This window comes from Hyperolius riggenbachi, chromosome 1, assembly GCF_040937935.1.
Source record: "Hyperolius riggenbachi isolate aHypRig1 chromosome 1, aHypRig1.pri, whole genome shotgun sequence".
NCBI lineage: Eukaryota > Metazoa > Chordata > Amphibia > Anura > Hyperoliidae > Hyperolius > Hyperolius riggenbachi.
The window spans coordinates 412,865,562-412,935,654 of NC_090646.1; the positions used below are offsets into that span (position 1 = coordinate 412,865,562).

At 44.5% G+C, this 70,093-nt stretch overlaps 1 protein-coding gene across 1 annotated transcript; it reads left to right on the forward strand.

The window, feature by feature from the left end:
* The first annotated feature begins 591 nt into the window (after positions 1-591).
* FXN (frataxin) lies at positions 592-39,527 on the forward strand. Its single transcript, XM_068236072.1, has 5 exons — positions 592-810; positions 7,975-8,072; positions 12,131-12,251; positions 34,956-35,053; positions 39,360-39,527. The coding sequence occupies exons 1-5, from the start codon at positions 688-690 to the stop codon at positions 39,499-39,501; spliced, it is 582 nt and encodes a 193-aa protein (XP_068092173.1). The 5' UTR covers positions 592-687; the 3' UTR covers positions 39,502-39,527.
* Positions 39,528-70,093: the final 30,566 nt, after the last annotated feature.

A 70,093-nucleotide genomic window follows, 5' to 3' on the forward strand; every position in this document is an offset into this window, starting at 1 on the left:
TCAGATGTGAACGCTGAGCAGTGCTTTTCAGCGCTGCTAGATTTGGGCGCAGCCGGCGCCTCCATAGACTTCAATAGGAATCACTCCTATTGAAGCACTCAGTGAGTAACGTCGGGGCCGTCAGAAGACGGAGCCGACGTTGCCTAAAAACATAATAATTCGGGCTCCAGCAATCGCTGGAAGCCGAATTATTTCATTCCCCCACTATCCATGGCGGCCTGGAGGGGGAATAGTAATTAAATCAGCCCGGACTTGTGCAGAAGCAGGATCAGCTATATAACAGCTGTATCCTGCACCCAAGTCTACCGGCGCCGATTTCAAATGTACTCTGTGAACGGGGCCTTACCCGCCCAAAGTGTAAGATGGAACTCTGAAACACCTATACTTTTTACTCTAAAGTATAAATAAGGGTCTATATAGGGAATAAAAAGCATTGTATATAGGCATACAATTTATCCGCTTTTGTTTCATTTTTTTTTTAAACTGTATTATGAACTTCTTATAAAAACCCTAAACTTACTAAGGTGAACTTTTGATGCTGCACCGCTAGATGTCAGCAAAGCTACGCTTCACTCTTTAAGACCTAGGCGAGAGAAGTTGATCTTCGAATCATCTCACAGGGCTCTCTAATCAATCCCAGGCATCGCGGGCCAGCGGTGTATTTTACTGCTGTGTGACCCCGGAAAAATGTGGTGCTTATACCGGGTACCGAGAGCTGTTACCAGAGCGGAGCCATTTATATGCCTGATCAGGGAGGTGAGCCGCATGCCCAGGGTATGTGTAGCAGCGCAGACGAGAGCCGTTTCCAGGGTAAGCGGAGCACAATGGTGATGACATTATTACACATACGCTGGGAGTGGGAGACATGCGGGGGGCGGAGCACACCTACTCAGGCTGCTACTCTCATAGGCTGTCCCTGCATGGCTGTACTGGCCAGTGTGGCCACTGTCATGTGACTGCTCCTTCCCGTGTGCCATAATAACAGCAGGACAGCTACTAGCACTGTCTGTCATTCAGTCACTAGATTGCTTTATAAAGAAATAGCTTCTTTCAGCACTCTCAGAGTGTATCAGATCATTTGTTTGAATTTCTGTACACCAGTGATATTTGAGTTACAGACGTGGGTTGAAGGACTCTTGCACAGGGGCGTAGCAATAGCATAGTTCCCAACTGTCCCTTTTTCGGTGGGACAGTCCCTTTTTGGGAGCCCTGTCCCTCTTTCACCCTCATTTGTCCCTTTTTCAGAACTTTGTCCCTCTTTCTATGTGAATATATATATATATATTTCTATACTAAACATGTGTTTGATTGACTCTAAACTTTTATTCCCAACCTTTAAATTGATATATTACTAATTTTAAATTGTTACTATGAAGGAAAATGAACCAGGATAGAAAGGGCCAGTGTGGTTTGAATTATAAAACAACATGTTTCTTATGAAATCTTTATGGTATGCGTGACTAGAGGCATGGTGAGGGTGTGGCATGGATGTGGCTTAAGTGTCCCTTTTTCTCATCTCAAAAAGTTGGGAGGTATGGCAATAGGGGGTGCAGAGGTTGCGACCACAGCGGGGCCCTTGGGCTAGAATTAGCTCTCTATTGGTCCTGTGCTCATAATCACTTCTCCAGATACTTTAAGTAGTGGTAATCATTAACAAACTGTTCCCCATCCCCTTCTTGCACCTCTGACACTGTAGTTGCCATTGGCAGGTTTTGGTGCGCCGTATCAATTGTTATGTATAGAGTGCTTGGGGGGCCCCAATGTAAAATTTGAATTGGGGCCCAGAGCTCCTTAGCTATGCCACTGGCTCTTGCATCTTTTGCATCTCGGCTATTGTTTCCAGTGTAGTGAAAATACATTTTTCAGAATTTGTGCCCCTCCACATTCCCTCTGCCTCACATAATCCTCCCAACTCCTCTGCCTAATGGGGCCCATACACTGGTCGATTTCATCCATCGATCAATTCTATAGAATTGATCAATTCTATAAAATCGATCAATCAGAAATCGATTCTATCAAATTCCCCATTTGATCGATTTGAAGCTGATTTTGATCAATTTCAATCGATTTGATCTGTCTGACAGGATGGAAGATCTATGTCAATCTGCTGCTGGCAGCAGATCCATGGCCCATAGAGTTGCATTGGATCTAATGGTCCAATTATGCATTTAGATCGATTTCCAATAGATTTCTGTAATGAATAGCGGAGATGCTGCCGCGCGGTCTGGCGGCGGGGCGGCTGTCTCCGCGTTCAGGCCGGCGGTTTCCGGACAGCAACATGTGTCTGGTTTGTCTGGACCTTCTAGTGCACACAGATGGAGAGCTACGCGTGCGCGCACCAGGCGACAGGACATTTATACCAGCAGAAGAGGAATCAGCTGATCAGGCCGATCAGCTGGACTCTGGATTGGCTGAGTGGCTCGGGCGGAGCTGCACAGCACTGTAAGTATATATAGATCTTGCTTGTCAGTTGCTGGTTGTCTGCCGTTGCGAATACTTACGTGTGAGCACTCAGACCTCAGTCAGATCCCACAGTGTGTTAGAACCAGGTGGACCTGGGAATTCACACTTCGCCAGATTACGCTTGTGCTATACTTTAGACCAGTTCCGGGGTGTTGTGACCAAGGACCTCACACCCAAGCTTAGGATTACTGTGTCATTACTGTGTTATACTCTAGACCAGTTCCAGGGTGTTGAGACCAAGGTCCTTACACCAAAGCATAGGATACTGTGTTATTCTTTAGACTAGTTCCTGGGTGTCGAGACCAGGGACCTCACACCCCAGACTAGGATTGTGATTTATATCTGTTGACCATTTGCTCGGGTGTTGCCGACCTGGCCTGCCCGACCTTTCTGGCTGTCACTCATCCCTCGAGTGTTCAGTCTGTCTGTACTACCCGTGACACTATTCCACCAAGTGTCAGTTAGCTGCCAGGACCTCTTGCTCATCAGAGGGTCCTTCGTGCAGTGCAGCCAGTGGCTTCTATCCCATTGGAGTCCCCTGGCTGCAGTACATTCTGATTTCCAGTTTACCAGGGAATCACTGGCTGCCAGATTATCTCTATCTCCTATCTCAAGGAGATAGTCCCTGCACAGCCCAGGGCCACCTGCCCTTCAGGTGGTTCCTGGCCGAGCTGCCCGTATCTCCCGCCTCACGGGAGATAGCCTACAGTTACACCAAACACTTACACTTCATTAGGTGTCTAGAGGTTAGCCATACTTGTATTATATTGGTGATTCTGCAGATCATCCATAATCAAGTATACATCTGTATTGTTGATGATTCTACAGATCATCAATAATCAGATTCTCTCTGTGTGCTGACACCATTCGTTACAATTTCATTCTGAAATCTATTGGAAATCTGTTCCAAGTGTGTGGCACACATCAGATAGATTTCTGTCAGATTAGACTTGACAGGCATCTGCCAGAAATCTATCTGATGGTCGAATCTGCTGCAAATCGTGTATGGCCACCTTTACACTACTTTTGCCCTCTCCAATGCCTAAATCCCCATACACATGCTCAACAGCGGTCTTTTATGCAGCACAATTATCAAACAACTTGTTGTGAAACAACCAAAAAAAGTTGCTTGCTATTGTTCACACAACTGATAAGACGTCAATCCAACTGTTGGATTGACGTCTTATCAGTTGTGTGAACAATAGCAAGCAATTTTTTTATTTATTTTTTTGGCTGTTTCAACTTGTTTCACAACAAAACTTGTTTGATAATTGTGCTGCATAAAAGACTGCTGTTGAGCGTGTGAATAGGGCTTAAAACTACCTTTCACTTAACATTAAACATACCTTCCATACCTCTCCTCTCCACTAACCTTCCCTTCTCCCCTGTCTAACACTAACCTTCCCCTCTGGCACTTACATTTTGTTGGGTCACATAAAGCGCTATGACACGTGTGATGACAACTTGTGCTGTTCTATGCCATCAACATGTTCTGGCTCTGCATCAGCTAAAATTAACTTGTTCTGACCCCTACCCAGGGGCGTAGCAATAGCCATAGCAGTCATAGCAGCTGCGGATGTTCGTTGAAGACTGGTTCGGGCACTGGACATCTACAGGGGGCCGGTAGAAGCCCCAGGTAAGTTCAACTTTTTTTTTTTTTTTTTTAGGTGTTACAGTAATTTTTTTATTCTGGTTTCACATTGGGATGTTACAGCAGCCAGTAACGCAGCCCAACTCACAGCAATAATAAATCAATGGGCTGTTCACAGTGCCCACGTTGCATTACATTGTAACGCTGCACGTTCTGGGAAAGTGCAGCATACTGTACATTATACTGGGCTAAGCCATGTTAGACTGTTTGCACATGCTCAGTAATGTTGGAGGAGGAGGTCTCCCCTCCTCCTCCATGGCCAGCCACATGGCTAATTAATATTCACTGCACTGTGGAGACTCGTGGTGGGACTGTAGTGTTGTCCGGATCATGAACGAATCGTTCATTTGATCCGGATCTTTTTTGTGAGTCGAATCATCCGGATCATCACAATGAAAGATTCGGTTCACAGTGGATGTCTGTCTGGAAGAAACAGGAACATACAGAATGTACAGTGCAGGGAAAGTCCTGTCCTGCTAGTCATTTCACCCAATCTGCTTCCCTAGTAAAATGATTCGGTTCAAAGATCCGGATCTTTTCAATGATCCGATTCAAATGATCCGAATCCTTAAAAAGATCCGGACTTTCTATCACTAACCTGGAGCTGCTGCTTTGAGAACTGCATAACGCAGCTCAATCTGACGTCCAACTTCAACACCACCATGCGTTGCGTTAGGGGCACGTTATGTGACCATAACGTCCCCTAAAATGCAACGTCTTGGTGGGAAAGTAGTCTTAATATATTCATCATTAACTTTCTTGTTTCTCCACCCCCTGACTTTGTCTCACTGCCCTTGAATTATGGGCAGTGTTAATTGCAAGAGAGTGTAAACCGCCCAATTAACTTATATCCATAGGGTAGGGGCAGGTGGCATTGCTTAAAGGGCAACTGAAGTGAGAAGTAAAAGGAGGCTGCCATATTAACTTACTTTTAAACAACAACAGTTTCCTGGCAGCCTTGCTGCTCTGTTTGGCTGCAATAGGGGCTGAATGACACACCAGAAACAAGCATGCAGCTAATCTTGTCAGATCTAACAATAATTTCAGAAACATCTGCAGCATGCTTGTTTAGGGTCTATGGCTAAAACTATTAGAGGCAGAGGATCAGCAGGACAGCCAAGCTACTGGTATTGCTTAAAAGGAAATAAATATGGCAGCCTTCATATCCCTCTCACTTCAGTTGCCCTTTAACAGTGCCCCATGAAAGTTTTGCTATGGAGCCCCACAATCTCTAGCTATGCCACTGCCCCTACCTAACACTAACCTTCCCCTCTCGGACATCTAATGCTAACCTCCACCACTCCGATGCCTAACACTAACCTATACCCATCTCCAATGTATATAGTCATAATTACCATCACAGATAACAAACAAAACCTTCTTGAGCATCTGGAAGTAATTATAAGCTATATTTGATGGTAATTATGACCATATACATTGGATATTGTTTATCATATGAACTTGAAATGATCATACAGGATAGTTAATGTTGTCTATCTCTTGGTCTGTTGATAGTACCTTTTCATTTGCATCATCATAAATTGTTGCACTGCATTTTAATGCCTCTGAAGAATTGGCTTTTTATTGGAAACGGCAAACTTTTGTTAGGCTGCACATTGTACTAGTTACTAATGTGGGCAGCACAGTGGCGTAGTGGTTAGCACACTTGCCTTGCGGCTCTGGATCCATGGTTTGAATCCCACCCAGGGCACTATCTGCATGGAGCTTGTATGTTCTCCCAGTGTCTGTATGGATTTCCTCCAGACACCCTGGTTTCCTCCCACATTCCCAAAACATACAGATAAGTTAATTGGCTTCCTCCTAAATTGGCCGTAGACTACGATACATACATACAATACATATATAGACATATGACTATGGTAGGGATTAGATTTTCTGCCCCTCGGCGGATGGCAGGCCTGCAACACAGTAGTTTGCCTCAGTCCCACCATCTCTCTTGTTGTTTTATTCTTTTGCACAATGTAATGATTATTATTGATTTATAAAGCGCCAACATATTCCATGGCGCTGAATATTGGTTTATGTTTCTGTGCCTAGAGAAGACAAACAACATTTATATCGCTCTGTTCTCCTGGCAGACTCAAAGCGCCAGAGCTGCAGCCACTAGGACACACTCTATAGGCAGAAGCAGTGTTAGGGAGTCTTGCCCAAGGTCTCCTATTGAATAGTTTCTGGCTTACTGACCAGGAAGAGCTGAGCCCCTAACCAGTACATTATCCAGCCACTGCCTACCCTATGTGTATCTTACTGTACCTAACCTGTCTGCTTATATTGTACCATCAACGATTGTACCTAACCTGTATACTTATATTGTACCATCACCGACTGTGTATGTGCCATAACCAATTCCGGGTAAACCCCATTGTACTTGGCAAAATAAATCTGATTGTGATTGATGTGTCACTAATGTACTTGACAGACCTGTTTGCCCTGAGGAAGGAACCTTTGTATCCCGAAATGTTGGCTTTATGTCTGCATGAATAAAGTATATGGAAACTCAGGAAGTGCCAGCCTTGTTGTATTGTATATGACTGAGTCCAGTTCTAGTCATTTAATGTATTCGTGACCTACTAGATTAAATAGAAAATAATGTTGCCATCTTTGCAAATGATACAAAGTTATGTAGCATTATCAACGTTCTGCAGGATAGATACATTGTGGAGATGGTACCACGTTTTGTAGCATTATCAACATTTTAGAGACAAAGGATACAAAGTCGGCACTGCTGAAATCTGTGTTTAATCCATAGTCGTTGATAAATCACATAATGTGCAGTATAAAAAGTTCACATACCGTTAGGTGGAGGCTGCGAGCTGTGAGCTGGTGGTGGGTGCTGGGCACAGAATAAGCCTTACGGCCGTTTCGCGCTGTCTGGGCGCTTCTATGGAGGCTTGTATCCTTTGTCTCTAAAGCCAGATCCTTGTCCATTTTCAGTCTGAGCATGCTGATAGTGCCACAGACAAAACCTGCTGCAACCCTGCAAGCCCTCCTGATTGCAAGTAGATCCAGCTGTAGTGCCGACCTCCTTTTCCCTCTTCCTGGGCCATATGCAATTCTCTTTTTCACTTCAGTTTTCTCCCAGGAGATAATTTTTCATCTTTGATTTTAAATAACTTTCCAGTACTTTTCAACTAAAAAAGTACCAAAAAGTTGGTAAAAAAGTACTACTAAAATTATTTTGAGCATATTCTTGCCTTCTGGGGGCTTAAAATGCATTTTATTGACAAGTTTAAAAATATCACCTAGGAGAAAACTCAGGTGAAAAAGTGAATTGCATATGCTCCCCTGTGTCTCCCTTAGCATTATCAACGTTCTGCAGGATAAATACATAATGCAGATGATACAACTGTATGCCTAGCCAGTTGTTCATTCATGGAGTGTAATGCAAGCAATGCACTGCACTGGTATGCAGCCATCAATTGCCTACCGCTTAACCCCCCCCCCCCCACCACCACCACCATGACACTTTGGGGCAATTGATGTCTGGCGGATTCAACCAAAGTTATTGAATCACCTGAAAAAAAAATTACAGTGCTTTTACATCTATAATTGATAGGTATAGAATTGTGCTACTTGGATTCAATCAAAACAAAATGTACCCTGTGCACTGTCCTTCCCATAGGGGAAGTGAGTCTCAAGAGGTTGAACTCTTTGAACGTTTCCTTTTTCCTCCCAATCTATGCAACTATGAATCTCTGCTTTGTCACATACTTACATGTACCATTGTTTTCCTGCGAGCTATAGATTATGCAATTCTTACCCTAAAAGCAAGCTTTGAAAAGTAAACAGTCCAATAAAAATACTTTACAGATCTATTTTTTTTTTTTTTTTTGCAACAGGACACAGTATGTATAACATCCGAGCAACTAATTCAGAATACTTGTGGAAACTTTCTCATATGCAGTAAAAGAAGATCAGGAACCATTACAAGTAATAGGTATTCTTTCTGTCGTTCTTAATTTCTTTCTTTTTCTTTCCTCCCTTTCAAGAAACTCCTAAAATGACCTCTGTAAAAACTTTCTTATTAGTTTTTTGGGGTTGAAGGTGTAGAATATTAGATTTTCTTTCTTGTTTTTGTTGTTGCTAAGAATGACCTGTGCTAAAATTAAAATTAAAGAGAACCCGAGGTGAGTTTAAAGATTGTTATCTGCATACAGAGGCTGGATCTGCCTATACAGCCCAGCCTCTGTTGCTATCCCAAACCCCCCTAAGGTCCCCCTGCACTCTGCAATCCCTCATAAATCACAGCAGTGCTGTGAGGCTGTGTTTACATCTGTAGTGTCAGTCTCAGCTGCTCCCCCGCCTCCTGCATAGCTCCGGTCCCTGCCCCCGTCCCTTCCCTCCAATCAGCAGGGAGAGAAGGGATGCAGGCGGGGACTGGAGTTCTGAAGGAGGCGGGGAGAGCAGCAGACTGACACTATAGAGATAAACACAGCCAGCTCTGACAAGCTGTTTGTCAGCAGCGTGGCTGTGATTTATGAGGGATTGCAGAGTGCAGGGGGACCTTAGGGGGGTTTGGGACAGCGACAGAGGCTGGGCTGTATAGGCAGATCCAGCCTCTGCATGCAGATAATATTCTTCAAACCCACCTCGGGTTCTCTTTAAGACAGTTGTCATAAGGTATTGGTACATACTTCTACTGTCAGTTCACTGTCCTATAATAAGTCTTGGTGCCTGGATAGCCTATCCCAGCCATAATATGAAGCTTGCACCTGGTTGACCTATCATGGCCATAACATAAGACTTGGTCCCTGGATGACCAGGCCTAGTGTTACTTTGCATTTGTTTAGTGCAGGCTTTTTTTTCTAACAAAAAACCTCCTTCCATCGAAGAATGGTAAAGCAAACTGATCGGGAATAACTGAAAACTTGCACAGGGCTAATCAATGTGAGAAGCCCAATGAGTAATTAATCATTAGCTTGTCTAAAGCTAAGTACACACTTGAGAAATAGTCTTTGGAAAAAGAAAGATCACAGACCAATTTTACCACCTCCCTTGTAGTATGAGAGCTACACAGTCTATTCTACATATTAAAGGACTACTGTAGGGGGTCGGGGGAAAATGAGTTGAACTTACACGGTGCTTCTAATGGTCTCCCGCAGACGTCCTGTGCCCACGCAGCCACTCACCGATGCTCCAGTCCCCGCCTCTGGTTCACTTCTGGAATTTTCAACTTCTAACTTTAAAGTCGGAAAACCACTGCACCTGCGCAGCCGCGCCCTCCCTCCCGCTGACTTCACCAGGAGCGTACTGCGCAGGCGCAGTGGTTTTCCAAATTAGAAGTTAGAAGAAATGTCCCCCCCCCCCCCCCCTAAAGATGCTGTACACCTGCAAAAGATCAGTTCCTGCAAAATGCATTCATAGTCTATATCTGCAGATCTCATACACATCTTGTTTAACGGATATTCATCTGCAGATGTGAAGATCTATCCTGGTGAACCTGATCTGCAGATGAATCTCCATTAAATGATGTGTATATGAGGATCTGCAGATATCATAGACTATGAATGCATTTTTTGCATGTGTACATTATCTTTAGAAAGATTATTATTATTGATTTATAAAGCGCCAACATATTCTGTGGCGCTGTACAAAGTAAGAAACAAACATGGGGTACATAATACAGACAATGGTGTACACTAATATACAAGATACATAATTAGTGACAAAATACAAAAAATGATACAGCATACAGAATACAAAATACAGAAGTGGTAATAACAGTGATAAAAGTAACATGATGAATAAAATGTATAATGATTTCCAAGACACAAATGGGGGGGAGAGCACTGCCCTTGCGAGCTTACAATCTAAAGGGAATGGCCTACAATTGCGCCCAGGCTATGCATATGCATGGGTTAGGATTTAGTTAGTGTTAGGTCCCCTCCCATAGGGGGATCACTTCTCCGCAGTGGGAGGGACGAGTACTTAACAAGTTGCATGCAAGCTGTTACAGCAAACCAACATCCTCCAGTGGTAGACAGGTTATGTGTATGCTAGGTGTGTATTTTATCCCACAAGTGGGGCTTGCACTCTCTTGCAGGTAGGCACTTATCTGTTTTTAAGTAGCGCTGTTCATTTCTTTGCTATGTACTAATTTAATTCATTTTTGGTTAGCTGCTCCCACTTAGCAGCCTTGCTTTTGGTGTATATGCAGAGCTTCTGTTTTGGGTTCAAGGTGCGTTTGCAGTTTCTGGGGGGGCTCAGCGCACCTCTGATTGTAGGCCATTCGGAGGCAGCCTGGTGATGCGCTGATCCACCTTTTTGTGCAATTTTCAATCTAAAGGGAATGGGGGAAACAGGAGGAGGGGTAGTATACGATAAAATATATAAAGGCAGTGTGTTTAGGATACCTAGTAGGAGTGCAATTTGGTCTAAGGACAAAGGGAAGTGGCTTATAGTAGCGCATATGCTTGTCGGAACAAATTAGTTAGAGAGCGTTTAAAAGTAACAAAGGTTGGTGAGTGACAGATGTGTTGTGGGAGAGGATTCCAGAGAAGGAGTGAAGCGCGTGCAAAATCTTGTAAGTGTGAATGTGAGGAGGTGATTCTAGAGGAGGACAACAGAAGATCGTGGGCAGATCTGAGATTGCGATTGGGTTTGTATCTGGAAATTAGTGAGGATATGTACCGGGGAGAGAGATTGTGGAGAGCTTTGTAGGTTAGGGTTAGGAGTTTGAACTGGATCCTCTGGTTAATTGGCAGCCAGTGAAGAGCTTGACAGAGAGGGTCAGCAGAGGAAGATCGAGAAGAAAGATGAGACGAGCAGCTGAGTTCAGTACCGACTGGAGCAGGGCCAGTTTGTGAGAAGGTAGTCCACAAAGTAGTATGTTGCAGTAGTCCAGACGAGAAATTTTAGGAGCATGTATTAACATTTTGGTTGTGTCTTGAGTGAGAAAGGGACAGATGCGAGATATATTTTTGAGTTGGAGATGGCAGGAGCTGGTTATGGAGTTAAGATGAGGAATAAAAGAGAGAGAAGAGTCGAATATTACCCCCAAGCATCGTGCTTTGGGAACTGAAGTGATGGGAGTGTTATTAACATTTATAGTTATTTCAGGCAAAGAGGTGGCCATAGACGGTGGAAATATTATTAGTTCTGTTTTACTCATATTAAGTTTTAGGAAGCGAGAGGACATGAAGGAGGATATAGCAGATAAGCAGTCAGGAACTGGTTTGAGGAGGGAGTTAAGGTCTGCATCCGAGAGGTACAGTTGTGTATCGTCTGCATACAGGTGGTATTGAAACCCGAATTAGTTGATTAAGTCACCAAGACCGTGCATGTAGATGGAAAAGAGGAGGGGACCCAGGACAGAGCCTTGAGGAACCCAGACAGACAAAGCATGAGGAGAAGAGATCTGATCTGAGTAGGAGACTGTGAAGGACCTTCCAGAGAGGTAGGAAGATAACCATGTGAGAGTGAGGCCCTTTATTCCTACATTTGAAAGTATTAGTAAGAGTAAGGTGTGGTTGACCGCATCGAATGCTGATGACAGATCAAGAAGGATGAGTATGGAAAATTGACCTTTGGATTTAGCTGTAAGAAGGTCATTGGCCAGATCAGTCTTTCAAACCTCCCTGACAAACCTATGCAACAGTTTGCAAAGATTTTTATTTGATGGGTGTGCTCAGCTTGAGAATAGACTGTGTAGGTATGGCTCTCATACTAAATGTAAGGTGGTAAAAGTGGTCTGTGATCTTTCATTTTCCTAAGACGTTTATCTCAAGTATGTACTTGGTTTAACCATTAGCTCTAAATAAAGCTCCATTTGCCCCCCACTAATTCCAGTAATGTACAGTAAAATAAGAAAGTCAACACTTGTACTTTGTACTTTGAACATATTGTGTTACTATATGTAAATGACCCCCACCTCCACCCTTCCCATTGTAAAATGGGAGTAAGAAATGTATTCATGTTGTCATATATAAAATGGGCGTTTTTGTTTGAGAATGACTTTTTATTAGCATGGTAACCCCTTATTCTTTAATTCCACAGTCTACTAGATGAAACTGCATATGAGCGATTGGCATCAGACACACTCTATTCCCTTGCTGAGTTCTTCGAGGACCTGGCTGACCAGCCTTTTATGCCAGTCGATTATGATGTCTCATTTGGGGTATGTTTCTGTCCTTTCCAAATATAAGAGCAACAAAAATGTCACAGAGGCCTTCAAAAGTGCTGCAAAGTTTGTTATCCAAGCATAATATTTTATGCTATATGAGCTTATAGAAGAAACGTGCTGAGGCTGCTCCTTAGCAAACCTGAGAAGAAATAACCTTAGGAGATAATTCATTATTTGTGTAGTGGTAATAATAAATAGACCTTTCCTGGGGTCTCATTTCTTATGTTCAATTGAAAGGCTTAATTTCTCATGGGGAGCAAGGTAGAATTGTGCGCATTTTACAGCACATGGCAAAATGCGCACTTCTACAATGGCCCACTCGGTAGTGACTCATTTCCATCAGTTTGTGGGTCTTGCCGCAATTTTAAATTGCACAGCAGAGGAAATGGAGAGCGCTGGAAATTACTGTAAAATCTCTGACGCAGGTGTGCTCCCTGGGAATTATAAACATGACAATGCGATGTAAAACCTGTTTCATTTAGCTGCAAAACAAAAGAAAGAATAGCTGTGTGGTCTTTAGACAAAACAAGACACAGAACATTTATATTGCACTTTTCTCCTTGCGGACTCAAATTTCCAGAGCTGCAGCCACTAGGACGTGCTCTATAGGCAGTAGCAGTGGTATGGAGTCCTGCCCAAGGTCTGCTCAATGAATAGGTGCGGGCTTACAGAACAGGCAGAGCCAAGATTCAAACCCATGTCTTTATAGCACTGTCTTCTTATTAGGATTGTTTCCTCAGCCAAATGGAAGTGCTTGGGATTGGCTGTTTAACTGCCTTATTTGCACAGATACCACTGTTTTTTGTAACCCTTCCAAAGAAAATAAAAATGGCCCTCAGACAAGTTATTACTAAGACTAGTGTTATATGTACCCATATACAATAACAATAATACAATAACATATGTATCTCATCATGTCACATGTCAGTTCAGGTACACTTTAAGGTGCCCATGCACTTTTACAGATCTACCACTCTGCACACTGCTACTGTTCAGTATCAAAATTTTGCCAGAAATCTTGAGTAATGCAGTAAAGCATTGTACATCAACACACTACACAGGTATGAATTATAAAGTGTATAGACTTTTATATTGTCCTACACATTGCACACCATCAGCAGTGCACTAAAACGCACAACTCCTAACATACAGTAGCTATAGATAAAGGTATGTGGAGTTTTGACACTTCATGTAACAGATCTCTTTGCTATCCCTGATTGTGTTTGTGGTAATGTCATTCACTAAACAGTTAAGAGTATTTCTGCGGCACAGTGTTCAGTGGATCTTCTTGCATTCATTTCAGTGTTCCTTGGCTGAAGAGAGCATAACTGAATGTCATGTCAGTCTTCTGAATACCATTTATCTGTGTTTCCTATGGAATAGATAGGGGGCTGTTTAATGCTGCCTCCTTCCAAGAATTTAGCTCTGGCTGCAAGCATAATATTAGCCACTAGTTGGCGCACAAGTCATAGCATTGCTGTATTTTCAGTTCAACAATTTTTAATTTGTACAAATTACTGTATTTACTTATAGCCCCTATTTGGCAGTTGCTGTTTTGTCATTAATATGTCCGATACTATTAGCATGTTAATTTTGTCAGACCTGCTGGACACTTTGTACGTGAATAAATCAGATATATTGCTATTATTCATTTGCAAAGGACACAGTAGTGATGGGTGGAATATTTAGTTAATGGATTAACTCACATAGTCAATAAATATTTAATATTGTAATGTAAGTTTGCAGATTAATATTTTATAGGGTTCATACCAGACAAGTTTCAACTTGTAGGTAGATAGAACAAGGATTCCTATTAATTAATTTGAGTAAGGCTATGATTCCAGTAACAGCATGTTTGCATGCATGTGGTTTGACAAGAACTATGGACGTATGTACACATTAAACTAGGCACTAAAATGTATTTAAAGCACACCTGAGGTGACATAATGAGATAAATGTAGGTACATATAGTACAAGTCCTACTAAGAAATAGGCTGAAGTCCCCTTCTTTTTTCCAGTACAGTATTACATACTAGAGTTGTTATCTATGCAGATGAGCTTGTCAAATTCGGTTGTATGCAAAAAATTGTACACAAGGGCTCAGAGACCTTAGTTAAAAGTCAGTTACGATTATTAAATAATTGAGCTAGACAAACACCAGTTAATGCCGATGGAGCGCTTTCTTGCTAATTGGGATTAGCGTAGATAAGTTAAAAAAAAAAAAAAAAAAAAAAAAAAAAGATTAAGCGCTCAGGGTCAACCTCTCATAGAACAAGCTGGTGACTCACACTGCAGCATAGGAGGGTTGCATCAACCAGCAGAGCCCCCCCCCCCCCCCATATGAAATGACTCACCGGACAGTACAGCCAACCGGGCCCGACAGCACCTCAGGAGTATAGGCCACCCCTCAGCCACACCGACAACCTCAGCTCAGCTCTTGTGTATCCGGTTGAATAGACGTCACCTCACGAGAAAAAACGCCTCACATCGCGTAAAAATATAAGAGATCATTATCTAAACCTGCGTTTATTTAATATAAAATTACAGTTTAAAAACAATATTTCCACCTGATTCGTTTTACCGGGGGGTAAAATGTGGCAGTTTGTTGGTGTGATCGCACGCAAATACTGTATTTTTCAAACTATAAGACGCTCCGGACTATAAGACACATCTAGGTTTAGAGGACAAAAACCAAGGGAAAAAATAATATACTAAACCTGGTGCATCCATGGTGCAGGGGCGTCTTATGGACCTTTTCCCCAATTATTATGTCTTCCTTATGTCTTTATTGTACTTTTTGTGCCCCCCTGTGTTCTCCTATGTCCCTCCGTGACCTCTGTACCACTTGTGTCCTCTGCCCCCTGGGTCCACTGGTGTCTCTGTGTCTTCTTTACTCCTTCCTCTGTCTCTATGTCCTTTGTCCTGGTTTCTGATGCCCTGTGCTCTGGCCCCCTTGGCCATTGTTTCCTCCATGCCCAGTGTCTTCTATCCCCATTGTCCCAGTGTTTGCTATCCCTGTTTCCCCCTGTGCCTGCCTGTCCCCCTATGTCCCAGTGCCTGGCTGTCCCCCTATGTCCCAGTGCCTGGCTGTCCCCCTATGTCCCAGTGCCTGGCTGTCCCCCTATGTCCCAGTGCCTGGCTGTCCCCCTATGTCCCAGTGCCTGGCTGTCCCCCTATGTCCCAGTGCCTGGCTGTCCCCCTATGTCCCAGTGCCTGGCTGTCACCCTATGTCCCAGTGCCTGCCTGCCTGCCCCCCATGTACAAGCTGTGGGGCGGCCGGTGCCATGGCCGATCAGTCAACTGAAGCAACCACCCCACAAGACTAACTGCTGGACATCTCTGGGTCACCAAATGGGCTGCGATGTTTAATGTATAGTGTAATGTAATCTATCTTTGTCTCTATATATGTATTCTGTCTTTTCCCTGAGCTATATGTATGTGCCAAAAATAATTCCGGGCATGACTCACTCACGCTTGGTGAAATAAACGATTCTGATGTCCCAGTGTCTTCGTGTCCCCCTGTGTCCCAGTATCTGGTGTCTGCATTTACCCCATGTCCCCGGTGTCTGCGTGTCCTGATGTCTTAAACCAGGGATCCCCAAACGTTTTGGGTCGAGGGCCAGGTCAACATACTTCAGACTGCTGGGGGGCCGGAGTATACATAAAATGATGTCTTTGCAGGCCAGACAGTGAAGCATACCCAGGTGACAACCTGCAGTGGACAGCAGTGTCACCTGATGTGGAATTTGATTGGAAACCAGCGAATTACTGCTTTCTGGCTTCCATGTGGATGGGTGGTGCCAGCACTGCTATTCTATATGCGGACCACCAATATTTAAAGATGTAGCTGACCGCATGTATAAGTAATACAATGTGTGTGGGGGGCTGGTAAAAAAGCCTCAGGGGGCCACAATCGGCCTGCGAGCCTTAGTTTGAGGACCACTGTCTTAAAGGGACACCGAGCAGTGCAGTAACTATGGAAAGATGCATACCATTTTGAAGCTCTCTTTCTAACAATATATAAACCGCCACCATACTCCTTTTAGTTTTTGCTATTTTCGCGATTGAAATACTTGTATTACACAAGACGACTTTTTCCCCAAAGTCGGCAGCTCCATTCAGCTGCCGACTTTGGGGAAAAATCGTCCTGTTTAATACAAGCAACTATGGAAAGATGCATACCATTTTGAAGCTCTCTTTCTCCTCTTTCCAACGACACATAAACCGCCGCTCTACTCCTTTTTAGTTTTCGATATTTTCGCGATCGAAATCGTGGCGGCCGCGATTTCAATCACGAAAATAGCGAAAACTAAAAGGTGTAGGGTGGCGGTTTATATATCGTTGGAAAGAGGAGAAAGAGAGCTTGAAAATGGTATGTATCTTTCCATAGTTTCTGCACTGCTCGGAGTCCCTTTAAACGCAGCTGTCAGGCAGTCCCCTAGTCTCAAATACATACATCTCTTGCAGCATTGGTCATCGCAGTTTCCCCCGGTACCGCTGCAGTTTGTATCAATCAGGAAGTCCCGAACGGCTTTGCATAGAAACGTACCAATCAGGAGGGCGGCGCTGTGATTGGCCCCAATGACAGAGAGGTGGTTTCGCCCTCTTGCTCGAGCAGTGCACAGCGTGATTGGCTGTTGAAGCTAGCGCCCCCGCCTGATTGGTGCATTTCTCGGCAAACACGTCCGGAACTTTCTGATTGATTCAAACTGCAGCGGTACCGGGAGACGTGCTGGCCCGGATGATGATCAAAGCTGCTAGAGAGTTATGTATTTGGGACACCGAGGAAAGCCTGATAAATAAGTGGCAGCTGCAAGTATGTGTTTAAGAAATAGGGAAACACGAGCACACGCAAACACAGATTACATGAATTACTGTACATGCAGCCACGCAGATGCTGGGACACGGGGGGCACACATACACTGCAACACGGGAGACATGCAGACATTGGGGGGGCACAGGGGGGCTTGCATACATAGCAGACATGGGGATACAGAACACGGGAAGGATGCGCAGGTCAAAAAAATGTAGCATTCGGTCTATAAGATGCACTGATTTTTCCTCCCCACTTTTGGGGGAGAAAAAGTGCGTCTTATAGTCCGAAAAATATGGTAAGTGTAAGCGTGTCAGCCTAAGCAAGGCTCTAGCCCCATACCAAAAAAACGCCCAGCCGCTGTATCGTGTGTGTGCTGTCACCGCGGCCGATGACGTCACACGTTGCGCCGCTCCGTAGCTCCGCCCTACACGTTTCGTTACTATGGTAACTTCTCATTATCTCTTATATTTTTACGCAAAGTGAAGTGTTTTTTCTCTTGAGGTGATGTCTATTCAACCGCATACACAAGAGCCCAGCTGAGGTTGCCGGGGTGGCTGTGGGGTGGCCTATACTCCTGAGGTGCTGTCGGGCCCGGTTGACCGTACTGTCCAGTGAGTCATTTCATATTGGGGAGGGGGAGGGGGGCTCTGCTGGTTGATGCAACCCTCCTATGCTGAAGTGTGAGTCACCAGCCGATGGAGCGCTTTCTTGTTATTTGTGATTAGATTAGATAACAGTTAAAAAAAAAAAAGATTCAGAGCTCAGGGTCAAGCTCTCATAAAACAAGCTGGTGACTCACACTTCAGCATAGGAGGGTTGCATACACCAGCAGAGCCCCCTCCCCATATGAAATGACTTACCGGACAGTACGGCCAACCGGGCCCGACAGCACCTCAGGAGAGCCTTGTTTACATCCAGTTGATGATGTAAACACATTAGACTGCACCAACTATCCTTCCTATTCTTGAGGCCTGAGGGATTCCACTCAGATGCTTCCTCAGTAGCTGCTATTGCACAGTGTGCAGGAGCACTGGTACCAATTGTATATTTGACTCTTCTCCCATCTACCTCACTTCCCCTCTCCTTGTGTCCACGCAGCCCTGTATCCATGGCAATTTGCCACTTCCGTGATGTCACATCAATGTCCGGCAGGCATCTGAACAAGGATGTGTGCGCACAAGGAGAGGGAGGCAGGAAGAGAGAACTGTAAAATATATGAAAAGCATGAAAACAGTGTTAATTGAGAAATCAAGTATAAGGTTTTACCTTTTATTAGGGGGAGTAAATCATTGCCAATTTATAACATATCCTGCAAAATGCAGTAACAATGTAGAAGTCCATGCCACCTTTACAGTTGCTTCAGTTTACTGATTGCCTCAAAAACAGACTATTAAAAAGCACTGTATTGCAGCAACAGTCTGCTGTTTCAAGCTGGCATCCTTCTTCAAGTTGCCCATGTTAAACCGCACGCACGCACGCACACACACACACACTATTTTATCACAGCCAATCAGTGACCATATGCAAATAAGCGGACTTGATGGGGAACTGGTGATTTGTACAGTATATGCAAACACCTCCCGCAGGTCCACTTTTTTACCAAAAGTGCAATCTTCAAGGGGGACATCCTTTCCGTATTGTATGCAAGCAAGTAACAACTGGATGCTGTCAAGAAAATGGCCTTAATTCTCTATTCTTCATAGATTTAGGCTGAATGATCAACATTATGAAACTTATTGAATAGAACAATGTTCCATATTCATAAGTGGCATCATCAGTGGAGACATAAGCTTAATATATTGCATAGGTTCATCCCCTCAAACCCAATAGGTCATTGGCTGCAAACCTCAACGTCGCCATAATCACAAAAATGCCTGTAATGTAAACATGGCTGCATACTAACCTTCACCTCCTGTAGGGATTTGAGTCTGCAGGGAGGAGTGATCACTTCCCCTTGCACCCAATCACTTTACATACTCACCGAACAAACCAGACCAGCTTCCATAAACATAGCGCCAACCAATGAACGTACACGCTCCTCTCAGCGTCACTTACGTCATTGCCTCCGTCCATAAACAGGAAGTCGCAATAGCGAAGTCCAAGGTGTTTTTTCTCGCTTACCAACCGCATCATCACGTGGTTAGGGCTAAAAGGATGATCACGGTCCTCAACGCAAATCATCATCGGCTGGAAACAAAAATAAACACCAGAACTCATTAAAAGATGTTACATATGCTACAGACAAAGTACGAAATCAGGCATTCTATAGAATGCCTGAAACGATTAGGCAAAGTACGAAATGTCTGTTGCGTTACATGCTTTGCCTAGGCATTCTGTAGAATGCCTGAAGTCGTTCAGGCAAAGTGTAGAATATCCGGTTCTCTATAGAATGCCTGTTTTTTTTTCTTCTTCACACTTTGACTGTAACAGCTGCAATACCTATGCTGTCAGTGAGGAGGCTAGTGATGATGATGGGTGCATGCATGCTGATATTTACGGTTTGTGGAAAGTGCTGCTGTGAAGGAGCCTTCAGGTTCCGCCAGGAGGGAACCCATGAGCAGGAAAGAGGCGAGAACAGCTGGACATCATGTGCAGGGGGGGGGGGGGGGGAATGGCAGTTGAGTTGGGTTTTGGCAGTTGAATGCTAGTGGGGGGGGAGGAGCCTGAAAAGCCATGATGCAGCAAAAAAACAAAAAAAGTTTAGTCATGATTTTTTTTTGTGTGAGAAAATAGAAGCAGAGACTAATGAAGAAACCAGCCATTGGTGAGACTGACAAAGCAAAGCAGAGGCACAGACAATAAAGCAATACTGAAAAAAAACTAAAGTAAGGAAGAGAAAGAGAGAGCTGCAGACATAACAGGAGAGGAGAAAGGCAAAGTGCGTAACAAAAAATGGACATTTCGCACTTTGCCGAACCTGTCTTACGCATTCTATAGAATGCCTAGGCAAAGTACGTAACAGAAACAGACATTTCATACTTTGCCTAAAATGGTCAGGCATTCTATAGAATGCCTGAATTTCATACTTTGCCTGCAACATATACACTAAATACAGAAGCACATCACTGCACTATCTAGATTATAGGGACATTGTACTACCAATTAAAGGTAACATCATAATCTTTATTTATTCCAGATTTGACTGTGTCTAACTCTCTAGTCCACCTTGACTATGTTTTAAGCCCAATGTACACGATACGATTCTATTTACGATTCGATTAAATCCGACATGTCCGATCCTGATTCGAATCGTTTCAATTCGATTTGCCATTGCAAAACAATGGCAAATCGAATTGAATTGAATCAGGATCGGACATGTCGGATTTAATCGAATCGTAAATAGAATCGTATCGTGTAGATTGGGCTTTAAACAACTGTGCATGTCAGTCACCACCCCTGTCATTAAGGGGGACACCACCTAACACATACCGTACCTTTAACTGGCTAACATTATGTCTATAAGTAGTAATATGAAACAAATAGATTCTGAACATTTTACTATTACGACTGGCAGATTTGTGTGAGGACAACCCATCTCTAGGTTTTTGGGTAGTCTTCCCGACATAACATTTGTCACAGTGACATTTGATCATTAACCACCTTAGCGGTATGGACGAGCTCAGCTCGTCCATTACCGCCAGAGGGTGCCGCTCAGGCCCTGCTGGGCCGATTTTGATGAAATAAAGAGCAGCACACGCAGCCGGCACTTTGCCAGCCGCGTGTGCTGCCCGATCGCCGCCGCTCCGCGGCGATGCGCCGCGAGCAGCGGCGAAAGAGGGTCCCCCCAGCCGCCTGAGCCCTGCGCAGCCGGAACAAATTGTTCCGGCCAGCGCTAAGGGCTGGATCGGAGGCGGCTGACGTCAGGACGTCGGCTGACGTCCATGACGTCACTCCGCTCGTCGCCATGGCGACAGGAGAAGCCAAACACGGAAGGCTGCTCATTGCGGCCTTCCGTGTTACTTTTGGCGCCGGAGGCGATCAGAAGAACGCCTCCGGAGCGCCATCTAGTGGGCTTTCATGCAGCCAACTTTCAGTTGGCTGCATGAAATAGTTTTTTTTTTATTTAAAAAAAACCCTCATGCAGCCGCCCTGGCGATCTTAATAGAACGCCAGGGTGGTTAATACGACCCAGCTGGACTCGCACGTAAATCTGTTGTGAACCTTCTATTTCTTGCCTGTTGTAGGATGTGTGAAGGTGTCCCCCTTAATGATGTTATGACAGAGGTGGCTGGGAACGTCCCACAATGTTTTGGTTGTCCTTTTCTTAACCACTTGCCGACCGCCCAAAGCCGATGGGCGGCGGCAAGTACAGGGCCTAAACGACCGCAGTACGCCCATAGGCGGTGGCAGAGCCGGGAGTGGTTATGCGCCGATCGCATGACGCGATCAGGCGCCGGCGTCAGGCTCCACCCCCCTTGCGCAGTAACCTGCCAGCCGTTCGGAAGCGCCGGCGGGTTACTAGCGTCCACATTGCCGCATACAAAGTGTATAATACGCTTTGTAATGTATACAAAGCGTATTATACAGGCTGCCTCCTGCCCTGGTGGCCCAGTGTCCGAAGGACCACCAGGGCAGGCTGCAGCCACCCTAGTCTGCACCCAAACACACTGATCTGCCCCCTGATCGCCCACAGCACCCCTCAGACCCCCCCTTCCCACCCCCCAGACCACTGTTTGCACCCAATCACCCCCCTAATCACCTATCATTCACTATCTGTGAATGCTATTTTTTTATGCCCTAAACTGCCCCCTGGGGGCTCCTGATCACCCCCCCACTCCTCAGATTCTCCCCAGACCCCCCCTCCCTGTGTACTGTATGCAGCTATCCCCCCTGTAATAACCCACTGATCACCTGTCAATCACCCCCTGTCACTGCCACCCATCAATCAGCCCCTAACCTGCCCCTTGCGGGCAATCTGATCACCCACCCACACCATCGGATCGCCCGCAGACCTGCCGTCAGATCACCTCCCAAGTGCATTGTTTACATCTGTTCTCTCCTTTAAACACCCACTAATTACCCATCAATCACCCCCTATCACCACCTGTCACTGTTACCCATCAGTTCAGACCCTAATCTGCCCCTTGCGGGCACCCAGTCACCCGCCCACATGCTCAGATTGCCCTCAGACCCCCCCTTATCAATTCGCCAGTGCATTATTTACATCTGTTCTTCCCTGTAATAACCCACTGATCACCTGTCAACCACCCCCTGTCACTGCCACCCATCAATCAGCCCCTAACCTGCCTCTTACGGGCATCTGATCACCCTCCCACACCATCAGATTGCCCGCAGACCTGTCCTCAGATCACCTCCAAAGTGCATTGTTTACATCTGTTCTCTCCTTTAAACACCCACTAATTACCCATCAATCACCCATCAATCACCCCCTGTCACCACCTGTCACTGCTACCCATCAGATCAGACCCCTATCTGCCCCTGGGGCACCCAATCACCCGCCCACACCCTCAGAACGACCTCAGACCCCTGCCCTGATCACTTCGCCAGTGCATTGCTTGCATCTATTCCCCCCTCTAATCACACCTTGAGACACCGATCAATCACCTCCTGTCACCACCTGTCAACCCCTAGCACACCTACCCATCAGATCAGGCCCTAATTTGCCCCGTGTGGGCTCCTGATCACTCGGCCAAACCCTCAGATCCCCCTCAGACCCCCTTCCGATCACCTCCCCAGTGCATTGATTGCATCTATTTTCCCCTCTAACCACCCCCTGAGACACCCATCAATCACCTCTTGTCACCCCCCCCCCCCCCCCTAGCACTCCTATCCATCAGATCAGGCCCAATACAACCTGTCATCTAATAAGCCACCCTGCTTATGACCGGTTCCACAAAATTCGCCCCCTCATAGACCACCTGTCATCAAAATTTGCAGATGCTTCTACCCCTGAACAGTCATTTTGAGACATTTGGTTTCCAGACTGCTCACGGTTTTGGGCCCATAAAATGCCAGGGCAGTATAGGAACCCCACAAGTGACCCCATTTTAGAAAAAAAGACACCCCAAGGTATTCTGTTAGGTGTATGACGAGTTCATAGAAGATTTTATTTTTTGTCAAGTTTGATTTTTATTGTTTTTTTCACAAAGTGTCATTTTCCGCTAACTTGTGACAAAAAATAATATCTTCTATGAACTCACTATGCCTCTCAGTGAATACTTTGGGATGTCTTCTTTCCAAAATGGGGTCATTTTGGGGGTATTTATACTATCCGGGAATTTTAGCACCTCATGAAACATGACAGGTGCTCAGATAAGTCAGAGATGCTTCAAAATGGGAAAATTCACTTTTGGCACCATAGTTTGTAAACGCTATAACTTTTACTCAAACCAATAAATATACACTGAATGGATTTTTTTTATCAAAGACATGTAGCACAATAAATTTGGACAAAAATTTATACAGAAATTTTACTTTATTTGAAAAATGTCAGCACAGAAAGTAAAAAAAATCATTTTTTTGACAAAATTCATGTCTTTTCTGATGAATATAATAAAATCCAAAACTCGCAGCAGCAATCAAATAGCACCAGAAGAAAGCTGTATTAGTGACAAGAAAAGGAGGTAAAATTCATTTAGGTGGTAGGTTGTATGACCGAGCAATAAACCGTGAAAGCTGCAGTGGTCTGAATGGAGAAAAAGGCTCTGGTCCTTAACCACTTGAGGACCTAGGGCTTTCTACCCCTTAAGGACCGGCCACTTTTTTTCCATTCAGACCACTGCAGCTTTCACGGTTTATTGCTCGCTCATACAACCTACCACCTAAATGAGTTTTGGCTCCTTTTCTTGTCACTAATAAAGCTTTCTTTTGGTGCTATTTGATTGCTCCTGCGATTTTTACTTTTTATTATATTCATCAAAAAAGACATGAATTTTGGCAAAAAAATGATTTTTTTAACTTTCTGTGCTGACATTTTTCAAATAAAGTAAAATTTCTGTATACATGCAGCGCGAAAATGTGGACAAACATGTTTTGATAAAAAAAAAAAAAACCCATTCAGTGTATATTTATTGGTTTGGGTAAAAGTTATAGCGTTTACAAACTATGGTGCAAAAAGTGAATTTTCCCATTTTCAAGCATCTCTGACTTTTCTGACCCCCTGTCATGTTTCATGAGGGGCTAGAATTCCAGGATAGTATAAATACCCCCCAAATGACCCCATTTTGGAAAGAAGACATCCCAAAGTATTCACTGAGAGGCATAGTGAGTTCATAGAAGATATTATTTTTTGTCACAAGTAAGCGGAAAATGACACTTTGTGAGAAAAAAAAAAAAAAAAAAAAAAGTTTCCATTTCTTCTAACTTGCGACAAAAAAAAATGAAATCTGCCACAGACTCACCATGCCCCTCTCTGAATACCTTGAAGGGTCTACTTTCCAAAATGGGATCATTTGTGGGGTGTGTTTACTGTCCTGACATTTTGGGGGGTGCTAAATTGTAAGCACCCCTGTAAAGCCTAAAGGTGCTCATTGGACTTTGGACCCCTTAGCGTACTTATGGTGTAAAAAAGTGCCACACATGTGGTACCGCTGTACTCAGGAGAAGTAGTATAATGCGTTTTGGGGTGTATTTTTACACATACCCATGCTAAGTGGGAGAAATATCTCTGTAAATGACAATTGTTTGATTTTTTTACACACAATTGTCCATTTACATAGAAATTTCTCCCACCCAGCATGGGTATGTGTAAAAATACACCCCAAAACACATTATACTACTTTTCCTGAGTACGGCGGTACCACATGTGTGACACTTTTTTGCAGCCTAGGTGCGCTAAGGGGCCCAACGTCCTATTCACAGGTCATTTTGAAGCATTTGTTTTCTAGACTACTCCTCGCGGTTTAGGGCCCCTAAAATGCCAGGGCAGTATAGGAACCCCACAAGTGACCCCATTTTAGAAAGAAGACACCCCAAGGTATTCCGTTAGGTGTATGGCGAGTTCATAGAAGATTTTATTTTTTGTCACAAGTTAGTGAAAAATGACACTTTGTGAAAAAAAAACAATAAAAATTAATTTCCGCTAACTTTTGACAAAAAATAAAATCTTCTATGAACTCGTCATACACCTAACAGAATACCTTGGGGTGTCTTTTTTTTCTAAAATGGGGTCACTTGTGGGGTTCCTATACCGCCCTGGCATTTTACAGGCCCAAAACCGTGAGTAGTCTGGAAACCAAATGTCTCAAAATTACTGTTCAGGGGTATAAGCATCTGCAAATTTTGATGACAGGTGGTCTATGAGGGGGCGAATTTTGTGGAACCGGTCATAAGCAGGGTGGCCTTTTAGATGACAGGTTGTATTGGGCCTGATCTGATGGATAGGAGTGCTAGGGGGGTGACAGGAGGTGATTGATGGGTGTCTCAGGGGGTGGTTAGAGGGGAAAATAGATGCAATCAATGCACTGGGGAGGTGATCGGAAGGGGGTCTGAGGGTTTGGCCGAGTGATCAGGAGCCCACACGGGGCAAATTGGGGCCTGATCTGATGGGTAGGTGTGCTAGGGGGTGACAGGAGGTGATTGATGGGTGTCTCAAGGTGTGATTAGAGGGGGGAATAGATGCAAGCAATGCACTGGCGAGGTGATCAGGGCTGGGGTCTGAGGGCATTCTGAGGGTGTGGGCGGGTGATTGAGTGCCCTAGGGGCAGATAGGGGTCTAATCTGATAGGTAGCAGTGACAGGGGGTGATTGATGGGTAATTAGTGGGTGTTTAGGGTAGAGAATAGATGGAAACACTGCGCTTGGGTGGTGATCTGATGTCGGATCTGCGGGCGATCTATTGGTGTGGGTGGGTGATCAGTTTGCCCGCAAGGGGCAGGTTAGGGGCTGATTGATGGGTGGCAGTGACAGCGGGTGATTGATGGGTGGCAGTGACAGGGGGTGATTGATGGGTGGCAGTGACAGGGGGTGATTGATGGGTGATTGATAGGTGATTGACAGGTAATCAGTGGGTTATTACAGGGGAGAACAGATGTAAATATTGCACTGGCGAATTGATAAGGGGGGGTCTGAGGGCAATCTGAGCGTGTAGGCGGGTGATTGGGTGCCCGCAAGGGGCAGATTAGGGTCTGATCTGATAGGTAACAGTGACAGGTGGTGATAGGGAGTGATTGATGGGTGATTGATGGGTAATTAGTGGGTGTTTAGAGGAGAGAATAGATGTAAACGCTGCGCTTGGGTGGTGATCTGATGTCGGATCTGCGGGCGATCTATTGGTGTGGGTGGGTGATCAGATTGCCCGCAAGGGGCAGGTTAGGGGCTGATTGTTGGGTGGCAGTGACAGGGGGTGATTGATGGGTGATAGGTGATTGGCAGGTGATTGACAGGTGATCAGTGGGTTATTACAGGGAAGGACAGATGTAATTAATGCACTGGCGAATTGATAAGGGGGGGGGGGGTCTGAGGGCAATCTGAGCGTGTGGGTGGGTGATTGGGTGCCCGCAAGGGGCAGATTAGGGTCTGATCTGATAGGTAACAGTGACAGGTGGTGATAGGGGGTGATTGATGGGTGATTGATGGGTAATTAGTGGGTGTTTAGAGAAGATAACAGATGTAAACGATACATTTGGGAGGTAATCTGACGGCGGGTTTGCGGGCGATCTAATGGTGTGGGTGGGTGATCAGATTGCCCGCAAGGGGCAGGTTAGGGGCTGATTGATGGGTGGCAGTGACAGGGGGTGACAGGGGGTGATTGATGGGTGATAGGTGATTGGCAGGTGATTGACAGGTGATCAGTGGGTTATTACAGGGAAGAACAGATGTAATTAATGCACTGGTGAATTGATAAGGGGGGGTCAGAGGGCAATCTGAGCGTGTGGGCGGGTGATTGGGTGCCCGCAAGGGGCAGATTAGGGTCTGATCTGATAGGTAAAAGTGACAGGTGGTGATAGGGGGTGATTGATGGGTAATTAGTGGGTGTTTAGAGGAGAGAATAGATGTAAACAATGGATTTGGGAGGTGATCTGATGTCGGATCTGTGGGCGATCTATTGGTGTGGGGGGGTGATCAGATTGCCCGCAAGGGGCAGGTTAGGGGCTGATTGATGGGTGGCAGTGACAGGGGGTGATTGACGGGTGATTGACAGGTGATTGACAGGTGATCAGGGGGATAGATGCATACAGTAAACAGGGGGGGGTGGTCTGGGGGGGGGGTCTGGGGAGAATCTGAGGGGTGGGGGGGTGATCAGGAGGGGGCAGGGAGCAGGGGGGGGGATAAAAAAAAAATAGCGTTGACAGATAGTGACAGGGAGTGATTGATGGGTGATTAGGGGGGTGATTGGGTGCAAACAGGGGTCTGGGGGGTGGGCAGGGGGGGGTCTGATGGGTGCTGTGGGCGATCTGGGGCAGGGGGGGGAGAAATCAGTGTGCTTGGGTGCAGACTAGGGTGGCTACAGCCTGCCCTGGTGGTCCCTCGGACACTGGGACCACCAGGGCAGGAGGCAGCCTGTATAATACACTTTGTAAACATTACAAAGTGTATTATACACTTTGTATGCGGCGATCGCGGGGTTAACATCCCGCCGGCGCTTCCGTATAGCCGGCAGGATGTTGCGGCGGGCGAGCGGTGACAGGCGCCGGCGGAGGATCGCGTCACGGATGACGCGATCGCTCCGCCCATGCCCTTAAATGGACCGCCGCCTCTGTGGGTGAGCCGGTCCTTAAGGGCTCCACTTCCCGGCCGCCTCTGTGCGTCAGGCGGTCGGGAAGTGGTTAAAGGGAAGGTTCAGGGAGGGTGGGCAAAAAATAAAAATCAAATTCCACTTACCTGGGGCTTCCTCCAGCCCGTGGCAGGCAGGAGGTGCCCTCGCCGCCGCTCCGCAGGCTCCCGGTGGTCTCCGGTTGCGCGCCCGACCTGGCCAGGCCGGCTGCCAGGTCGGGCTCTTCTGCGCTCCAAGGCCCGGAACTTCTGCGTCCCACGCCGGCGCTCTGACGTCATCGGACGCCCTCCGGGCTCTACTGCGCATGCGCAGAACTACTGCGCATGCGCAGTAGAGCACGGAGGACGTCCGATGACGTCAGAGCGCCGGCGTGGGACACAGAAGTTCCGGGCCTTGGAGCGCAGAAGAGCCCGACCTGGCAGCCGGCCTGGCCAGGTCGGGCGCGCCACCGGAGACCACCGGGAGCCTGCGGAGCGGCGGCGAGGGCACCTCCTGCCTGCCACGGGCTGGAGGAAGCCCCAGGTAAGTGGAATTTGATTTCTATTTTTTGCCCACCCTCCCTGAACCTTTCCTTTAAAGCGGACCCAAACCAAACATTTTTTAATTAAAAATATTTATTTGCCCCACTCTGACACATACAAAGATAAATAAACACTCCTTCAAACCTGTGATCATTTCAGTGCATGCTTTTCACCCTTCTCTTTTCATAGCTAGAATTATACTGGGGGCAGCCATTAGCAATTCCTCCATTGCCAGACACCACCTACTCCACCAGTTTGCCGGAAAAATCCCTGCAATTTGAAAGGAAGGGAGGGGTTCCTCCAATAAATGTAAAATATTTTATATTTGTCATCATGCAGCTGAAAAAAAGCTGTTATTTATTATTATAATTTAGAAAATAGATTTTATTTCTGAAATCTTGTATTTTTAATTTGGGCCCACTTTAAGGGGCGAAAAGACTGTGGTCCTCAAGTGGTTAAGCCCAACATCCAAATGTACAAGTTTACTCCAAAGGGAAGGAGCTCTTTTATATCTAAAGAGCAGAGCCTGAGTATATTCTTTAATATGAAGAAGTGAATCACTAAGTACACTCCAATTACGTCTCACTCATTTTTCAACCTCCTTACTGATTGTGTTGTAGGTAGATACAAATGCCAATCTCCCATTTTCATTTCTCTTTCTCCTGAGCTTTTTCCTCCTCCCCAAATTGTTCATTAAGAGCTGTCTCGGGGAGTACATTTGAAATCGGCGCCGGTAGACTTGGGCGCAGGATACAGCGGTATATAGCTGATCCTGCTTCTGCACAAGTCCGGGCCGATTTAATTACTATTCCCCCTCCAGGCCGACATGGATAGTGGAGGAATGAAATAATTCGGCTTCCAGCGATTTGCTGGAGGCCGAATTATTATGTTTTTAGACAACTTTGGCTCCGTCTTCTGACGGCGCCGACGTTACTCACTGAGCGCTGCAATAGGAATGATTCCTATTGAAGTCTATGGAGGCGCCGGCTGCGCCCAAATCTAGCAGCGCTGAAAAGCACTGCTCCAGGTCCCGGGATAACCTCTTTCCCTTAAATCTATCTACTATCTCAACAAGCCTGGCCTACTGTGCTGAGTCTTCACTTACTGTCTTATCAATAAATAAATACGGTAGATTAGCGTAGAAAGGCGCTTGCTCCTCCTCATCGCGCAATTTTGTTGGCCATAAAGGGGACTAGGCAGAAAATATGATTGCATTTTGTAGGACAGCGTGTAGGAAGAACATTTTTTCCCCATCAATGATTGATCATCTTTTTCAGCGCTGCTAGATTTGGGCGCAGCCGGCGCCTCCATAGACTTCAAATGATTGATCATCAAAAAGAATAATCATTGGTAGAAGGGGACCTTTTTATTTTTAAGAGGTTTTACTAGAGTATGTTTTTAATATAAAATATACTGTAGAGTCTAATGTATGATCTTAAAAAATAAAAAAAAAATAAAAAAATTACAATTTTTACACTTTGTCACATCCATGTAATAAAGGTGCCTAGAAAAAGGGAGGGAACACTGCAGACAAGGTAACATTTGGATTGGTTGGTGAGTCCACACTCAATAAAATTTCGCTTGTATGTACAATCAATACCATCTGCTATCTCATGTAGAAATTAGGTAAGCTGCCTCCACTTTGCATTTATGTGTGAAGATTCAATTCCAACCCTCGCTATTCCTGTGGGAAAAAAGGTTACTTCAACAGCTTCACTGAATATAACAATATATATCAATAAAACTGTTTGGTAATGTTCTCTCTGAAAGGCGGGATTCTTAGCAGAGAATATTCAGAACAAGCTCCTAGACAAAACAAAATGTAATTAATTCATAATAAAATAAATGTATAAAAGATTACATTAAAAAATGACAAAACAATGATGTAGCACATAGTAAAATAATAGGTATAAAACGTTGAAATAGTAACTGGACAAAGTCTGAGCAGTCTATGAAATTACAATGGAGATTGTAATGAAAGATGTACAGACCCTGACAGCTTATTCAGTGTCCCCCGGTCCCCCCCCCCCCCCCCCCCCCCCCCCCCATATTAGAGGGAGAAATCAGTTTTATTAATATGAAGACATATAATAACTCCCTGACGGCAAATCTGCCAGTGAACATGACCCCAAATTATGACTTCTCATGCTTTGTAAAGTTTATTGATATCAACATTGTGTAGTTATTTTCATTTTTAACTAGTGACTGTCCCATTTGTTTGTTGTACAATTAACATAAAGGGAAATATGAAATGATGACCAAAAACTCAAATTATTTATTACTAGGTGAAATGAAATTCTCTCTCCCTTTGCCTAGTTTCCTTCTTTCTTTGATGCTGTCGGGGAGGGGGGGAGGAATTTACGTCAGTAAGCTGGCAAGAGCTTATCAGTTCTCTGAAACATTTATCTCCAGTTTCTGGTAGAGGGTTTTTATGGTTATATTGCGCCTTCTACAGCGGAAGAATACATACATCTTTATGGACCAGGGCTTCCCCTGGAGTTAACAGTGGGCCTGGAATCTCTGACAGGAACACGGTCTTTTTAAGGAAAACTAAATCTTAAAGGGACACTTAAGTCAAACAAAAAAAATGAGTTTTACTCACCTAGGGCTTCCAATAGCCCCCTGCAGCTGTCCGGTGCCCTCGCCGTCTCCCTCTGATCCTCCTGGCCCCGCCGGCAGCCACTTCCTGTTTCGGTAACAGGAGCTGACAGGCTGGGGACGCGAGTGATTATTCGTGTTCCCAGACACATTAGCACCCTCTATGCTGCTATATGATATATGCTATAGCAGCATAGATGGCGCTATTGTGGCCAGGAACGCGAAGAATCACTTGCGTCCCCAGCCTGTCAGCTCCTGTCACCGAAACAGGAAGTGGCTGCCAGCGGGGCCAGGAGGATCGGAGGGAGACGGCAAGGGCACCAGACAGCTGCAGGGGGCTATTGGAAGCCCCAGGTGAGTAAAACCCATTTTTTTTGTTTAGCTTAAGTGTCCCTTTAAGGGAAATACTGGAGCACGCCTTTCTGCGCATACATTCATGCAAATGACGAATCCATCACACCTCCCTCTACCAATACCTAACCTTCAACCCTCCCTCTACCTATGCCTAACTCTCTACTTTCCTGAGGCTCCTTTCCTGCTGCAAATGTGAGGAAATTTGGGAACATGGAGGCACTTGATAAAATATCGGACACCGAGTCTTCCCACCACTATCTGATCGGGCACCTCCCTGTGGCCAAATTTTCTTTACATTGCTGCACATTTTAAAATGGGGGCCTATGGCAGGTTCCTTTTTTCTAAGGCACCTGCGGCACCTTTTTTCCAAATTCACTGTATGCCTACCTTAAAAAGTACCCGAGACGAAACTCAGGTACAAAATTAGATAATTTCCTAAAAAAAGGAAAGCCTCATGATCCTATTGAGGCTTCCCTCCCTACTCTGATGTTCCCCGTCACTGAGCATGGCCCTCCAGAAGATTAACGACAATGCATTGTCGCTATTCCTATCGGGGCCACGCAGCTCTTCTTCCTCCAGCGTGGCCGCGCAATAGCCGACCCAGCCCGCCTGTGCATGTGCAGTAAGCTGCAGTTGCGGGCTCCATGGTACTGCGCATGGGCAAGTGGGTTCGCACAGCTATTGCACAGCCACGCTTCTGTAGGAAGAGCTGCATGGCCCCGATGCGGAGGGGGGCCGTGCTCAGCAACGGGGGCCTTGTGATCAGAGAAGGAAGCTTTAATAGGATCCTAAGGCTTCTCTCTCTTAAGGTAACTGTGATTTTGATCCCGAGCTTTAGCTTTAGCTCGGGATCACTTTAACAACAGAATTACTGTTGTAAATAATGCAAGCAGAGCCATGTTTGTTGTGTCATTGAGTTTTCTTAGGTTGGAATTGGCACCTTGCTTTTAAGCTTATGCCATTTATTTGTCTTCTCATAGCAATCTGTGTATTACAATGTGAATCATAAGACAGAGACATTGTATGTATTTGATTGCTGTTATTATCCTTGGAGGTGTTTTGCTCATGGAAAAATTAGATCATGAATAGAGAAGCCTTTGTATTGTTAAGCAGCTAAACCTGGGTGCTGTCTCCCAGCTCTGGCTTCAGCTACAGTAACATGTATTCCACCATATGGAACAATGCCATTAATTATGTTGTAATGGGCATATGGCATTTTCTGCACAGACCAATGTGATTTATTCTCTGGATATTAATGAAAATAATGGCCCTGGTAATAGTGCTGGGCTACGAATAGAGAATAATGTTCTCAGGAAGAGAAAATTGTGAGTTTCCAGGAGACAGGTCTCCAGTCTAATAGAGGAGTATATATTTCAGTATTTTAAAGTTTGTTCTAGAGGTAATAGATTACCATATGTACTGAAATGAAAGCTGAGATTATTTTGGAAACAAATGCCCTTTTATTACAGTTTATGGTGTAGTCAATGCATAGTGTACAGTGGCAGAGAAAAACACCCCATTCCCTGCAGTCCTCCGATCTGCAGTCTCTGGTGATCCCTGTAGCTTAATAAATACACAGTCCTGCCAGTGTTCCCCAGTGCAAAGTACTGTAAGAGGAGCATTCTGGGAAGGTAGCAACCTCCACTGGTTCTAATGTTGAATCTGCTGCAGCTCACCGGCTGTTTGGTCGCAATCCTCTGCCTACCAATGATCTCTATCTGATTACTGTATTTTTCACACCATAAGATGCACCTAGGTTTAGAGCACCAAAATCAGGGAAAAAAAATATATTAAGATGCAGGGGCGCCTTGTGGAGCTTCTCCCCCCCCCCCCCCCCCCCAAGTGCATGAGGTCAGTGATGAGGCAGGGATTTGACTGTAAACTCCTCGGGGCAGGGATTAGACTGTGTGTGCAGTATGTACAGTATGTGCAGGCAGGCAGGGTCACTTACCTCCGTCCTGCTAGCCAGCAGCGGCTCTGCATTACATTACACCTGCATCCAAACTAGTCCTCGCTTGATGACCTCACTTAAAGATACAATTGAGAAAAACTGATGCCGGTGTAGTGTAGAGCAGAGTCGCTGTTAGCTAGCAAGACAGGGATGAGTGACCCTGAATCGGGTAAAACGGGCACCGGAGATTTGGGTGCAGCTGGTGCTGCCATAAGCCATAATGTGTAGCCGTATAGCGGCACTCAGTCGGGAATTTGTGAGCCTGTCAAGAGACTGAGCCCAAATTACGATAAGACCAGGGTAACTCGCCTGCCAACAATAGCTGGAAGCCGAATTGCATCTTACCCCCGACTCAATGGCTGCTTGGAGGGGGAATAGTAATTAATGCCGCCGGGACTTTTGCAGGAGCAGGGTGAGCCGTTTCTTTGGCTTTACACTGGGCACAGATTTCCCAGGGCCTTAATTGCGTGTATACGAGTGACCCTGCCTGTGCATACAGCACATTACAGGAAGGGAGCAGAGCACAGGGCCATGGCTCATACCAATACATGCACACACAGGAAATTGGAGGGACAGAGAGGACCGGAGCGGGGACACAGCCACATTCACACCTTAATACCCACCATCTTTTCCCCTCTATTTGAAACAAAAATTTTAAAAAAAGTATGGTAAGTGAGATGGATTTAAATGTTGCCACATTTATTTCCTTTTAAACAATGCAGATTGCCTGGCTGTCCTGCTGATACTTTACCTCTTACATTTTTAGCCATAGACCCTGACCAAGCATGCGGATTAGATGTTTTGTCTGGATTTGCTGCATGCTTGTTTCAGGTGTATGATTCAGACACTACTAATACATGAAATATCAGTCAACTGGTGTAATCTAAAAGGAAATAAATATGGCAGCCTCCATATGGCTCTCACATCAGACGTCCTTTAACTGTTATGCAGCGTTTCCAGGCTACTGCTTCTTGTTATTGGGAATTGCCCAGTGCCTCACCTGCTGCTTGTCATTTTCCTTTCTCTTCATAAAAAAAGGATAGAATGCTTTGACACTTTCTAAAACCCTTATCGCCCTTCACAATCGCCAACAATTCTTATGGCCTGTGAAAACTGAGCAACTGTATGGATATGTTTCAGCGGCTGGCTTTGTGAAAATTAGTCCATTCTCCTGAGGCTTTAAAAGTGACATTGCAGCTTACATTACCTGAGCAAGCCAAAAGTGTGCTCCTTTGCAGTGCTGAAGGCTGGAGGGCATTGTCACTGCCAGCTCTGTCTTTGCTGTAAGTTTGTCAGTTATAAAAGTCACAATCAGTTTTGTGATCAGATCATTGTTTTCCAGCGTGGCAGAACACCAAAATGAGTGAAGTTCTTACAAAACTCATCACTTGTGCAAATATTTTTATGCTTAGTTTTTTAATCTGATTTCTTTAAAAGTGTGATATGTGTTTTTGCTGACAATGCTGTTTATTGAAGCAGGCCCTTGATGATCTGTCTACTCTGTATTCAGCTGTGACTCTGAGCAAAGTACAGCAGAGATTTAGCTGAACATCAGTTTGAGATTGGAGTCCGCAATGTTATATTATCTCAGTTCACGTTTGCCCTAAAAAGAAGAAAAATATCTTTCTAACATTTCTGCTTTTGAATTTTGCCTCAGTTGTCTCTTCCAATCACAGAATAGTGTGATATCAGTGTCCGTTGTTGTTTTGCTTTTGTACAGTTTTTTGGTTTTGTTTGTTCAGTTTTGTTAAAACCATTTTATTTTTCCTATTGTTACCACCAGAATGGAGTTCTTACAGTAAAATTTAGCAGTGACATTGGAACCTATGTGATCAATAAGCAGACACCAAATAGACAAATCTGGTTGTCCTCTCCTTCAAGGTATGTTAAAGTTCACCTGTTTTTCTTAGATAAGCTATAGCTGAGGAATAGGTATATAGGTGTATATATTCGACTATAAGTCTAGAAATGTAGGTCTTACTCACTAAATAAAAGTATAAGGCTCGACTTATACATGAGTCACGAGCAACACTAAGCATACTGAGTAGTGTGTGTGTACAATTAGTGACATTCCCATGTGCAGCAATTTACCAAGTGGTAAGTGACACTTTCTTGATAAAGCAAATGCCAAGAAAACACAGGTCTAAGGGCCCTTTTCCACGACCAGTTGATAAGCAGTGAAAAGACTGTCAAACTCTCACAACTTGCTCTCTGAGCGAGCAGTTCAGTCGCCTATGGAAAAGGGCCCTAAAAGTCCTGGCCACAAAATTAACCAGGAAAGAAGCAGAGGGAAACATACTGGGCTGTAGGAAGAGGTGTGAATAATTGCAGCACTTAAGGACCAGGAGGGGTTAATGGCTGCAATACTGGATGCAGTCATTAATCCCTCCTGGTCCCCAAGTACAGCTTTTTATTCTTCCTGGTCCCCAAGTGCAGCCATTTACTTTTCTGTGTAGACTTTTATACTTGGGTCAATAACAAATTCCAGCTTAAGAGGGTCAAACATCGGAGTCGACTTATACACAAGGTCGACTTATATTTGAAAATATACCGTAGTTAAAGCAACTTTCTTTGGAAGGAGGTGCTCGTAGTATGTTAGGTTGCCACAACTAGCCACAATATTTTGACCTGAAGAAGTGGAGTGTCATTCATGGAACACGTTGTCTCTGGTGCAGAATAAATTTGTCTTTTACAATAAGTTGTGTTGTCATATTAAGGTAAGCCAACATTTATGCAGTTCAGGTGCTCTGACTGAAGTCTGACTGGATTAGCTTCATGCTTGTTTCAGGTATGAGTCAGGCACTAATGCAGCCTAAGAGATCCCACGCAACTGGGTTTGATTAAAAGGAAATAAATGTCAGCTTTCATATCCCTCTCACTGGTGCACTTTAACCACTTAAAGAGACACTGTAAACTCAAAAAGTTCCCCTGGAGGGTACTCACCTTGGGTGGGGGAAGCCTCAGGATCCTAATGAGGCTTCCCACGCCGTCTTCTGTCCCACGGGGGTCTTGCTGCAGCCCTCGGAACAGCGTCACGACAGACCCGACTGTTAGTTCAATATTTACCTTTGCCGGCTCCAGCGGGGGCGCTGTGGTGGCTTTTGGCTCCGAAGTAGATGGAAATACCTGATCTCAGTCGGGTCCGCTCTACTGCTCAGGCGCCGGAGACTTGCGCATGCGCAGTAGAGCAGACCCGACTGCAATCGGATATTTCCGCCTATTTCGGAGCAGAAAGCCACGCCTGCGCAGGAGCTGGGAAGGTAAATATTTACATCGCCGCTGTACGAAGGGCTGCAGCGAGACCCCCGAGGGACGGAGGACGGCGTGGGAAGCCTCATTAGGACCCTGAGGCTTCCCCCATCCGAGGTGAGTACCCCCCAGGGGAATTTTTGATGTTACAGATTTTCTTTAAGGTTCTTGGATTAAGCCCCCCTGTAGGTTCAAGGATGTTAAATAAACTGTGCATATAAACATTCCCCCACTACCACCACCACCACCAAAGTGAATGATTGCTGCTAATGCAAATTGTAGCAATCATTCATGAATAGTTGGGGTGGAGGTTAAACTGTTTAAACATACAATAAGGTTATTAAAGTGACAGTGTTACATTAATCAAATGTGTTGTTTTTCTTCTGTAGAGAAGTGTTAACCCCTACCTAGCCAATTAACCTCACGGGTCACCTGTACTTGGCGTTAAGATTTGTAGAGACCTTTAATGACTGCCACCTGTAGCATTCGGATGTACTAAGCTGTTGCCTAGTGATTTATTATTATTATTATTATTATTATTATTGATTTATATATCCCCGCACTTTGATCAGCCTATTGGGCCAATCAAACTGCAGAGATAATGTCCTTTTAAAGTGATTGGACCCGCAGGGGCTCAGGGCAGGACGAGTGGAGCTCCCGTCATTGCCAATTAGCAGGCATAAGTTCGTAGCGCTCGCTATGCTACTCTGATAAGGTGTGTTAATGCTGATAAGGTGTGTTACCCCTGATAAAGCTTGTTGTGTAATAAGGTGTGTTAACTCTGATAAGACATTCCATTTGTCTTAGTGCAGTGATCTGCAAACTTGGCTCTCCAGCTGTTAAGGAACTATAAGTTCCACTATGCATTGCAGGAGTCTGACATGAGTCATAAAGACAAATGCATTTTGGGACTTGTAGTTCTTTAAAAGCTGGAGAGCCAAATTTGCAGATCACTGTCTTAGTGAATCAAGCCCTAAGTGTGGTGAGTGGCAGATGTGTTCCAGAGGAGGAAAGAGGATCGAGAGAAGTCTTGTAAATGGGAGTGAGAAGAGATGTCCAGGGAAGAAGACAGATAGGAGGGTGATGCATCTGTACAGCACTGAGGTCCCCAAACTTTGCGCCCTATGAATAGAATCTAATCTCTACAGACGCACAGGCTGGCGATAATGGCCCGCTACTTGCCCAACTAGTAATGAAATATTGCACATGTGGCATCATTTTAACCGGAAAAAGCCAAAGAATATATTTGGAGGTGTTTTAGAACAGTGGCACTTGTCATGTGAACAGTACAAGGGTGAAAAATGAAAAAAAACAAAAACAAAAACAAAGTAAGCCTTGGTTGTCCCAAAACACACACACATATCACTTATGATGCCCATACACGATACAATAAAAACTTTTGATTTTCCCGTTTATTCGATCTAAATAATCGAATGAAAGTATAAAGTATTTTTTTTCCATCAAGAAATTTGAACGATTATCCCGTTTTTTCTTCAAGAAAAATCTGATCGGACTTGCTGCAAAAATCTTTATATTCGATCTAACGGAATCATCAAACTAAATTATCTAATCGAAAAAAAATGAAAAATTGTACCATGTATGGCCACCTTTAGATGACGACATAAATAATCAAAACGTTATTGCTGTATCAGAGGCGGCACAGCTGAATTGCCAAAATTGTCAGGAATTTTAAGGGGTAAAAATCCCGGAGTTTGCAGTGGCTAAAAAACTCCCCACTAAAGTTAATAATAATACAATAATACAATAACATTTGTAAAGCGCTTTTCTCCCATAGGACTCAAAGCGCATAGCTGTGTCTCAGATTAATACAGGGTTTCAGGCTGGGTTGTGTTACAGAGGAGATAGTCAGATGTTCATGAATGCCAGACTGAAAAGGTAGGTTTTCAGTTTAGACTTAAATGTTTCCAGGGATGGGGCTGTCCTGATTGGGTGTGGCAGGGAGTTCCAAAGTGTAGGGGCAGCATGACAAAAGGCTCTGTCTCCAAAGGTTTTGAGGTGGACTCTGGGGGTGACCAAGGTGTTACGTCCTTTTGATCTAAGATTGTGGGGGGTGTGATGTAGTTGCAACAAGTCCTTCAGGTATCCAGGGCCCAGATTGTGCAAGGATTTGAATGTCAGTAAGCCAATCTTAAACAGAATTCTCCATTTTATCGGTAGCCAGTGGAGTGAGCTCAGGGTTGGTGTTATGTGGCAATGGCGGGGTTGGCTCGTTAACAGCCTTGCGGCGGCATTCTGTACTAATTGCAGGCGGCGTAAGTCTTTCTTATGCAGGCCTGTGTAGAGGACGTTGCAGTAGTCTAACCTTGATGTGACGAAGGCATGAACTAGGGTTGGAAGATCCTCTGAAGGAATTAGGTGTTTAATCCTTGCAATATTCCTTAGGTGAAAGAAGGAATGTTTCACAACAGCTGAGATTTGATTCCTGAAGCTTAATTTCCCATCAATCAGTACTCCCAGGCTGCGCACACAGTCTGAGTTGTTCAGGTCTGAGCTCCCTATCCTTGGCGGTGTTGGTTGAGACTGGAGCTGCTTTGCTGTTGAGCCCTGGCCCTCGATAACAAGAACCTCAGTTTTGTCAGCATTAAGTTTCAGCGAATTATTATTCATCCACTCCTGAAGCTCAGCTAAGCATGTGTTTATTTGTGGAGTAGGGTCTGTGACATCAGGTTTGAATGACAAATATAGCTGGGTGTCATCAGCATAGCAATGATATGTCAGGCCATGTTTTTGTATGATTTCTCCAAGTGGCAGCATGTATATGGTGAACAGTAAAGGGGATAATATTGTGCCCTGAGGTACACTGTGTTTTAGTGGTACAGGGTTGGAGAGGAAGGGCCCTAAGGCTACCCTATTGAATAAGTTCTATTGGAATGTTCAGAAGCTCAGTAGTGACATGGAATCTTTGTTTATATTTCAGTGGACCTAAGCGCTATGACTGGACGGGAACGACGTGGGTTTACTCCCATGATGGAGAGTCTCTTTATCGGTTACTGGAACAAGAACTTTCACAAGCACTGAATACTAAATTAGATTTATCCACCTTGTTGTATGCTGGATAACATAAAGACCGTTAATCTCCCTAAAATGTGTCTGTGATGAATGATTATCAAAGATATTTTGAGCATGATGTTCCTCAATCTTCTGGATATTCTACGTTTGAAACGCCAAGTACTTTCTCAGTCTTTTAAATCAATAACATGTAACGGGCTTGTCTGTTATAAATAACTGTCCCAGAAACATTTGGCCTTGCCACAGACAGAGATAGTACTGTGAGAACTGCTCCTTTCAAGGTCTTCAATCACATGAATCCCTTTCATTACTTAAAATGAAGCCATGGGTAATACAAAGCAAGAGATCCGCATGCAGAATAGCTAGCACCATGAGATGTCAGCGGACACAGGGCCTTATTATGGGCCTGGTTTACCAGAGTTATCCTGGACTGAAGATCACAGATTAAAGGGATACTGTAGGGGGGTCGGGGGAAAATGAGTTGAACTTACCTGGGGCTTCTAATGGTCCCCCGCAGACATCCTGTGTTGGCGCAGCCACTCACCGATGCTCCGGCCCCGCCTCCAGTTCACTTCTGGAATTTCTGACTTTAAAGTCAGAAAACCACTGCGCCTGCGCTGCCATGTCCTCACTCCCGCTGATGTCACCAGGAGTGTACTGCGCAGACACAGACCATACTGGGCCTGCGCTGAGCGCTCTTGGTGACATCAGCGGGATTGAGGACACGGCAACGCAGGCGCAGTGGTTTTCAGACTTTAAAGTCTGAAATTCCAGAAGTGAACCGGAGGTGGGACCTGAGCATTGGTGAGTGGCTGTGCCAACACAGGATGTCTGCGGGGGACCGCTAGAAGCCCCGGGTAAGTTCAACTAATCTTCCCCCGACCCCCCTACAGTGTCCCTTTAAATCTAGACTGAATACCCACCTGTTCAGTTTGGCATTTTCAAAATATATTTTTTTGTTGTGTGAAAACTTTTATCCTATTAGCAGCTACTGAATCTAGACAGCCTAAGCGCTTTGGGAAAAAAGCGCTATTGAAATGTTATTTTTATTGTTAATTACATAGACTAAATCATTGCTTTTACAGGTCTGCTTAATAATAAGTACTTCTTGTATTGTTATTCTACAATTGCGTAACATTTTGCAGCTGGTAGCTCCTTTCTTTGTTTATTATCTTTGCATATTTGAGATGCTTTTATCAAGTGGACACTCAGTTTGCTTGCCAAAAAAAAATCAGTCCCGAACAAAGGAATTTATCCTTGTTATAATACGAGAAAAAGTTTCCAATCCTCTCTGCATTCACAAAAAAATGGTCATTAAGGCCAAAGAATTTTTCCTGGCTGCCAAAGGTCTTTGTGTATAAAGCATGCAATATCTGGAACAAGATCTTCATGCCCACATAGTTTTAAAAGCAGAGACTGATAGAAGTCATGTAAAATGAGTGTTGTGTTTATGCATTCATTAGAAAACTGGGTTACAGCAGATTATTGATGTGCAGAGGAAATACAAGCTGAGAAAGCCAAGATGTAAATTGGCGTCTTTTTTTCCACTAGCTGCAAAAAGGTTTGTTTTATGTTATTTTTAAGGTGTTTTTTTTTATGAAAGTGAAAGGTGCAAAGTAAGCCGGTCATTATATAAGGGTGTTGTCACTGCAGATTTCCTTTAGAATTTGCCAGATTTCTGGCTGTTATGCTTATACAAGGGCTTCAGTACAGAGTCACAGACTCTGCATAAACATTCAGCTAGTGAAGTTCCTAATATGCAATAATCTCTCTCATTGAAAGCGCATACATGTGGGGGATTCTCAACCCCTACAGATCATAAAACCAGCTAAAAGAAAACATAAAACATTACATGAAAACATGAGTGAGCTCTTTCCTTGGTTGGTAACCACATTAGAATATATAGCATCCCTCCAAGCACACATCGGTTTGCAACAATTCCTTCAACAGGTCTCTATTTCTAATATGCATATTCTGCACCACTTCAGTATGTCAATGGGAGATATACAATCCACATCCAGGGCACCCGTCCGTGAACAAACTCACCCTGTGGCTGTGACCACTGTTAGACTGGTCAATGCAGGCTGAATACCAGGGTACCTTGGATTATCAGGGCCTCAGTGTCTCATGCAATCTTCTGTGCGACTTGACAATATCCTTAAAAGGAATAATGCCTCGCATAACGTCATTCCATAAAAAAAGTACACAATTTATTCTTAAAACACACTCACATGTTCTAACAGTAAAAACACGCCAAGTAAAAACACGCCTCAGGTGCCACCGCTCTGTCTCCAGCGGCTCAGCCATGCTACTCCGCATGCTTCCTTGCTCTAGCCGTGTAGCACGTCCCTGTTGGCCTAGTCTCTGCCTCTTCCTAATATGACTGGCTTGGTTAACTCAGATTTTTACCTTCATATTGCATCTTTTAAAATAGTTATTGAGTTTTACAAAGTGTCTGGGAATCCCCTTGTCTTTAGAAGTGGTTAGTGATAAAATGTCCTGCTTTAAAACCAAAAACATGTTTTTGTAGAGCTGAACTTAAAATACACCTGTACAAACATGCTTAGTAAGTTTAATTCACATACATGTGATAATAATAACTTGCCCACTATCTTCTTTTCTTACTTTTTTATTTTATTCATGTTGTTTTTTTTTATTCATGTTATGAGTTTTTCATGGGGAACACATGAGCACAGGAGGTATGTTCTCTCAATCTGCCTATCTCACCTGTGGATTTGCAGTGCTGCATTGCAAATGAAACAAGAATATGACTGGTTGCTATGGGCAACAAGCACAAATACTTTCCAAACATGGGTTGCTTGGGATGTCTTGTTCAAAAAAAGCCATTACCGGTAATTAAAAACCAGTGAGGGATCCCTACACCAAAAAAAGTAAGCAGTTAAAATCTGACCGAACCAACAGGTCCATTTTCTCATGAGGAGTTCTCAGGATTTTCTTTGTTTTCAAAAGCATTCCCTGAATGGCAGTTGCTTAGTTCAACTGCAAAAATAGTGTGCAAGTAAGTAGGGAGGCTGGCTGGTATCTTACTATTTTGGCAGTTAGACTTAGCAACTGCCGTTCAAGAAATACATTTGAAAAGAAAAGCCAGAGAATCCCCCATGAGGAGGTGGACTAGTCCAAAACCAGTTCAGTCAGATTTTAACTGCTTACTTTTTTCGCTATAGTAGTCCTTTAACCACAGCATCAATATCACATGACATGAGAAGAGGTGGTTGGGTGGCTAAACGGAATGTTAAAACTTAAAGTCCTGTCTTGCACGACTTTTCCGGACACCGCATGTGTGGACACGGTGAAAGTCTCTAGAAACTGACTACATCCGTTTTTACTAGTGTTTTCAACTGGCATGTAAAATATCAAAAATCTGCTCCCAGACCCCTCCAAAATAAGGGTGTCCCTTCCGTCTGTTGTCTAAATTCATGCTACAGCAGACCAATGGATACATAAATGTATATCGTCACACACAGTGAGTTGTACATCGGATCCACGGTGACTGTACACATCGCCAATCTGTCATAGAATCTAGCCTTAAGTTTTTAGTATGGTTTAAGAAAGTCAGCCTAAATAAAGATGGATGCAGCACCAAATCTAGAAACCTGCTGCAGCTAACCTTTATTTTAACACGGAGCAGTACAAAGGGATTCTTCATTTAGTGCTTGTGTAAGCTGAATTAGTCAACTCGGGACAGTTTTTCCACACAAAGCATTAAGGAAAGCCTGCCAGGCAGCAGAGCGCATGCCAAGATAATTGGAAGCCTATGTCCACTCTTCCAGCCAAGAGCTGCTGTAGTGAAATGATGTAGAGCATAAGACATGAATGGAGAGTTGTAAGACACTTGCTGTTTGTGCCACATCTAGGTTGGAAGACTTGACATTTTCATACATGAGGCATCTGCTTTTATTTCTATTATACATCTTGATTTAAAAAATACAGTATGGTGCAGTTCTGTTCCTTCTGGTCTCTTACATATAAGACAGTACGGAGCAAATTAAAGAAACAGGGTTTGTTTCCATTCGCTTTTTATTTTAAAACCGTCTTTTATAGTATTGAAATGGCCAATGAACAGGAAGTTAGATAAATACAGTTAACTTTTGTTTCAGTCCATATTCTGCATATTAAAGCCCAGCTCTAGTCAAACATTGTATTTAGTGTTAGATTTAGTGGTCAAAGAGGAACTTTAACTAAGGAGGGAACTTCATCCCAATCAGTAGCTGATACTCCCTTTCCCATGAGAAATCTTTACCTTTTCTCAAATAGATCATCGGGGGGGGTTGATATTGTGGTGAAACCCCTCCGATAGTGTGATGGCATGATCATGGCTCTGAGAGTTCGCTGTCTGTGAACCTTGTTGCATTATGGGAAATATCATCTTTTTCCGACTGCCAAGCAAGCAATGTCTCCCTCTGTGCTTAGAACTCTCTGTAAATGAACATTCCATGCAGATCACCTGGCAGAACTAAAGATATCACCACAAAAGAGGAAAGATTTTACATTGGGTGAACACTGACTAAATAATCTATAAATATATATTGTAAAAAATAATCAATTGTATTCATGATCTTATTTTCACTACAGTTCCTCTTTAAAGGTTCTAATTTCTGTCAGTTGCAGCTTTCTTCTTTGCCCCAGCAGCTATAACTGATGGAGCTCAGGACTGCAGTACTGATTCTATTTTCTCATAGACCAACATTAGATGACGCATGCACAGTGGCATAGCTAAAGAGCTTTGGGCCCATAGTGCCAGTTTTACATTGGACTCTGTGAACCATTCTGTAATAGTTGATACACTAAAACCTGCCAAGGACAATTACTGCAGGGGTCCCCAACCTTTTTCGGCCCGGGGACCGGTAACCGTCCAAAATTTTCTCTGGGGCCCGCGGGGGTGGGGGGGGGGGGATATTCGCAGCGGCACAGCAAGCACAGTTGCCCCAGTATAGGGAGCTAGTATAGAGACCCAGTATAGCTAATATAGTGCCCAGTGTGCCCCAGTATAGCTAGTATAGTGCCCCAGTATAGCTAGAATAGTGCCCCATGTGCCCCAGTATAGCTAGAATAGTGCCCCATGTGCCCCAGTATAGCTAGTATAGTGCCCCATGTGCCCCAGTATAGCTAGTATAGTGCCCCATGTGCCCCAGTATAGCTAGTATAGTGCCCCAGTATAGCTAGAATAGTGCCCCATGTGCCCCAGTATAGCTAGTATAGTGCCCCATGTGCCCCAGTATAGCTAGTATAGTGCCCCATGTGCCCCAGTATAGCTAGTATAGTGCCCCAGTATAGCTAGAATAGTGCCCCATGTGCCCCAGTATAGCTAGTATAGTGCCCCATGTGCCCCAGTATAGCTAGTATAGTGCCCCATGTGCCCCAGTATAGCTAGTATAGTGCCCCAGTATAGCTAGTATAGTGCCCCAGTATAGCTAGAATAGTGCCCCAGTATAGCTAGAATAGTGCCCCATGTGCCCCAGTATAGCTAGAATAGTGCCCCAGTATAGCTAGTATAGTGCCCCAGTATAGCTAGAATAGTGCCCCGTATAGCTAGAATAGTGCCCCAGTATAGCTAGAATAGTGCCCCAGTGTAGCGCCCCATGTGCCCCAGTATAACCCCCCCCCCCATGTGCCCCAGTGTAGGCCACCCTCCGCCCCACGGCCATCGCTCCTGTTTCCTTATGAGCTGGCGGCCGCTTCCTGTCACAGATTCCCGTAGCTGCACACCTCCATACAGCATCTTCTATTTACATCAGCGCGTCGCACGGCTGCTGTAAGGAGGGAAGGAGGCGGACAGCGTTTCCCATGGTAACGGCGAACGCCGCTACAGGAAGCCGCTGCCCCGCCTCCTTCCCTCCTTACAGCAGCCGCACAGGAAGCGCTGCTGTAATAGGAGATGCTATACGGAGGACAGCAGCTACGGGAAATCAGTGACAGGAAGCGGCCGCCAGCTCATAAGATGACAGGAGCGGCGGCCGCGGGGAGAGGAGGGGCGAGAGGTCAGACCCGCCGCGGCTCAGCTGGCAACTGCCCACGGACCGGCAGTGGGCCGCGGCCCGGTGGTTGGGGACCCCTGAATTACTGTACTAGAGAGGTGTAGCAGGAGGGTGAGGGTCCCTTTGTACTCTATTAGTTGCTGTCAGTTATAACTGAAAGGACAACTGATGTGCAAGGTAATGTCCATGTTTACATATGGCTCACTTAACGTTATTTACAGTAGAATTCTTCTATAGTAAACTTCAAGGGACCACAGAAAGTAGTTTACTATATCAGAAGTTTACTATACCAGAATTGGTTATATATTGTATATTTATACAGACTCGTTTGCTGGGGCCTGAGGACTTAGTTTACTATATCAGAATTTACTATAACGAGATTCTACTGTACTTTTTAACTGAAAGCTTTTACACAGTGCACTGATATGGAAAGATAACATGCATCAGTAAAAGAGGCCTAAGGCCTGGTTCGCACGTGAATCAGGATATTTCTGGTCTAGTTCTGTCCTGTCAGTTTTGCATCAATTTTGCATCCGGTTTCTATCAGTTTTACCTGACTGGACCGGAAATGTAGACCTTTTATGTGTGAACACAGCCTATAGAAACACATGCAAAACTGATGCCAACTATCAAAAACTGACAGGACAGAACTGATCACCTTTTTATGTGTGAACCAAGCCTTACCACTTGTTTGTGATTACCACTATCCAAAGCACATTTAGAGGCGATAATTACCAGCATAGCACCAATAAAGAGCTAAAACAGTAGTTGAAGGAGGGCCCCTTGTGTTCCCCTCTGGTCCAGGGGCCCAATGTAGTCACAACCTCTGCATCCCCTATTGCTTCACCACTGTGCATATTAATACATGCATCCTCTATGACGTGGAAGAAAAGTATACATTTGGTGTCATGACAAAGTCATGAGGAATATACTGTAATATACGGAGTACACACTTTGTGAAACTGAACAGTTTTCAGAAACAGTCACTTTACATAACGAAGCATCAGGTAGTGTTGGAGAACCTTTCCCCTCCTGGAAGGGGAACAGATGTTTCAGCAAGCAGCAGAGAGAAGCATATGTGCAAGCATGGACATGTCTGCTACCCGCTGTGCTAATCCAAGGAGAGCCTGTGGCTAACGGGAAAATAATGTATCCTTCTCACTTTCTAATCACTGTGAAGACTCACATTACACACAGCTGTTTTCATGGAAGGGCAGCACAAAACTGGCACCATCAGGGAATTGTAGCCCACAGTATTCGGAAGACTTGTGATTTCTAATAATTATTTGTTAGAACTAGATGTACACCCACAATGTTATATATTGATGGTTAGAAATGCAGGCACTCTAAATGGAAAATATCTGATATGAATAGTAGCTTAATGGGGAACTTTATGAAATATAACTTAAAGAAAAAAAAATACTTATTTTAACAGTATTCATTTATAAACAATTTAGTCAATATTTGTCCATTGTAAAAATCTTACCTCACTCAGATTTACAGTCTTAAATTTATCGGTGTTGCCAGCATCTTTAATGATGGCCAGGTGAATCGCTGTGGGATTATATTTTTCATCTGTATAGTGAGAAATAACATCAGTTGATGTCCCAGCGTTTACTAGGGCAGAAGGCTGCATAACATCATAGCCTAGGCTAGATATCACAAGGAAAAAAATGTATCCTGAATAATATTTTATGTTCTGCTGTGAATCGATACAGGTGCTTGGATAGCCATACAAAGGTTAGACCCCCTGCCAAGTTTGTATTGGCATCTGTGTCCCTACTTTGGATATCGGTCTTGACTTTCCATGACATGACAGAAAATTGGAATAAATGTCTTCAAAAGGGGAGAAATCCCACTTTGACAAGTGTCAGCATGCCTCGCTTTTGTTCACAGTAAAAAAAGTGTCTGAAATCCCAAATACATGCTAAAATATATATTAACCACCCTGGCGTTCTGATTAAATCGCCAGGGTGGCTGCGGGAGGGTTTTTTTTAAATAAAAAAAAAACTATTTCATGCAGCCAACTGAAAGTTGGCTGCATGAAAGCCCACTAGAGGGCGCTCCGGAGGCGATCTTCCGATCGCCTCCGGCGCCCAGAATAAACAAGGAGGGCCGCAATGAGCGGCCTTCCTTGTTTTGCTTATATCGTCGCCATAGCGACGAGCGGAGTGACGTCATCGACGACAGCCGACGTCCTGACGTCAGCCGCCTCCGATCCAGCCCTTAGCGCTGGCCGGAACTTTTTGTTCCGGCTGCGCAGGGCTCAGGCGGCTAGGGGGGCCCTCTTTCGCCGCTGCTCGCGGCGAATCGCCGCAGAGCGGCGGCGATCAGGCAGCACACGCGGCTGGCAAAGTGCCGGCTGCGTGTGCTGCACTTTATTTGATAAAAATCGGCCCAGCAGGGCCTGAGCGGCAGCCTCCGGCGGTGATGGACGAGCTGAGCTCGTCCAGACCGCTCAGGAGGTTAATAAATGTGTACACAATTGTGTACATGTATATGTGTCAGTTGTGAAAAAAGTAATGACACTGATACAGTTTACAGAGGCGCATTGCCACTATTGGACCTTTTTGAGCTTGCACTCCTTGCCTGATGAGGCGGGTTATACCTGCGAAACGCGTTGCGGAGTGCCAAAATAAATTATTTGCTATTTGAACAATCTCGATTGTCCATCATTTCAAGAGGTAAGTCCACCTGTACTCCTCCTTTTTAGTTGTTTTTAGATCATTTTAACCTGCCTGGTGTCTCTGTCCAAATTTGCACAGTTTCATGTGTATTGTAAAACCTGTGATTGGACTTCACTGTGATGACATGACCACCTGATTAGCCCCTAGTTTTGTTTTCTAGGTCCCCACTGTTATTACCACTACTTCTAAGTAAAAGTGCAGCTGGTGTGATAGTAGGCCTTTCCGGTTCTGTAGGTTGGGCTGCTGATGCCTGGGACTGTATCATCTTACTACTCAGACTGCTACGAAAATGGCATATGTATGGTGGTCATTTGGGCAGGCAATGTAGAGGAATATAACAAATAAATAATTCACTTACTTTAAAATAATGATTTGCTAACAGATAGTCAATCTTATATACAGACAAAATAAGCTTTGCCTAGACCAGCCTTTCTCAACCTTTTTACCCTGGAGGAACCCTGCAGATAACTTTTGGATGGCAAGGAACCCCTGCAAACAATTTTTTGATCTCGAGAAACCCCTGCATTTATTTAGCAGGAGGCACGGTCTTTAAAAGTATGTGTAGCTGTTTATTTCACTACCCCTATTACACTGCCACTCATTATACCGTCTCCTGATGCTCCAATTTAGTGCTTCTTTTTACAGTACCCCCTATTATAATGTGCTCTATTATACTTCCCCCACGATGGGGGAAAATGCCAAGGAACCCCTGCAGAGTCCTCAAGGAACCCTGGGGTTCCTGGGAACCCTGGTTGACAAAGCCTGGCCTAGACTAATAGAGGAAACTGTCTCTGGAAATGAGCTTTAAAGCAAAGCTCAAGGAATCTAAATAAATATGTTAAAGTGTCCCTTAGAATCCCCCCAAATCAATAGTGTTTGTGGTTTACCCTACAGCATAAAAGAATTCCAAAATACTCGTTTGTATCTAATTTTCCTTGCCAAAACTTTGGTATGTTTCTCTTGATCCTCTACTAGTCTTTGACTTTTTCCTCAGGGATTGTGGGGTAGAAATAGCTTACAACATGCACAGACTCACGGCAACATTGTGAAAATACCACTTATGTCCTAGCAGAAGCCATTAAGTTTATTATGGGTTGGTCAAAATATTCAGCTTGGGCATAAGCTAATTATACCCTGTGGCTAGGAGAACTGTTGTGTACTGGAGGATTCACTCAGCAGGATATGACATCACATGTACCGACATAAAAAAGGTAATCCCACTATTATGACGCTATAGTGGTTCTGTAAATGAACGCTGCTGTAACGCAATGCATCTGTTGTGCAAGGGCCCTAAAAGAAGCAAAGGCATTCAGTTTAACTTTATTGGGACTTGTTCCACCCCCTGTAGCCCTAGAGGAAGAATCAGGTAAGTAAAATTGAACACCTTTGGTTCACTAATGGTTTCCGTTATAGCTGAATTCAGAGTTTGTCTTCAATCAAGGAGATGATAATCAGATCTGGCGTAATCCCTCCCATCCCACCAACAGCCGGGAGCAAATCGCAGCAGTTTTCACTGTGAAACTCAGTTACTGCGCAGTGTGACCTAAGAATTGCTAGAATAACCACAGGTATGTCTCTGTATTGTTTGTTAAAACACTTGAACTACATAAACATCGTTTCGTAAGGATTGTTTTTTTCTTTGGGAAAGTGGAGCAACTTTAAAGGGGAACTGAAGTAAGAGGTATACGGAGGCTGCCATATTTATTTCCTTATAATCAATGCCAGTTGCCTGGCAGCCCTGCTGGTCTATTTTTATGCAGTAGTATCTGAATAACACCAGAAACAAGCATGCAGCTAGTCTTGTCAGATCTGACTTTAACCACTTAAGCTCTCAGTCGTTTTCACTTTATGCATCCGAGCAATGTTCACCTCCCATTCATTAGCATATAACTTTATCACTACTTATCACAATGAACTGATCTCTATCTTGTTTTTTCCGCCACCAATTAGGCTTTCTTTGGGGGGTACATTTTGCTAAGAGCTACCTTACTGTAAATGCATTTTAACAGTAAGAATAAGAAAAAAAATGAAAAAATTCATTATTTGTCAGTTTTTGGCCATTATAGTTTAAAAATAACACATGCCTCCATAATTAAAACCCACGTATTGTATTTGCCCATTTGTCTCGGTTATTTCACCATTTAAATTATGTCCCTATCACAACGTATCGCGACAATATTTTATTTGGAAATAAAAGAGCATTTTTTCCGTTTTGCATCCATCACTATTTACAAGCTTATAAAAAAAAAATATGTGTTTTTGTTTTTTTTATAGTAATGTTTTTGTTTTTTTCTATTAAACATGTTATGTGGGTATTTTTGGGAGGGTGGGATAGAAATAGTGTTTTATTTGGGGAAATATTTGTGTATTGTAATGTTTTTTTACTTTTAGATGTAGTTTTTGGCCACAAGATGGCAATCTTGAGTTTGTTTACATGACGTCACTCTAAGCTTACAATGTACGCTTAGAGGGACATAGCGTCAGAAAAAGCGTAGCTTCCGAGAGAAGCTGTCGCTTTTTCAGCGGGGGAGAGGAATCAGTGATCGGGCACCATAGCCCGATACATTGATTCCTGGGCTAACAAATCCGCGGCCGGGAGTGCGCGTGCACGCGCGCGATCGGCCGCGGGAGCGCGCATGTCCTCCTTGACGTTTTTATACGTCAAGGAGGACAAAGTGGTTAAAGTCTGAAACATCTGATCTGCTGCATGCTTGTTCAGGGGCTATGGCTGATAGTATTAGAGGCAGAGGATCAGCAGGGCTGCCAGGCAACTGGTATTGCTTAAAAGGAAATAAACATGGCAGCCTCCATATACCTCTCTCTTCAGTTCCCCTTTAAAAAGCTGCTGGATCATGTTGGTAATATGCAACATAAAATGCAAAGTGAAAAAACATAGTCTGGATGGGAGATGAAAGTCGCACATAGCAATGAAGTTACTGGTTACTGACCATTGCTATATACAGTGGATGTCAACATATGTATATTTACTGGAAAAGTATACAAGCCATGAGTACTTTTGTAATCACTTGCATACACACATACATAAAAGCATATCATAGTCATATTTAATCCCCTTATTTAAAAGAATAAAAAAAAGCTTTTATATACCGATAGTTTATTGGTATTCAGTGGATAGCTGTATGAATGCTTTTATCTGTTTTACTATAATACTTTACAGGCTTATTTAAAGTGTATTTGTCATGCACAATGGATGATCAGAATATCGTGTAACAGGCTGAAGAAATGCTCCTAAAAATCGTATAGAATGAGTTCTATACAAAGAATCTCAATTGTCCTGCTGCTTTCTAAGTCTGTGAAAGTGTTGGATTACAAAGAAATGGGTCCCTAGGCAGATAGCAGTGTTTCCTCACCACTGATGGTCACCAGGCTTTTTTAGTAAGATATGGTGGGACTAGCATCAGCCAGGCCCCTAGACTCTCTCCAGGCACTAGGCAGCTGCCTAGGTTTGCCTCGTGGATGATCTGGCTCTGAGTTTTATAGAAAGAAACCTGTCAACAGCGAAATATATGATCCCTAGATGCCTCCCCCCCCCCCACCCCACCAAACCGCATTGAGGCCTTGTTCACATTATAAATCGCCAGCACTATCACAAGCGCTGAGCAATTTATAGGGCTATTTTTGAAGCTCTTTTCCCTGTGCTTTCTGAGCAATTTTTTTTTATAAACGCTTTTCTAAACGCTTTTGTGCAGCGATTATTTTTTTCACTTCCTGACGTCAGTCAGGAAGTGAACTCTTTGACCCAGAAGTGAATAACTTCAATGCATTTATTCATAAAAACGCTCAGGAAATCGCAATGCAAAGCGCTTTTTCAAGCACTTTGCTATTTCCCTATACTTTCTATTGAATCGCAAATGCTCAGAAAATAGTGCAGGAGCCGCGTTTGCGATTGGATAGAAAGCTCATCGCTTATGTGAGAACACTCACATAAGCGACCATTGCCCTTTTAAGGCAATTTTTAAAATTGTCATGTAATGGATTGTGGAGATGCAGCCGCGCGGTCTGGCGGTGGCTGTCTCCGCTTTCAGACCGGCGGTTTCCGCACAGCGGCATGCGTCTGGTTTGCCTGGGCCTTCTAGTGCACACGGAGAGCTACGCGCGTGCTGGGAGGCAGGACCTTTATGCCAGTAGGAGAGGGATCAGCTGATCCCAGCGCAGTTAGTGATTGGCTGAGTGGCGCTGGGCGGCGCTGAGGAGTGCTGCAGTATATATAGATCTTGCTGGTCAGTCTCAGGTTGTCTGCCGTTGCAAATACTTACGTGTGAGCACTCAGACCTCAGGCAGATCCCACAGTGTGTTGGAACCAGGTGGACCTGGGAATTCACACTTAGCCAGATTACGCTTGTGTTATACTTTAGACCAGTTCCGGGGTGTTGAGACCAAGGACCTCACACCCACGCTTAGGATTACTGTGTCATTGCTGTGTTATACTTTAGACCAGTTCCGGGGTGTTGAGACCAAGGACCTAACACCCAAGCTTAGGATTACTGTGTCACTGCTGTGTTATACTTTAGACCAGTTCCGGGGTGTTGAGACCAAGGACCTCACACCCAAGCTTAGGATTGCTGTGTCATTGCTGAGTTGTTCTCTGGACTAGTTCCTGGGTGTTGAGACCAAGGAACTCACACCCCAGTCTAGGACTCTGCTTTATTCTGTTATGACTATTTGCTCTGCTGACCTCTCTATAGCTTTCTGATTCGGTACCTCTGCATATCTGCCTACCTGTTGCCAAACCCTGCCTGTACCCGGTTACCGAATCAGCCTTCTGTCTCTGTACCTTATCTGCTCGTGTGTTGCCGACCTGGCCTGCCCGACCTTCCAGGCTGCCACTCACCTCTTGAGTGCTCAGTCTATCTGTACTACCCGTGACACTATTCCACCAAGTGTCAGTTAGCTGCAAGGACCTCCTGCTCCTCAGAGAGTCCTTCCTGCAGTACAGCCAGAGGCCTCTATCCCATTGGAGTCCTCTGGCTGCAGTACAGTCTGATTCCCAGTTTACCAGGGAATCACTGGCTGCCAGATTGTCCCTATCTCCTCTATTAGGAGATAGTTCCCGCACAGCCAAGGACCACCTGCTCCTCAGGTGGTCTCTGGTCGAAGTTATCTGAGTCTCCCGCCTAACGGGAGATAGCCTACAGTTGCACCAAACACTTACACTCTACTAGGTGTCCAGAGGTTAGTCATACTTGTATTATTGGTGATTCTGCAGATCATCAATAATCAGGTATACATCTGTATTGTTGGTGATACTGCAGATCACCAATAATCAGATTCTCTCTGTGTGCTGACACCAATCGTTACAGAACGGCAGACCTGAAAAACAAAATGGACGCACTCAACAGCCGTCTTGATGCACTCACCACCTCAGTGGAGAATTTCATCAGGGTGCTGGACGGTCATCAGACCCAGATTACTGCTTTGTCTGGGTCCATACAGGTCCTTCAGACGGCTGTGAATGCAGTGTGATCTCCTCCAGTTACAGACTTGCGTATGTCTGTACCCGAAAGGTTTTCTGGTCATAGATCTGACTTTCAGAACTTTAAAAATCGAGTAATGTCATATTTTGAGTTAAGACCCAATTTATCAGGAACTGAGGCACAGAGAATTACATTTATTAAGACATTTTGTCAGGGGATTCTCAAACATAGGCATATAGCCTTCAGGTAGGGCATGAGGCTTTGACGTCAGTTGAGGAATTTTTTAAGGCCATGGCCATAATTTATGACGATCCGGACATTGCCTCTACTGCTGAGCGGAAGCTTAAGACTTTGCGTCTAGGCAAGGATCCGATAGAAGTCTACGCAGCTGAGTTCAGGAAGTGGTCTGTGTCAGCTAGGTGGGGGACATTTGCGTTGTTAGACTGTTTCTTATCAGGGTTATCAGACACAGTCTCTGATTTGATATAAGGGTAGAAGACCGAGAGCCCAATATGGTGTAGTATGTATCGGAAGGGAAGGAAAGTAATATGAGAAGTAAGTAAAATACTCACAAACCAGGGTTACCTCCAAGGCAACCACTGTAAAGGCAGGTGGGGAGAACAAGCCTGTCCCCACTCAGGATTAAGACGTCGCTCTCTGTAGATAGGAGGAAATAGCAGGGTATGTCACCCTTCCACCAAGGGTGGACTTCTAGATGCGCGGAGGTGTACAGATACTGATTTGATGTTGGGACACCCTGAACCAAAATCTATTGACAAGGCAATCGCTTTAGCAGTACGGGTTGATCGCCGTTTACGCTATCAGAAACAAACCCGGGGTAAGAACACTGTAAGATATGTCTCCTACGCCTCTCCTCCACCCATCTCACCGCTATCAGAGCCAATGCAAATTGGACAGCCAATATTGACACAGGTGGAAAAGAATCGCAGGAAAACAGAACAGCTCTGTTTATACTGTGCAGAGGAGGGTCATAAGGTGCAGAATTGTCCCAAAAAGTCGGGAAACGCTGCCGCCTAGGTGTAGTCAGAGGTAATACCCTAGGCGCGCAGTCATTACCTCTAAATAACAATCATCTGCTCCTTCCCTGTTCTGTCACATGGGAGGGCCAGACTGTTACCACTGAAGCTTTCATAGACTCTGGTTCAGCGGGTAACTTTATAGATTACGAGTTTGCAAAGAAATTGGCGGTTCCCATACTTCCATTAGACCAACAGGTTTTGGTCACTGCAGTAGATGACTCTCCTCTGCAAAGTAGATATCATCTGTCTCGGACCCCGGACTTCAGGTTCAGTGTTGGGGTGCTACATAAATAGAGTCTACAGTTTCTGGTCCTGCGTATGGCAACCTCCACCGTTATTCTTGGCATGCCATAGTTACAACTTCACTCCCCTCAGATAGATTGGGTTTCAGGTCAGCTAACGAGCTGGTCTACCCATTGTCATCCTCACTGTTTAGCGAAAGTAACCGTGGGTAACACTAAGATTGAGGTTAAAGGTGTGCCAAACCAATACGCAGAATTTGCTGACGTATTCTGTCCCAAATCAGCAGATAAACTTCCCTCCCACCGTACCTACGACTGTCCCATCGATTTAAGATCTGGTTGTATGCCTCCTAGGGGCCACCTCTATAATCTATCTGGGCCTGAGAAACTGGCAATGCAGGAATACATCAAAGTAAACTTGGCCAAGGGTTTCATCCGTCCCTGTCGTTCACCAGCAGGGGCAGGATTCTTTTTTGTAAAAAAAAAAAAAGATGGAAGCCTTCATCCCTGCATTGATTACCGAGGCTTAAACAAGATTACAGTGAAACATCGTTATCCTTTACCCTTGATTGACGAACTGTTCACTCAGGTTACCAACGCCAAGATTTTCTTGAAACTAGATTTGAGAGGCGCATACAACCTAGTTCGAATTAGCGATAGTGACGAATGGAAGACGGCCTTTACCACACCCGACAGGCACTACGAGTACCTGGTGATGCCCTTCGGGTTGTGTAACGCCCCGGCCGTCTTCCAGGAGTTGATTAATGAAGTTTTCAGGGAGGTGTTGGGGAAGTTCGTCTTAGTATATCTGGACGATATACTGATCTTCTCGTCCAATCTCTCGGAACATCGAAAGCATGTTAAGTTTGTCCTAGGGAAGTTAAGACAGAATCTGCTTTACGCTAAATTAGAGAAATGTCTTTTCGAAGTAACCTCTGTTGCCTTCTTGGGGTACATTATCTCTACGTCTGGCCTCTCTATGGATCCTGAAAAGGTTTCTGCTGTCTTGGACTGGCCTCAGCCTTTGGGACTGAAGGCGCTCCAAAGATTTTTGGGCTTTGCCAACTACTACAGGAGGTTTATAAAGGGGTACTCTACAGTAGTCTCGCCTCTCACCAGTCTCACCAAGAAGGGGGATGATACTTACCACTGGTCTGCAGAGGCACATTCTGCCTTTTCTACACTAAAAAAACTATTCTGTTCTGCACCCATATTAAGACATGTGGATGTCACCTTCCCCTTTATCGTGGAGGTTGATGCCTCAGAGGTGGGGGTGGGGGCTGTATTGTCTCAGCGATCGGGTTTGCAGGGCAAACTTCACCCATGTGCCTACTTCTCTCGTAGGTTTTCACCCGCAGAGAAAAACTACGATATAGGCAACCGGGAGCTTTTAGCTATCAAGTTAGCTTTTGAGGAATGGCGACATTGGCCAAAAGGTGCAGAACATACTATCAACGTTTATACAGATCATAAAACTCTGGAGTACATAGAGGGTGCCAAGAGACTTAGCCCTCGTCAGGCCCGGTGGTCTTTGTTCTTTTCAAGATTCAGATTTGTAATTACGTATACCCCTGGTAGTAAAAACATCAAGGCCGACGCCTTGTCCAGGTGTTTCGAGCCCGAGACAGTACAGCCCTCAGCCCCTGAGACCATTCTACCTCAGAAGGTAGTTTTGGCAGCCACTGAGACCTGGAAGGATTGGACAGTCACTCTCAGTCCTTACCAACAGGATGTTCCAGAGGGGAAGCCTGATGGGGTTATGTTTGTGCCACTACCTTTCCGTCTACAACTCCTACAGCTGTTTCATTCCCAGAAGAAGGCTGGTCATCCCGGGGCCACCAGAACCCAGGATTTACTGGACAGATGTGCTTGGTGGCCTATGTTGGCAACAGATTGTAAGGAGTTTGTAAGGGAGTGTGCAGTGTGTGCTAGGAGTAAACCTTCTCGCCAGGCTCCTGTTGGTACGTTACAACCCTTACCCGTGCCAAGTGAACCATGGACTCATTTGTCCATGGATTTTGTGGGAGAACTCCCCAGGTCTGAGGGCAAGACGGTCATTTGGGTGGTAGTAGACAGATTCAGCAAGATGGCTCATTTTGTTCCATTGAAAGGACTCCCCTCGGCCCAGGAATTCTGATTCTGATCTCTTCATCCAGCACGTTTTCCGGCTGCATGGCATTCCGGAAAATGTAGTGTCAGATCGGGGAGTCCAATTTGTATCTAAGTTTTGGAAAGCTTTTTGCCATCAGCTGGATATGGACCTTGCATTCTCATCAGGCTACCATCCACAGACCAATGGCCAGACCGAGAGAGTTAACCAGTCCCTAGAACAATTTCTCAGATGTTATGTTGCAGATGCGCAGTCCGATTGGGTAAAATTTTTGCCGTTTGCAGAATTTGCACACAACAACCTGAAAAGTTCCTCTTCGGGATTTTCCCCATTCCAGGTAGTGTCGGGAAGATCACCCAAGTTTGCCCCGTTGCCGGTGGCGTCTACACCATTTCCGGTGCTGGAGGATTGGCAGAGGGCTTTGAAGGAGATTTGGGGAATGGTTAAGAGGAACTTGGGGAAAGCGTTCCAGACCCAGAGAAAACAGGCAGACAAAAGGAGGTCCGTAGTGTGGAAGTTCTCTCCGGGGGACTTGGTGTGGGTGTCCACTCGGCATTTGGCCCTGAAGCAACTGTCACCCAAACTGGGTCCTAGATTCATAGGACCATTCCCAGTGACCAGAAAAATTAATAATGTCACTTATGTGATTGATCTCCCAGCCAGCATGCGAGGTGTGAGATCATTCCATGTGTCTCTGTTGAAGCCGGCAGTGCACGTGGATTCCTCCCCCCCCCCCCCCCCCTGTGATGGTTGATGATCAACCTGAATATGAGATTGAAAAGATTCTGGACTCTCGGTTAGTGCAGAATTCCGTGCAGTATCTGGTCCACTGGAAAGGATATGGTGTGGAGGAAAGAACTTGGGTGCCAGATTGTCGCATGCATGCGGAAGAATTAAAGAAAGAATTTCATGACTCACATCCTGGGAAGCCCGGTGGGAAGTGTCCGGAGTCCACTCCTCACAAGGGGGGGGTGTACTGTAATAGATTGCGGAGATGCCGCCGCGCGGTCTGGCGGCGGGGCGGCTGTCTGCGCGTTCAGACCGGCGGTTTCCGCACAGCGGCATCCGTCTGGTTTGTCTGAGCCTTCTAGTGCACACAGATGGAGAGCTACGCGCGCGCACACTGGGAGGCAGGACCTTTATGCCAGTAGGAGAGGGATCAGCTGATCAGGTCCATAGCAGTTAGTGATTGGCTGAGTGGCGCTGGGCAGCGCTGAGGAGTGCTGCAGTATATATAGATCTTGCTGGTCAGTCTCAGGTTGTCTGCCGTTGCAAATACTTACGTGTGAGCACTCAGACCTCAGGCAGATCCCACAGTGTGTTAGAACCAGGTGGACCTGGGAATTCACACTTAGCCAGATTACGCTTGTGTTATACTTTAGACCAGTTCCGGGTGTTGAGAACAAGGACCTCACACCCAAGCTTAGGATTACTGTGTCATTGCTGTGTTATTCTTTAGACCAGTTCCGGGGTGTTGAAACCAAGGACCTCACACCCAAGTTTAGGATTACTGTGTCATTGCTGTGTTATACTTTAGACCAGTTCCGGGGTGTTGAGACCAAGGACCTCACACCCAAGCTTAGGATTGCTGTGTCATTGCTGAGTTGTTCTCTGGACTAGTTCCTGGGTGTTGAGACCAAGTAACTTACACCCCAGTCTAGGACTCTGCTTTATTCTGTTATGACTATTTGCTCTGTCGACCTCTCTATAGCTTTCTGATTCGGTACCTCTGCATATCTGCCTACCTGTTGCCAAACCCTGCCTGTACCCGGTTACCGAATCAGCCTTCTGTCTCTGTACCTTATCTGCTCGTGTGTTGCCGACCTGGCCTGCCCGACTTTCCAGGCTGCCACTCACCTCTTGAGTGCTCAGTCTATCTGTACTACCCGTGACACTATTCCACCAAGTGTCAGTTAGCTGCAAGGACCTCCTGCTCCTCAGAGAGTCCTCCCTGCAGTACAGCCAGGGGCCTCTATCCCATTTCAGTCCTCTGGCTGCAGTACAGTCTGATCTCCAGTTTACCAGGGAATCACTGGCTGCCAGATTGTCCCTATCTCCCCTATTAGGAGATAGTTCCTGCACAGCCAAGGGCCACCTGCTCCTCAGGTAGTCTCTGGTCGAAGTTATCTCTGTCTCCCGCCCCACGGGAGATAGCCTACAGTTGCACCAAACACTTACACTCTACTAGGTTTCCAGAGGTTAGTCATACTTGTATTATTGGTGATTCTGCAGATCATCAATAATCAGGTATACATCTGTATTGTTGGTGATACTGCAGATCACCAATAATCAGATTCTCTCTGTGTCCTGACACCAATCGTTACATGCCACAGCTAAAAAAAAGAGCGAAATTGCTCTTAGTGTGAACAAGCCCTGAATGTTGCTGCACATATAGTTAATAAACTTCAGGGCCGGTGCAAGACACTTCTCTGATGCTATTAAAGGTTCAAAGCTAAAGGATTGTTAGGAACACCATACTAATACGGTGTTTGACCCCCTTTCGCCTTCAGAACTGCCTTAATTCTATGTGGCATTGATTCAACAAGGTGCTGAAAGCATTCTTTAGAAATGTTGGCCCATATTGATAGAATAGCATCTTGCAGTCAGTTGATGGAGATTTGTTGGATGCACATCCAGGGCACGAAGCTCCCGTTCCATCACATCCCAAAGATGCTCTATTGGGTTGAAATGTGGTGACTGTGGGGGCCATTTTAGTACAGTTAACTCATTGTCATGTTCAAGAAACCAATTTGAAATAATTCGAACTTTGTGACATGGTGCATTATCCTGCTTGAAGTAGCCGTCAGAGGATGGGTACATGGTGGTCATGAAGGGATGGACATGGTCAGAAACAATGCTCAGGTAGCCCGTGCTACGATGCCCAATTGGCACTAAGGGGCCTAAAGTGTGCCAAGAAAACATCCCCCACACCATTACACCATCACCTCCAGCCTGCACAGTGGTAACAAGGCATGATGGATCTATGTTCTCATTCTGTTTATGCCAAATTCTGACTATCGAGACTCATCAGACCAGGCAACATTTTTCCAGTCTTCAACTGCCCAATTTTGGTGAGCTTGTGCAAATTGTAGCCTCTTTTTCCCATTTATGGTGGATATGAGTGGTACCCGGTGGGGTCTCCTGCTGTTGTAGCCCATCCGACTCAAGGATGTGTGTGTTGTGGCTTCACAAATGCATTGCTGCATACCTCGGTTGTAATGAGTGGTTATTTCAGTCAACATTGCTCTTCTATCAGCTTGAATCAGTTGGCCCATTCTCCTCTGACCTCTAGCATCAACAAGGCATTTTCGCCCACAAGACTGCCGCATACTGGATGTTTTTCCCTTTTCACACCATTCTCTGTAAACCCTAGAAATGGTTGTGCGTGAAAATCCCAGTAACTGAGCAGATTGTGAAATACTCAGACCGGCCCGTCTGGCACCAACAGCCATTCCATGCTCAAAAGTGTTTAAATCATCTTTCTTTTCCATTCTGACATTCAGTTTGGAGTTCAGGAGATTGTCTTGACCAGGACCACACCCCTAAATGCATTGAAGCAACTGCCATGTGATTGGGATAATTGCATTAATGAGAAATTGAACAGGTGTACCTAATAATCCTTTAGGTGTGTGTGTGTGTGTGTGTGTGTGTGTGTGTGTGTGTGTGTGTGTGTGTGTGTGTGTGTGTGTGTGTGTGTGTGTGTATATATATATATATATATATATATATATATATATATATATTGAATTAAATGGTTTACCTGGGCAACAGCTAGAAATATTTGTACTGCTGACACAGGTCTGTTGAGTATTGGAGGCAGCTGGCAGGCTAATCTGCAGATGGTTGTGCAGAGTATAAGCAAAAGTACACGTTCACAAATGTTATTGTACGCATAAACCAATCTCTGCTTGCCTACCAATAAGGGATGCATACGTAAAAATATACTTCCGTGGTTGCCGGGCAACGAGGTGACGCGCGGCAGGTTGCACGAAAAGTATTGCGCGAGCAGGCAGCGGGAAGGAATAGCATGAAGGGAGCCGTTAGAGAACTCCTCAGACGTGTGGCGCAGATTGGCGGCGGCAAGAGAGGAGGGTGCGTGGGACAGTGGGGAGCAAGACGTCAGCTGAGGAGAAAGAAATAGAGGATGTCAGTTTAAGCCAGAAATATGTACAAACAGATAAGTGAATGAGAAAGCTACTGAAAAGATTTGTTACATTGATACAACCTGCTACAAACAGATGACAGAAAGAGAGAGAAAAAAGGAAGATACAGAGAGATTTCAGTATTGAAAGTGAGAAAATAGTAAGAAGGTCTTGGCAAGTGTTTGACTAATCAGCAATCTTATTATACAGATATCCATACATACATCCATGGTCCATGATACAAAGGTTGAAATGATTGATTCACCTGTCAGCTGCCTTGTCTGAGCCTCAGAGGGAAATATTGAGAATAGATCTGACATAAAAACTGTTCCTCTCAGAAAGCCTGATATGTCATATTGCATTTTATGTATAGACTATGAAATAGCAAGAGTGGTTTGTAAAGGCTATTTACAAATCTCCCTGTCAGAAAGTGCTATACCCCTCCTTGAAACTTAGATTGAAATTAACCCCAGCCGCCAAACTTTATGTAAGAAAGTTGTACCTGACAGAATAAAAAAATACAGCTAAACTCTGATTAGTTAAAAAGGGAGAGCTGATTGACTAAAGGGGCCCATACACTGGTCAATTTCAGCCATCGGTCGGTCGATCGATCGATCAATTCTATAGAATCGATTGATCGATCAGAAATCGATTCTTTCAAATGTATCGATCGATTTGTGACCGATTTCGAAGGATTTGATCTATCTGACAGGATGGAAGATCTAGGTCGATGGCCCATAGAGTTGCATTGGATCTAATGGTCCAATAATGCATGTAGATAGATTTCCAATAGATTTCATTCTGAAATCTATTGGAAATCTGTTCCTAGTCTGTGGCACACATCGGATAGATTCCTGTCAGATTCGACGTGACAGGCATCTGACTGAAATCTATCTGATGGTCGAATCTGCTGCAAATCTATAAGTGTATGGCCACCTATACTTACCTTAGATGATCTTCAGTGGTAAAATACCTGTGGGAAAAGATGAAGCGTAATTAGCCAATGAACTTATCAGCGTTAACAAGAGTTATTGGTTATTTACCATTTGGAAGTCTGTATGACCAGGATCTCGTGAAACCTGCAAAGAGAAAAAATACAATTAACCCCCTTGGCGGTATGAAAAATACCGCCAGGGGGAAGCGCAACAGTTTTTTTTAAATTTTTTTTTTTTTTTATCATGTAGCGAGCCGAGGGCTCGCTACATGATAGCCGCTGCTCAGCGGCATCCCCCCAGCCCCGCCGATCGCCTCCGGCGATAGGCGATCAGGAAATCCCGTTCAAAGAACGGGATTTCCTGGAGGGCTTCCCCCGTCGCCATGGCGACGGGGCGGGATGACGTCACCGACGTCAGCGACGTCGGGACGTCATTGGGAGACCCGATCCACCCCTCGGCGCTGCCTGGCACTGATTGGCCAGGCAGCGCTCGGGGTCTGGGGGGGGGGGGGCCGCGCGCCGCACCGGATAGCGGCGATCGGGCGCGCGGCGGCGGCGATCGGGGTGCTGGCGCAGCTAGCAAAGTGCTAGCTGCGTCCAGCAAAAAAAAAATTAAGCAAATCGGCCCAGCAGGGCCTGAGCGGCACCCTCCGGCGGCTTACCCCGTGTCACACACGGGGTTACCGCTAAGGAGGTTAAGAGAAGTAGTTTTGTTCAAGAGGAGCAAGAGAAAGAAAAGCTTGTTCATTTATCCTCATACTCACCTGTTCAGGAATCCAGTTGGAGCTCTCACCTAAGGAAAGGGAACAATATACCTTCTTAATAATTGGGAGTGTTCATTTCTTTATTTCTTTATTTAATTTAATTAATTAATTTATTTAATTTATTCATTTCTACTAATGCTTTTAGGGTTAGCTAACATATACCGAGTACAAAGAAAATTCGAGTTACAAGGATCAGTTGTGGGATTCCAACTTCTCTTCTAAAGTGTAAATTATAAAGATTTACTGAGCCAAATAGTTTGGACTTGGTTGCAAGGGACAGAAACTGTTTAGAACTGAACTGCTCAGTATAGCCATTCCATCCAGTATATTTAAAGTGGTAATTTTCTAGTCTATGCCCAGGAAGATTATAATATATACTATATGTATATGAATGGAGTCTCAATGTAAACAGACATGGTCTTCTGCTAACCCAATTCTTTTAGATTTTCAGATTGTCCAAGGAAATGTTTAAATTTTTTGGCTTCCTAGTATCATCTTCATTCCGGCCAAGAAGAAATAGAACTGTCAAAAGATAGTGTGATGTTATATTTATATTGTTGAAGCTCTCTTTCTCCTCTTTCCAATGATATATAAACCGCCGCCCTACGCCTTTTAGTTTTCGCAATCGAAATCGCGACTGCGGCAATTTAGATCGTGAAAATAGTGAAAACTAAAAGGCGTAGAGCGACGGTTTAAATATCATTGGAAAGAGGAGAAAGAGAGCTTCAAAATGATATGCATCTTTCCATAGTTTCTGCACTTTTTGGAGTCCAGCATTTTATTACACAGGACGACTTTTCCCCAAAGTCGGCAGCTCCATTCAGCACAATGCAATGAAATACAAGGAACCCAGGGGGATATAATTACAAACATCATTCTGGTAGGTGTGAGGATATAATTAATTAGCTGTGGGTATGCTTAAAGGCATACCCACAGGCACTGCTCGGAGTCCCTTTAATTACAAATTCCTTGGTTAAAGATGACCAAAATTGGGCCAATTGTTGGTTGCAAGTGTCAGTGTCTGGTGGATTCCTGTCAGTTGGGCAAAGAAGAAACTGGTTACACACCCCCTATATACAGTAAGTTCCGCCTCTCCAGCCACCACAAGTCCCTTTTTTCCCGCCCACCATAACATTACACCCTATAAATAGGCAGCATCTCTGCCCTCAATTGATTTTAAAGTGAATGTGTTGCTTTTATAACCATTACCAAGAAATCTTCATACATATGCAGCAAGATTTACAGGCAACCAAATCATTGCTGTAGCTAGGAGATGAAATCCATTATTCAATAAACTTTAATCTGTAGTTTTCTAACAGGAGGTGGTTTCATGCCTTGTCGATCTGATCTGCCCAATACTAAACTGCATACACTTTGCATGAAACCTGAATGCATGTTGCAATTTTTAACATCTCACTGACCATTTCTATTACTCAGTTCAGCTCTAATGTTATAATGGATGGTAGATGGTTTCTATTGCTTTTGGCATATTTTTTTCAGAAAATCACATTTATCACCTGCTGCTTCACCAACCCTAAATTATTTTGCTTATCATTTTTTTAATTTTATTTTTAAACAAACCTTAGGGACTATTTCCACTATTTCTGCATCAGTTCTGCATCAGTTTTTCTGGATCCAGATTTCTGAATATGGCTATAAGATATTTGTCCAGAGCAGTTCACAAAAATCTCTGTTTTATGTAAAAGCTGATCCCTGACAGTTATTGGGGACAGCTGCTCTGCTCCAGTTTTCTTTGCACTTGTTCTAGTGTTACTCCCCAGCCCTGTCACATATTAGAGAGTTATTGCTGTGATAGCCCCCAGTTTCTAAATGTTTGACTTCTAGCAATGTATTCACTTACAATGTTGCGATGCCCAGAATCAGGTTATAATAGATAGCTATGAACCTACAGGATTTTTTTTAAATGAAAAAAAAGTTCTTGTTAAAATGTTTTCATAAACAATCAGCTTTATACAAAAAGAATCCTTAGTTGTGTGCAGTTTATATTGACAATGTGACCTTGAATTTCCAAGTTTATACATTTGTGGAGGAGACCCCTCCGCCATCATATTGTGAGTTCTTGCTTCCTCCATATATTCAGATTTGATTTCATATATAAGAGGCTGCTTTGGTCTTTTTGGGTGGGTGGGTGGGTAGGAAGGAGTTGTAAACATATTTGTTTTACGTTTGCAGCGTTCTCCTCCATACACAGGAACCTCTCATCCATGACAAGCCACCCCCTTGTGCACCAGCTGCCCTAGGCCTGGGCCTCTGTGGTCTTTTCAGAAATCCACCATTTAATAGAGTGTTGGGTGTTGGTGACATTTTGCGCAAATGGGTAGATATGTATATAATACTACTGATATAATTGTCTCCCGACTTTATTAATGTATTTATTATCCAAATATCAGTTACAGGCTATAAAGTTTTTATTTATCTATTTAAAAAAATTATTAAGGGAAAGGGTGACATTTGTAGAAATAAGAAAGCAAGTGAAACAAAAATATATAGGAAAACTCTTCAAAATGATACACGGAGGCCTCCCCCCCAGACAGGATTGATTTCCATTGAATCCTGAACAATTTGCCCTACTACTATTTGTCATTGATGTATACAGTATGTTCAGACACAGCTGTGTGTTTTTGTAATATACTTATGTACACTATGTGTTTGCTGACCAGTATAACTTAGTTGTAAACTTACTAATTCATGCAAATCATGACTAACACTGTAACATTGCATTGCTATATTTTATTATGTTAGCATACTAGTATTCAAGCTGGATGTGCACTGAAATTAAAGGTGGCAGCCTGTGACTGTACATCTTATTCATGGTTAAGTCATATCACTTTGTTGTTGTAACACAGCTGTAAGGGGAGGAGCCTTCAGCAAAGTATAACACACGTTATTAAATAGTATTGCTGTCCAAATTCAAGTTACTGATTTTTTTTTTCTATATCATTCATTCAGTTGGGGTAAATGAAAACAAAACAAGAGCAACGTTTGAGGAGAAACTCAGCAGGCTATCCCATATTGCCCTGGTCCACTGCAACACCCACTTAGTGGCCAAAGACCTCTCAAGCTTCAAAAGCTTGGGAGCCTGTCTTTATTTCCACTGCAAGCAGAGCACCAAGCTACTAATTCCTCTGTCACCTATTGTATAAACTCCCTAAGGGCCTGTTTCCACTAGCGCGGAAACCGTGCCGAATTCACAGAGTTTCCCCGCAGGCAAATCGCTTGGGGAAACTCTGCCATAGGAAATAATGGCGCCGCCCACCAAATCGCTTGCCCTAGCGATTCGGCCGGCATTGCCCACAGTTTTCACGTGGGAGGCGGCGAATCCCATAGCCGTGCATGGCACGGCTTCTGGGATTCGTCTGCGTACCCGCAGACCCGGAAGTGCCGCCACACATCTCGCAGCCACACAAGCGGGGTGAAACATATGCATCAGGCGCAGAGATTACAGGGGTAGCATGTTTGTACTGTGTGTTTACACTAGCAGCATGCAATCAGAGTAGTAGGAGAAGCGAGAGAAGAGCGAGGAGAAGAGGTCATCGTTGGGGAAAAGCAGCTTGTTGTGCTGTGTGAGGAGTCTGACAGTGAGTGAGGAGGGGGGAGGCAGGAGACCAGCAGTGTTTCATTTGATTTGCACAGCAGAAGGGAGGAGGTGGCACTGCTGTCCTGACTGAGGAGAAATGAAGTGGCTGAGGGTGAGCAGTTAGTTTGTCACAGACTCATAGGGCTTGATTCAGTAAACGGTGCTAACCCAGTTAGCACGCCTAAAGACTTTGGGCGTGATAACTAGGGTGCTAACTGGGTCAGCACCGTTTACTAAATTTACATCGCGCACAAAGTCCCACACTGAAAACTTTGCATGCCCACAGCACGGTGTGCGCGAAATGTCGCATCGCGGTGCGACGAAAACGGTGCGTTGATGCGCCTATAAGGTCACATAGCGTGCGACTTTAACGTCACATGGTGCGACATTAAGGTCGCACCCAATGCGACCTTATAGGCGCATCGGGTGCGCTGTTTTCGCGGTGCGCGCGCAAAGTTTTGCGTGCGGGACTGTGCGCGCGATGTGAATTTAGTAAAGGGTGCTAACCCAGTTAGCACCCTAGTTATCACGCCTAAAGTCTTTAGATGTGAATTTATCATGCCTAAACTAACTTTAGGCATGATATAGGGCTTTTCACAGGCGTGCTAACACTTAGCACGGTTTACTGAATCGAGCCCCTAGCCAGCCAGCGTGCCATTGTGTTGAGCTGCAACATGTCATGTGAGAACATAAATGAAGCAGAGTAAATTGTCGGGTGCTGTGCGATCATTCCAACCCGGGGAGCGGGGGGGGGGGGGGGGGGGCGTGTGTCATCCTCACAAGTTTGCCTCAGGCAGCAAAAAGTCTAGAACCAGCCCTGAGAGCACTAGTGAATCGAGCAATTTATACTGAGTGCTCTTGGGGTTAATGTTACACTAATTAGAACAAGTACTATAACAGTACACAGTGTATGCAGCTATCTTAATAATAAAAGGGGAAAAAAATAGTGGTAACCTCTTGCCAGGGGTGTAAATAGACCTAATAGAGCTCCCTGCAAAAATGATAGCATGGGGCCCCCCTTGGTCCCCAAACCCCATGTGGGTCACGTGATCGGGAGCCGGCAAATGGCAGAAGAGAGTTTTCTGCTGTGAAACAGCATCTGGAAAAATTACACACTCTCCTGCAGATGGTTTTTGAGAGCAAACGGAGTTTTTTTTTTTCTGCACTAGCAGTTGGGGAGGGGGAGGAGGAAGGGCCCACAAAGCCTTGTCGCCCGCCATGCAATGGCGGGGGTGACTGTTACGCCCATGCCTCTTCCATTATATTATTTTTTGTTTATTACTAAATAAGTGCAGTTACAACCAGGCTTTAGCTTTTCCGATAACTGTTCAAATATGATGGAGAAGCATAAAAAAATAAACACAAACTACACTTTCTGGGGTGATTCCTAAGGGCTCAGCCACACTATAAGTGCCTTTCTGAGCGCTTGTGATTGATTAGCGCTTTCTGAGCGCTTTTTAAAAATCGCTCCCATTCAATTTTATTAAATTTGCGGTAAAAATAGTGTATGCGATTTTAATGAAAGTGAATAGGAGCGATTTTTTAAAAAGCACTCAGAAAGCAGTAATCAATCACAAAGCGCTCAGATAAGCGCTTATAAGGGTGGCTGAGCCCTAAATGTGCTTTTTATTTTTTTTAACGAATTAAGTTAACAATTTCAAAAACTAGGCTTATTCATTTCAAAAGTCACTTTCAAAATATAAATGTCCCCTTAATGGGGTTATTAGTTAATTATTAAAACATGACCAAGTCACATTTTTTTCCCTAAGCAACTGCCTGTGAAACTAGCAGCAAGTTCAGTGCATACATGTGCTCAGATAAGTTAGCACACATACTATTTATCACACTTCTGTTCATAACTACTTGATGTGATGTATTATAACTATGACTTTATTATAACTGATTTATTTATACAGAACTAAAAAAGGAAAGCAACCAGCTAAATGATGAAGCACAACTAAACATCTGAGACCAAACATAAAGCCTCGTACACACCCTAGATCAGTGATCTCAGATCTGGGAACTTGGCTCCCCAGCTGTTAAGGAACTACAAGTCCCACAATGCATTTGCCTTTATGAATCATGACTGTGGTTGTCAGACTCCCGCAATGCATTGTAGTACTTGTAGTTCCTTAACAGCTGGAGAGCCAAGTTTGCAGGTCACTGCCCTAGATGGTTCTTGGGTCACCAAGGCAGCAAATCAGGACTGTCTGAGCCAAGAATCTAGCATGTGTACTAATTGCTAATTGTCCTTGATGTGGATTGCTTTGGCCTAGCACATTGTGCTCTTCCTTACTCTGCCTGTTGGAAGCCTCACAACTCATCTCTACAGCACTCAGCTTGGGTGCTAGAAATGCATCTGTATGGCCTCGGCCCTGCACTGTTGTCCAAGAGATTGAGTTCCGGACCCTGCCAGGCAACATGCCTCATGTATGTGTACGCAGCTTGAGGGATTAAAACCCACTAGAGCACTTTTTGAGTGTTTAGGGAGTGCTTTTAAGAGCAAGTGATTTCCCTAAATGCTCTGCCACTGTAAATAAATGTAACAAATTCCACAGTAGCGATTGTGATTAGCAAAATCGCAATCGCAGGACATGCAGCATTTTGGGAGCTTCAATTTAAAGTATTGAAGCGCTGGCAAATCGCTCACATAGCGTTTTGTGTGCGATTTTAACTTACTGCAAACTGTAAAAAAAATTATAATAAATTGAAAGGACCAGAAAGGAAAGGATCAGAATTAAAATCGCTAATTGCAATCACTATCACAATCCCTGGCAAAAAGCTTACACTTTTTAAAATCGCTAACAAAATCGCCAGAAAACACTCATGAAATTGCTTACAAAACACTAATTAAAAATGCTAGCAATTGCGCTAGTGATTTGTAGTGGGTTCCAGGCCTTACTCTGAGAGCAGTATAACAGCGACAACAGATTAGGGAGCACTACAACGGGGTATTATAATAGCCAACATTATAATGGAGAACACTACAGTGGAACATCATAAGGTTGTACAACTAAAGCATTATAATGTGGAACACTAGACTAAGGACTGCTTTGGGAACACTACAAAATAGCAAGGGGTGGTACCAAAATGGAGAACACTGTAATGGGGGCACCACAAAGAGCAGGAATTACTATAATGAGCACTGTAGTGAGGGAAGCGGTCAGGAATAATGACCAGAGTAAGAACAGACTTTACACCATTTTATTGCTGTTATTTATTTTTCCACTGACTTCTCTTATTGATAAGGGCGGTGGAGTAGTCAAAGGAATTCAGTGTGAAAAGCATCACCCAATGCTTTTTTCTAAATACCAAAGGTTAATGAACAACACAAATTACATTTTCCGTGGTGATTCTTGTGTTGTTCAGCAGGTGGGCTAGTTTGCACTGCACTGCACTGTGCAGTTAGGGGCTTGGGGTACATGCATGCATGACCTTACTCATAGTATGTATGTGCTGCCCAATGCATAAGTCCTAGGATCACCATGAGTGGCCGTTTCTGGCCACAACCCTGTGCTGTGATTCCATAGATTTCAAATAACGCGAGAGACTCTGCTCCTGTTTGCCACCTGCCTTGACCCTTGCTGTGGATACAACCAAACCTGTTTGCTGCATACCTTTACTGAAGTAAAAAATATCGATCAAACCTGACAATTGTCTGTTTTTGACCCCAACATCACTATACCCATATTCT

Bases quoted from the DNA above. Each gene is read 5' to 3' on its own strand.
- FXN (XM_068236072.1), top strand. From the start codon at position 688: ATGTGGTGCTTATACCGGGTACCGAGAGCTGTTACCAGAGCGGAGCCA. The intron at 12,252-34,955 runs GTATGTTTCTGT...TGTTACCACCAG, and splicing joins ATTATGATGTCTCATTTGGG to AATGGAGTTCTTACAGTAAA. The intron at 35,054-39,359 runs GTATGTTAAAGT...TTTATATTTCAG, and splicing joins TGGTTGTCCTCTCCTTCAAG to TGGACCTAAGCGCTATGACT.